At 43.0% G+C, this 72,089-nt stretch overlaps 1 protein-coding gene and 1 long non-coding RNA gene across 6 annotated transcripts in view; one reads left to right on the top strand and one right to left on the bottom strand.

The window, feature by feature from the left end:
* LOC102178939 (zinc finger protein 501) overlaps positions 1-13,458 on the bottom strand; it is a 19,630-nt gene extending 6,172 nt beyond the window's left edge. For 2 of the 3 annotated variants that reach the window (XR_001919547.1, XR_001919546.1), the window contains exons 1-4: positions 13,281-13,458; positions 6,043-6,126; positions 3,980-4,106; positions 122-1,557 (exon numbers count right to left, since the gene is read on the bottom strand). Coding sequence is in view for 1 of the 3 variants with exons in the window: in XM_018062946.1 (XP_017918435.1) it covers positions 158-1,557; positions 3,980-4,106; positions 6,043-6,105 (1,590 nt within the window). In the remaining 2 variants the exon portion in view is untranslated. Of the gene's footprint in view, positions 1,558-3,979; positions 4,107-6,042; positions 6,127-13,280 lie in introns of all 3 variants that reach the window. The other variant, XM_018062946.1, reaches the window with a different exon arrangement.
* Positions 21,981-55,529, top strand: LOC102178761. 3 transcript variants are annotated; one of them, XR_310755.2, is made up of 4 exons: positions 21,981-22,151; positions 24,394-24,485; positions 27,893-28,018; positions 55,050-55,529. It is a non-coding gene; the product is annotated as an uncharacterized LOC102178761 (long non-coding RNA). The 3 variants fall into 3 exon arrangements; XR_001296814.2 differs by having other exon boundaries at positions 27,893-28,057; positions 55,050-55,297; XR_001919551.1 differs by lacking the exon at positions 55,050-55,529 and having other exon boundaries at positions 27,893-28,189.

The raw sequence follows: 72,089 nt of genomic DNA, 5'->3' as shown, positions 1-72,089 counted from the left end.
GTGTATGATTCTGGATGTCTAGTGAGCTATGAATCTGTATAAGTCCTCTGTCCTATATGTTATATTGATATAATTTCTCTTTAGTATGGACTCTCTGGTGTCAATTTATGCTAGAACTTACAATAAGCACTTTGTGACGCTCATCACATTGGTCAGGCTACTCCCTAGCATGAATTCTCCGATGACTCACGAGGCTTGAGTTTTGAGTGAAGACCTTGCCACACTCGTCACATTTGTAAGGTTTCTCTCCAGTGTGGATTTTCTTATGTCTATTGAAGTTTGAACAGTGAATAAAGGATTTGCCACACTGATCACATTTGTAGGGTTTCTCTCCGGTATGAATTCTGCGATGACTGGGAAGGCTTGAACTCTGACTGAAGACCTTGCCACATTCATTACATTTGTAAGGTTTCTCTCTAGTGTGGGTTACCTGATGATAAGTCAGACTCGAATACACACCAAATGCCTTGCCACACTCATTACACTGGTAGGGTTTCTCCCCAGTGTGAATTCTCCGGTGACTTACGAGGCTGGAGTTCTGAGTGAAAACCTTGCCACACTCATCACACTTGTAAGGCTTCTCTCCAGTGTGCATGACCTGATGTCTGGTGAGATGCGAGCTCTGGTTAAAGGCTTTGCCACACTGATCACATTTGTAGGGTTTCTCTCCGGTATGGATTCTGCGATGATTGGTAAGGCTTGAACTCTGACTGAAGACTTTGTCGCATTCGTTACATTTGTAAGGTTTCTCTCTAGTGTGGACGACCTGGTGATAAATAAGACTTGAAAGCACACTGAAGGCTTTGTCACACTCGTTGCACTGGTAAGGTCTCTCTCCGGTGTGGATTCTGCGGTGGCGTACAAGGTGTGAACTGTAACTGAAGCCCTTACCACACTCTTCACACTTGTGATGCTTCCCTCTCGTGTGGATTCTTTGATGTCGAGTGAGATGCGAGTTCTGATGAAAGGCTTTGCCACACAGGTTACACATGTGAGGCCTCACCCCTCCATGGGTCATCTGATGGCTGGGGTTCTGCGAGCCGTCATGAACTGCTTTGTCATCCTGGTCGCGTCTATAAGGGTCTTCTCGAACGTGTGCTTTTTGGTCTTGTATGAGTAGTGGAGAATGCCAGAAACTGATCCCATATCCATTAGAAACGTTGATTTGGACAGGAGGAACAATTTTTGGAAGTACTGAAAAGGAGGCTCCTGTGTTGTCAGCCTTCTCAACCTGATGATACACATAAAACTGCCCTTCGGCTGGGAAGACAGGCAGTCCAGTCAGATATGATGGAAAGCTTAGTGCCAGCCTGCTTTCAATTGGCTCATTTCCTTCGTCTCTTCGACAAGTGAGATTTTTTGGATGGGTGGCAGGCACGCCCTTCTGATTACTTTTGTCACTTTCCTGCGGGTACACGTTTTTCTGGATTTTCCGGCAGCCATGGTCCTTGGTGTCATGGCTTTTGTGTCTTTCTGACAACATTGTTTGCAGGATCCCTCCTGTGTGACCACTTTGTTTTGGTGCTGATCCCTTCAACACACGTTTAGGAGAGGTATCTGCAAGACAAACAGAGTTGCATGTCTCCTGTTAATTATAGCTGGGAAAGAAATATTTCACATGGAAGAACATGGTATTATACTGAAAGGACTACATGCTTTGGACAGATAAGAAATGGTGCAACCATGATCTTTCCTTTTTGGGAACACACCAGGAATACTGACAGGAGGTGCACACAAATATTGTTTGATTCTACTTATATGAGTCAAATAGTCAAAGTTATAGAGTCAGAAACTCTTTCCAGTTACAGAGTCCCTGGTAAGATGCCAGGGACGGGGTGTGTTGGGGGCAGGGGGTGTGTTGGGGGCAGGATGTGTGGCGAGGGGGAATGCGGATTTAATGTCTAATGTGGACAGAGTTTCACTTTAGGAAAGTGAAAAATGTGGGAGATGGATGATGGTGAGAGTTACACAATGACGTGAATGTACTTCGTGCCACTGAACTGCATAGTTGTGTGCATGCATGCTAAGTCACTTCAGTCGTGTCTGACTCTTTGTGACCCTGTGGACTATAACCCACCAGGCTCCTTTGTCTATGGGATTTTCCAGGCAAGAATACTGTGTGTGTTGCCATGCCCTCCTCCAGGGGATCTTCCCAACCCAGGGATCAAAGCTGTCTTACTTCTTCTGCATTGGCAGCCTGGTTCTTGACCACTAGTGCCACCTGGGAAGCTTGAACTGCACAGTTAAACATGGTTAAGATAGTATGGTTTATGTTCTGTGACTTCTACCACAATTTAAAGAAGTGAAAGAAAAAAAAAGGGTGATTACATGTAATTCAAATTAATTTTAGGGAAGCCTACTTTAAATAATCAATGGCTGAAAACCTCAGCGTGCAAACCTACGTTAGTCCTGACAGGGGTATTTGGCATCATGACCTAAACCCACATATTACTTCATAGAAAACATGGCTGCTTCATATTTGAAGAAAGAACAATATTACACAGTAACAATCTTACTGCTCTCCGGGCAAGAATACTGGAGTGGGTAACCATTCCCTTCTCCAGGGGATCTTCCCCACTCAAGGATTGAACTCAGGTCTCCTGCATTGCAAGAAGATTCTTTACTATCTGAGCCACCAGGGAAGCCCATATTATATATGTTTACTATATATTTAATGTACAGTAATAATGCTAAAGCATAGTACTCTAATGGTAAATAAGCCACAACAAATTTAATTAGTGAGTAATATAAGTAAATGGCACTTTAGAATTGGAAAACCATATCTGCCCTGTGGAAATGAGGAAGAATTTAATAAAATGTTATAAAAATAAAGTAATTCTCTGAATGCCACTTATAAAACCATATTCACTTAGAATGGCCATTCTGCCACATGAACAAGTGGTGTGAGTCGGTTACACCGTGAAATACATCCTGAAAAATCATTATCTATAGGTTATAGTAAAGATTAGTAAACAGTGATAAACCGTAACGGAAAAGAACATGCATGAAAAAGAATGTATATAGCTGTATAACTGAATCACTCTGCTGAACAGCAGAAATTAACACAACATTGTAAATCAAGTACACGTAAATTAATAGAGAGAATTTAAAAAAGAGAAGAAGACTGGAGGGTAGGGAGCAAAGGGCATGTGGGCAGCGTTTGTACGTGCCAATCTGTGGGAAGATAAACGTACTTGGGCACATAAAACATTGACCCGGGAAGAAAAGAGAAACTGACTTAGCAAGTAGTATGATACTGTCCTTTCTTAACTGTATGACATGGGGCCAAAGGGAAGAGATTTAAAAGATAGGGAGTGTGACGAAGAGGGAAGAAACCAGGCCAAGAAACACAGATTAGAATAACTGCTGCCAGGGACCGGGGGTGACAGAAATGAGGAGGGGTTGATAAAAGAGCTCACAATTTCCATCATAAGATGAACAAGCTCTGAGGATTTCACATATAACACGATGACGACAGTGAATAATATTAATACTATAAAACTGAAATGTGCTGAGCAGAACTTAAGTGTTCTCACCAAAACAAAAAATAAAAGTAACATGTGAGGTAATTTATGTGTTAAGTAACTTCATGGAAACCCATTCACAATGTACATGTATATCAAGCCACTGTTTGTACAATTTAAATATATTATAACTTTATTTGACTATACCTCAATAAAGCTAAAAAACCATTACATGGGACTTCCCTGGTGGTCTAGTGGTTGATTTTCAACTCCCAATGCCGGGGGCCTGGGTTCGATTCCTGATTGGAGAACCAAGTTCCTACATGCCACAAAACACAGCTTTCCCCCGCCAAAATCCAAAAATTCATCCACTGGTTGCCTGATTTTGAATGCATAGGGCATAGTATATAATATACAGACACCTAGCTGTCTTCCAAGAATTTCTGAATCAAAAGCTCAGGGGTAGAAAAGAGGGAACTGGATATTTTTTATTTGTTATAAGGCTTGATCCTCACCCACAGACAGCAGGTTTCTGAGGGTCTCCACCATCACTTCTCTGTACAAGGCCCTCTGAGGAAGGTCCAGGCATTCCCACTCCTCAGGAGTGAATTCAATGGCCACATCTTTGAATGTCAACTGTCCCTGAAACGAAAACACATTTCACCAACGGGCCCACCAGGAGAGTTTTATTTTCATACAAAATAAGAAAAGGAGAGAGATGTAAGGATTGATTTTGACTAAAGTGAGTGTGGTTACAGATTCACTGAAGGTACTTTTGAGCAAGTTATGTGTCTCTGATTTTGGTTTATTATACTTTTCCACGAGATGTTATAACAGCCTCTAAATCAGTATATATTTCCCATTTTTGTGGACAATACAAGAAACACACACACACAATCAACACAGGATTATCTGTATAGAAATGTGAGACAGTATGTTCCACACACCAAGTAATATTCAATGTTAAGAGGAAGTAGAGCAGCAATGAAATCTTTAGAGATGACAGTGTCTATAATGACTTTAAAGAAACTGTGATGACAGCAACAGGGATCTCAAAGTGTTTGAACACTTCTCAGGTGCTATACATTCCTCTAAATGCTTTGCGTGTACTAACTCATATAACAACATAATAGCAAATTTAAAAAGATCTGAAAAGAATCTAAAAAAAATGGATATTTGTGTTATGTATAACTGACTCAATTTTCTGCACACCCAAAACTAACACAATATTGTATATCAACTATCCTCCAATAAAATTAAAATATCAAAATAAATAGATAAGCAAGTAAGTAAATAAATAAATGAAAAAACAAAACAGAAACAGACTCACAGACATAGAAAACAAGCTTAAGTTACCAAAGGGAAAATGTGGCATGGGTAGGGGGTGGAACTGGGTGTGTATACACACTGCTGCTGCTGCTGCTGCTGCTGCTGCTAAGTCGCTGCAATCGTGTCCGACTCTGTGTGACCCCATAGACGGCAGCCCACCAGGCTCCCCCGTCCCTGGGATTCTCCAGGCAAGAATAATGCAGTGGGTTGCCATTTCCTTCTCCAGTGTATGAAAGTGAGAAGTGAAAGTGAAGTTGCTCAGTCGTGTTTGATTCCTAGCGACCCCATGGACTGCAGCCTACCAGGCTCCTCCGTCCATGGGATTTTCCAGGCAAGAGTACTGGAGTGGGGTGCCATTGCCTTCTCTGACACACACTACTATGTATACAATAGATAAACAACAAGGACCTACTGCATAGCACAAGCAACTCTGCTGAATACTCTGAAATAAGCTAAATGGGAAAAGAATAGACACATGTGTATGTGTAACTGAATCACTTTGCTGTATACCTGAAGCTAACACAACACTGCTATTCAACTATACTCCAATATAAAATAATTAAAAACAATTTTTTAAAAAAGATTTAGTCCCATACATCTGAAGGCAGTGACAACTGTATCACAGACATTCTAAGAAATCTGCCTTGGGCCAAACAGCTAAAGACGGTAGAGCAAGCATATAAACCCAGGTGTTTAGGTTCTAGAATTAAATGTAAAAAACTTAAGTCATATAAAATCACCAAAGGTACATTGACAGAGGGTTTCTTGAGCAAACTTGAAACAAGTTTAAGGTTAAAAACCTAGAATCGCATAAAATGTCATCATGCATACATGCAGAAATATATTAATTACTCTTATTTAACTCATGAATGTCACTGTGTGGAAAAATCTTAAGACAATGAAAAATATATAAGATATAATTTCATAGCTCAATACCATATAACTTGTATAGACATAATGATATGTATTTTATAAAAACCACAGTCTTGCACACCTGTGAATTCATGCACACATGTATATGCACTTAAATTTACTGAAATAAAAGGAATTGTCTCTCTATGACCACAATGGAGCCTTTTCAAGTTTCTTCATCACTGAGTCATGAGGATCTAAGTGGAGACAACAGGCCCTGAGGGAAGGCCCCGCGTGAGTGTGCGTGTACAGGAGTCAGACAGGATACTCCAGAGTCAGACAAGATTCGCGAGTCCAGAGTAGGGCGTTTCAGGAAGGACACTGAGAATGACTTTACCTGAGAAAGAGCCATTACCTGTTCCTTCCTCTTCCTCCTCGTCTGGGTTTTTTCCTCAGGCATCGTGAGACTTTGGAAGTCAGCCTTGAAAATGTAAAATATGTTATTTAATACTTAGAGCCAACATACCCTCTTCCTGAGCCCCAACCACATACACAGGGAAGACCTCACCATGTGGAACAGTCAGTCCTCTGTGCCCACTGTCTCAGGAGGGACGCAGGACGGTCAACTCCCGCACAGAGGCCAACACGGGACTTTCCCACACTTTCCCTCGGATCACAGTGCCCTCCTGGTGAGGCCTCATGTACACAGCAGCAGGGGGCACCTCCGCTGACCCCACGATGCCCTTCAGGTCACACAGTCCCACTCAGAGCAGAGCGCCCTCCCATCCTCCAGGGCCTGATCTCAGTCTCAGAAGTGGAGGCTAAGAGCCCTGGTGCTCAATGCAGGATCCAGATCGGAATCATCTGCGGCTCTGTGCACATTCCTGGCTTCCCAGGTGGCACGAGTGGTAAAGAACCTGTCTGCCAATGCAGGAGACTTCAGAGATGCGGCTTTGACCTTGGATCAGGAAGCTCTCCTGGAGAAGGAAATGGCAACCCACTCCAGTATTCTTGCCTGGAAAATCCCATGGACAGAGAAGCCTGGTAGGTTACACTCCTTGGGGTCTCAAAGAGTCAGACACGACTGAGGTGACTTGGCATGCACACACGCAAACATTCCTGTGGCTAGGCCCCACACAACTGTTTAAGGAGAGTCTCTGATGGGAAAAGGGGCACAAACCTGTCTATGCAAAATGCTTCATGGACCTAACATGAAGGTGAGTTGCACACCACTCAGAGGCACACCCAGCACAGCCCCACGTTCTGTCTCTCTCTGACCCATGGTGAACTACTGTCACCAGGAACCAGCCACAGAAGCAGAAGGAGCAGAAGAAAACACACCCAGCAGGCCTTATAGAACAGAGGTGGGGGTGAGGGCAGGGCTGGCATGGGCACGGGGAGCTCAGAGATGGCTGCACTCAGAAGGTGACGTCAGAACAAAGATCTGGGGGAGGAAGCCATCTACATCTGCTGGGCCAGAGAGTTCTAGGCAGAGGGACATTCCCTTAGGGACCCTGAGCCGGTAGCAAACTTGGGGCTGGAAGGGGAAAGAGAGCTGTGCCTCTGGAGCAGGGGAAGGGGAGGGGGAGACAGGAGTGGCGGCCAGAGAGGCACGGGGTGGTGAAGCCAAAGAGGAAGGACCAAACATTCCTCTCCCATCACTTAAGAAAATTTTGAAAACTATGTGTTCCTTCTTTCACTTTAAGTAAGCATCTAATCTTTGCTTTACCTTATACAGTAGAACATTTACAAATTATGGAGTATGTATTTCAAAGCATGCTGAGATATTCACCTAAGCCCTGGAAAGTACAGGGTTGCCCTTAAGCAACCTTAAGGAGGGCGGCAGGGGGAACAGGACTGGAGGCGGTCAGGACCAGTTCTGGACAAGTTAAGGTGGAGACGCCTGTGGGTCATCCCAGCAGAGATACTTAGCAGACAGCCCGACGCAGGACTGACAGTTTAGGGCAGAAGTCTGGATGGAAAGGATAAACTGGGAGACAAGTAGATGGGGTTGAAAGCCATTTGATGAGATGATGAGGAAAGGCAGCGGGTGTAGACAGAGAAGAGGTCCATGGACTAAGCCTTGGGATGCTCCCATATTCAGAGACCAGGGAGTTCAGGAATTCATCAGACGAAATTAAGAAGTGAACAGGGAGTGGAGAAGAAAATAAAACAAATAGGCAGATAGGCTTGTAGAGGTTAGTCAGACATCCTCAAAACCAAGGTCTCAAGGAAGAGGGAGTGATGACCGGTGGCACCTGCGGCTGACGGGAAAAGCAAATGTGCCCAGGAAGTTAAATGCTGGCCTTAGAAACGAGGTGCTGCTGGGAAGGTAAACTGGCGAAGCCACTGTGGAAAACAGTAGGGAGGTTCCTCAAAACACCAAAAATAGAGCTACCATATGACCCAGCAACCCCACCCTTGAGCATATATTCAGATAAATCTACAAGACATGGAAGCAGCCTAAATGTCCATTGACAGAGAAATGAGTAAAGAAGATGGAATACTTAGGAATATTACTCAGGCATAAAAAAGAATGAAGCAATACCACTTGCAATAACATGGATGGACCTAGAGATGATCATACTAAGTGAAATAAGCCACAGAGAGAAAGCACAGGCAACTATATTCAACATCCTATGTTAAATCATGATGGAAAAGAATATGAAAAGAATGTATATATGTGAAAGTGAAAGTGTTAGCTGCTCAGTTGCATCCAACTCTTTGCAACCCCATGGACTGTAGCCCGCCAGGCTCCTCTGTCCATGGAATTCTCGAGGCAAGAATACGGAGTGGATAGCCATTCCCTTCTCCAGGGGATCTTCCTAACCCAGGGATCAAACTTCCGGGAAGCCTCTGCCTCAGATGGTTAAGAATCTGCCTGCGATGCAGAAGATGCCACAGGTTCGATCCCTGGGTGGGGAAGATACCCTGGAGGATGGCATGCAAGCCACTCCAGTATCCTGAGTGGGTTGGATCACTTTGCTGTACAGCAGAAATCAACAAAACATTGTAACTATACTTCAATAAAAATAATTTTTTAAGCAGAGAGGTCTGTGACTCAAAAAGAAAGTGTCAGTGTGGGTAGGGAGCATGTGACCAGTAGACAGTAATCCCCACTCCCCTGGCAGCGAGGAAGTTAGGCTGTGTCTTTTCAACGAGAGTCCCACCTAGTGATGATCACACTAAGGGAAGTAAGCCAGACACAGAAAGACAAACATTGCATGATACGACTTATATGCGGTATCTTAAAGAAAGAAAGACACAGATGAGCTTATTTACAAAACAGAAATAGACCCACACAGAAAACAAACTTACGGCTACCAAAGGGGAAAGGAGGGGGTAGAAATAAATTAGGAGTTTGGGATTAAAATATTCATTACTATAAATAAAATATAACCAACAAGGACCCACCGTATAACACAGGAAAACTCCACTCAATGTTTTGTAATAACTTTTAAGGGAAAAGAATCTAAAAAAGAATATATATATATATCTGAGTCACTGTGCTGTACACTTGAAATTGGGGCGTCCCTGGTGGCTCAGAGGTCAAGAACCTGCCTGCCAATGAAGGAGACCTGCAGAAGACATGTGTTTGGCCCCTGGGTGGGGAAGATCGCTTGCAGGAGGAAACGACAACCCATTCCAGTATTCTTGCCTGAAAAATCCCAAGGACAGAAGAGCCTGGCAGGCAGTTCATGAGCTTGCAAAGAGTCGGACACAACTGAGAGACCAGATGACAACAACAACACTTGAAGTTAACACAACAACGTAAATCAATTATAGTTAAAAAAAAAAAAAAAGTCCCCAGGAGGAGCCTTTCTGCTGCAGGTGTTTTGCTGTGGCGTCACTGCCCTCTGATTCTTCAGAGATCTTTCCCTCCGTCATGGCTCTCTTCTGGTGTTTAGCCTCCAGGCCCACTCCCAGCAAGTTCTCCCTAGTGAAAACCAACTGCTGGTTGAGCTGTTTGAAGGGCCCCACTGATCCACTTCTAGAATCAGATGCTCTTACAAGCTCTCATGGGGTCCCCACACACTCCCCAGATACTCCGTGATGAACCTCCCGCCTGTGACAAAATGCCACAAACCCCAGCAATTCAAACCCCAGCAATTCATGAATTCACAATGAGCCCAGCACAGGCCTTGGTTCCAACATCGTAGGATGTCTTTTCACTCGGTCTAATTCCACTTCATTCCTCAAGTGTGACCATGAATTTCCCAATTAAACCCACACTTGCAAATCTCAGTCTCTGCATCTGTGTCCCAAGGAACTTGAGCTAAGATAATAGCACCCCAAGACGCAGCCCCATAACCACCCGTTAACCCATCTGCAGGTGTTCTAGGCAGACCTTAGACTGCCTTTCCAATGGTTCTACACTTGCTCCAGAACCCTTGATGTAATTCCTTGGCAGTTCAGTGTGAGGACTCAGCGCTTTCACTGCAGGGTGTATGGGTTCAATCCCTGGTGGGGAACTAAGATCCTGCAAAATGGACAGTGCGGCCACAATCAAACAGCACCATGTAGGGACAGTCATTGTGTGCTCCCCTTCTGATCTCCCTGACCTTCTACCCCACACTAGGAAAAGGGAAAAGGGTGACCAATAACCAGCTGAGTCAAATCATTGCTTCCTGGCTTAACAGGGACTGCAAATGTAAGTTATCCTATGATACAAATAATTACAAAAATGTACAAGCCCTTTAGAAAGGAGTTTTGCAAATGTCATCTTCACGTGCCTAATTTAACCAGATCTTGAATGCATTCTATGGGAAGTGAAGTGAGTCACTCAGTCATGTCCGACTCTTTGTGACCCCAAGGACTATAGTCCATGGAATTCTCCAGGCCAGAATACTGGAGTGGGTAGCCTTTCCCTTCTCCAGGGGAGCTTCCCAAGCCAGAGATTGAACCCAAGTTTCCCACATTGCAGGTGGATTCTTTACAGCTGAGCCACGAGAAAGTTACACCCAAATATCTCACCCCCTCTTCATCCATCTCCAGTCAACTCAGCACTCATCTGGCTCCTCTTTCCACGGCTCTCAGTTCCCCTCTCATCATTTCTACTGGCTTTTCCATGTTTTCCTCCCAGGTTTCTGCTGATTTTGGTCTCCTCCCCTGTCTGCTTGTTCCTCCTCTCAGCCTTGTTCTGCTCCACTCTGGGGACTTGTTTCCAGTCCTGTTGTTCTTTCTCCCTAATCTCCCTGATTGCCTCACATCTTCATGGATTTCTGCCTGTTTCTTCCCCCACCTTTGTTCTCTGCTGTGTTCACCCTTTTCCTGTTATACCTGCCTCATCCCCACCCTCTACCCTGCCAGGCTCACCCTGCTTTCTCCCTGCTTTTTTCTCCTGCCCCTCTCGTCTCCCACTGTCCCTTCTTTCTGTACCAGCTCAAAGTTGCTCTGTCTGCCCACTCTCTTACCCTTTTCCCCCACTCTAGGTAAAGTGCTCTTCTTGCGGATCAGGGGCCTCTTCTCCCTGTTTTGCTTCCCTTCATCTCCCTGGAGAATCCCCCCACCGCAACCTTATTCTAAATAATCTGGATCTTCCTTTCTCCCCCTGCTACTTTCTTAGTTTATTCTTTCACTCGGTGAAACAGAACAAAGAAAGTTTCTAAAATGTGGAGTCTGGAGGTTTTCAGGGAAAGGCCTCAGGCAGTACCACTGGGATTCAATTATAGGGACTTCCCCTGGTGGTCCAGTGGTTAAGAATCCCCCTTGCAAGGCAAAAGATGACAAGGGTTGGATACCTGGTGTGGGAACTAACACTCCACACACCCCAGAGCAAGGAAGCTCACAAGTCACAGCAAAGGTTCCCAGTGCTTCAACTAACACCCAATGCAGCCAAATAAACAAATATTTCAAAACAGAAAAAGATATTGAGCACTTGGGGCGGGGGCAGTAAAAAAATAGAATTACAAATGCCAAGAAGACAATTACAAACCCCAAAAGGAATTATCCTCCCCGCCCAGGAGCCCAGCCAATGGGAAACACCTTGGCTATGTTTCCAAATTCTCCACTTCCCTCCGAAGTACTTTTGTTCAAAACAACTACTCTCAACTTTCCCTTTTCTCTATAAAGCAATTCCTCATCATGGCTTGTCAGTCTTGTCTATGGTTTCCTGCTACTGTTTGCCTGTCCTGTATTGCAATTCCTTAATAAACCCATTCTGCTGGTAAAATAACTGGCTGTTTTATTTTTTAGGACAATAACCGTTTCTTAGGACCTCCCTGGTGGCTCAGATGGTAAAGAATCTGCCTACAATGTGGGAGATCTGGCTTCAATCCCTGGGTCAGGAAAATTCTCTGGAGAAGGAAATGGCAACCCACTCCAGTACTCTTGCCTAGAAAATCCCATGGCCAGAAGAGCCTGGTAGGCTACAGTCCATGGGGTCGCAAAGAGTCGGACACGACTAAGTGACTAAACTTCATCTATCCTTCACTGTGGCATCTGTGAATGGTTCCCCTTCAGTTTCCTTTCCTCATTTTCCTAATTCTCTCAGTGGGTCAGTCCCTCAGTGGGTCAGTCCCAGGTATGAGATGTTTGGATGAAGAATGTCGCCAGCCTTATCTAAACAAAGGATGTTGCAAGAGCCACTGCAGCCACCCCAACTGTGCACTCTGAGGGAATTCAGGATGGAGAAAAGCCATAGATACTATGATAAGGTGCATACCAAAGGAATGACTTCAATGTACCCAAACGCTAACATTTTCCTATGCATAAAAAAGTACTAAACTTGAGATGTCCGGTTTCCTTAAATTAACTCCTCTTTTAATGTTCCAACTACCTGGTTTTTGTTTTGGTTGCTGCAAAACTCCTATATACCCTGGTTCCTCCCTTACTTCTTGAGAGATCTGGGAGGCTGTCTTACAGGCTTAAGTCCTCAGTTTTTTCTGCCAAATAAAACACCATTCTCAACTTCTACGTGGTGCATTCCCGTCCCCCGCCCCTCAAGTGGATACATGGGATTAGATTGTTTTTAGCCCTGTCTGACTCTTTTGTGACCCCCCATGGACTGTAGCCCGCCAGGCTCCTCTGTCCATAGGATTTCGCAGGCAAGAATACTGGAGTGGGTTGCCATTTCCTTCTCCAGGGGTCTTGTCGACCCAGGGATCCACCCACGTCTCCTGTTTGGAAAGCGGCTTTTTTTTTTTTTTTTTGGTCACTGAGCCGTTAGGGAAGCCCTGGAATTAGATACCTATTAATTTCACATTAATAAGACACATTATTCAGCGTGGTAGAATTTCGGACAGAAAAATCATGGGTGTCTCAAGACAGGTTCTTTTTAACCTCCTTCCCCAACGCAAGATAAGGAGAGGCGGTGACTAACACGGGGAGGCCTGGGGATGGGTACGACTCTGCTGAGGAGTGTGCGAAGTGAAGGGACGTGTGTCTCGGGAACGCAGCAGACTCTCCAGAGTCCCAGCGTCACAAAGATGACGCGCCCTTTCCTGCACCCGGGCAGCTGGCGCTGTCCTCCAGTGGCCGAGAGGGCGAGGTTGAGGGGCGAGCAGCGCACGGGTGGCAGCTCGCGGATTTCAAAAAGACGGAGAAGCGGCACCCCACCCCTACCCCCTCTCAAGGCGAAGTCCGTATTTACTTCGGGTGGAGGATGACTGCTGGAACGTTAAGATTCGTACTGACCCTCAGACCCAGGTATGCAGGACAGCGTACCGCAAAGCGCAGGTTTAAACAAGAAAGATGAAACTCACGCTCCGGTAGGGCGACCTTCGCTCCGCGATAACCGCTTCCGGGTCTGCAGGAAACTGCGAGGGGAACGAAGGGAAGAGGCGGGGCAACCCGGAGGCGGGGCAAATCGGGGGCGGGGCCTGGGCTGGGCGGGAACGTGGAGGCGTGGAAAGAGGCATAATTGGACAGGGCCAGGCAGGGGCGGGGCCAGGGCTTCTGCTCTCAATTCCTCTGCGTTGTCAGAGCTTGGAAGGGCTTGGCTGTTTCTTCTGTGCGTGTCTCTTGGTTTCGTTTTTTTGTTTGTTTGTTTGTGTTTTTTAAAACGATACATGACTGACTTTACGCAACTGAAATTTTCCTGAAGGAGATCAGCCCTGGGATTTCTTTGGAAGGAATGATGCTAAAGCTGAAACTTCAGTACTTTGGCCACCTCATGCGAAGAGTTGACTCATTGGAAAAGACTGTGATGCTGGGAGGGATTGGGGGCAGGAGAAGGGGACGACAGGATGAGATGGCTGGATGGCATCACTGACTCGATGGACGTGAGTCTGAGTGAACTCTGGGAGTTGGTGATGGATAGGGAGGCCTCGCGTGCTGCGATTCATGGGGTCCCAAAGAGTCGGACACGACTGAGCGACTGAAGTGAACTGAACTGAAATTATTAGTCACCTTGATTACAAAAGCAAATAACATGGTATGCTTTAATAACCTTTAAAAATAGATTTAACAAATTTTAAACGTACAGATTGCTCCTTAATATTCAGTAATACTTAACAGTAACTGCTGTATATATCCATATGAAATTTTTGTCTGATAGGACCAGCAAGTATGAGTACCTTTATAATTTAGGAATAGACAATTAGATTATGAATCAAGGGTTAAGTCCTTAGCACTCAGTTAGCCACTCCACTTCCCAGGTAGCACAGTGGTAAAGAATCCGCCTGCAATGCAGGAAAGGCTGGTTCAATGCCTGGGTTGGGCAGATTCACTAGAGGAGGAAATGGCAACCCACTCCAGTATTCTTGCCTGGGAAATCCCATGGACAGAGGAGCCTGGCATGCGTCCCTGGTGTTGTAAGAGTTGGACACTACTAAGTGTGCATGCAAGTCGGCCAGTTAGACCTGTAGTTCTCACTCTGCCGAGGACAAACCTGCTGCAGCCACTCGAATTGAGTAGGCCTTCTTAATAACTTGAGCAAGTTTATCCCCACTTGTTCAGACACACCTTACAAACATCTAGTTGTGGTAAACTTTTGGGTTTCAGATGTGCTTAGTGATAGTCCTGCTTATGTTAAGTTCCGGTGAAAATGGAGCAGCACACTGTCCGGCCCTCTCAGGTATAGATCTTTACTGTGTCCCCCTTCTTTCCAGCCCTGCCCCCCATCTTACTTGTAGGAAATAGGTTTCAGCCTCCAAGACCTTCCCTAAGCACCAAAGGAGGTTTCATTCAGCATCCATGACCCTCCCTGAGTTCCAAAGGGCAGATTCAATTGCTAATCAGGGAAGGAAGGGGGTGCTGAGACAAGGGAGAAGCAATAGAGCAGCTTTGGGGCAGGGGTCCTTGTTCCTCCTCAAGGAATATATTCAATGCAGAACTATATCTTTGAGCTCTTCTTCAGGAACTAAGGAGAAGGCAATGGCAACCCATTCCAGTACTCTTGCCTGGAAAATCCCATGGACGGAGGAGCCTGGTAGGCTGTAGTCCATGGGGTTGCTAAGAGTCGGACACGACTGAGCAACTTCACTTTCACTTTTCACTTTCATGCATTGGAGAAGGAAATGGCAACCTACTCCAGTGTTCTTGCCTGGAGAATCCAGGGATGGCGAAGCCTGGTGGGCTGCCGTCTATGGGGTTGCACAGAGTTGGACACGAGTGAAGCGACTTAGCAGCAGCAGCAGGAACTAAGTCTCCCAACTCAGGTGGAAGATGGTAACTTCAGGCTGAGCACAAGATTCCTGGAGCATCGCCTCCAACCAATGAGAGTCCCACACCCTGCAGCCTTTGCCCCAAATTCTGCCTATAAAACTCCTCTCTGAAAACCCTGAGGGAGTTAGAGATTGTTGGGCATAAGCCACCCATCCTCCTTGTATTGGTGCTTTTACAATACAAATACAAATTCCATATTTTCCTTTTCCATAACCTGGTGTCAGTAGATTGGCTTTATTGCACTTAGGTGAGCAGACCCAAGTTTGCTTTGGTAATAAAAGAAGAAAAGGAAATTTTAATTTGAGCACATGGAGGTGTCATAGGAACCTAATTTTTGTTGTTTAGTTGCTAAGTCGCATCCAACTCTTTTGCGACCCCATGGACTGCAGCATGCCAGGTTTATCTGTCCAGGAGATTTTCCAGGCAAGAATACTGGAGTGGGTTGCTATCTCCTTCTCCAGGGCATCTTCCAGACCCAGCAATCGAAGCCGTGGCTGCAGTAGCGTCTCTTGCATTGCAGGCAGATTTCTGTACCGCTGAGCCACCAGGGAAACCCCATAAGGATGTCATAAGAAGTGGCCAGAACAGGCAGCTTTTATAATTTTTGAGAAAGAAAAAACAAATTTGCAAGGAATTGATAGGACATAGAAACTTAGGCTTTGCATGCTCGATTAGTGAAGAATCTAAACAGAATCGGGTATTTGAATAGTAAATTAAAGAGTAATAAGGTGGTGGGTTCTTGTGTGTGTGTGTGTGTGTTTTCTTTTTGGCTGCTCCACGAATTTTGCAGAATCTTAATTCCCAGATCAGGGATTGAGTCTGTGCCCTAGGTAGCGAAAATGCAGAGTCCTAACCACTAGCAAGACTCTTGCTCCTTGGAAGAAAAGTTATGACCAACCTGACTCATTGGAAAAGACCCTGATGCTGGGAAAGATTGAAGGTGGGAGGAGAAGGGGATGATAGAGGATGAGTTGGTTGGATGGCATCACCGACTCAATGGACATGAGTTTGAGTAACCTCCAGGAGTTGGTGATGGACAGGGAGGCCTGGTGTGCTGCAGTCCTTGGGGTCACAAAGAATTGGCCAGGACTGAGTGAACCAAACTGAACTGAACCACTAGACCACCAGGGAATTTCCAAGGTTTGTTTAGTTTACACAGGCATCTTGCTTGGATTTCTTATCTCTGGTGATAAGGGCATCCTTCTACCTCCAGAGGCAGGGAATGAACCTTCCACATGAAGATTTATTTCTTGCTTTCAGGAGATAGAAAGGAGGATCAGAGTGTCTCCCTTGCACTGGTCATTTCTTAAGTAGATTGAATTCAAAATTTGCACTGAGGCACGTTTTGGGGTGGCCCACCCTAGGCTTCTTGTCATATGGAAAAACAGATGCCACGGAGAATGAATATATGTATATATGGCTGAGTTCCTTCGCTGTTCACCTGAAACTGCCACAACATTGTTAACAAGCTATACCCCAATACAAAATAAAAAGTTTAAAGTTTGAAAAAAAAAATCCAAACAGATGCCTATTATTAAAGATTCAAAAATAAGAAGGGAGTTCCCTGGTGGCCTAATGGTTGGGGATCTGAGATTCTGCAAGCTCCATAGCATCATTTTTTGTTTGTTTGTTTTTCTTTTTGACCACACTGAACAGGTGTGAAGAATACCTTGAAGAATACCCTACCAGGGATCAAACTTCATGCCGCACCCCCCTGCAGTAGAAGTGCAGAGTCCAAACCACTGGGCAGTTAGGGAATTTCTACAAGGAATTCTTTTTTCTTTTTTTTGGTTGTACTCATGGTCTGCAGGATCTTAGTTCCCCAACCAGGGATGGAACCTGTGCCCCCTGCAGTAGAAGTTTGGAGTCTTAACTACTAGACTTCCCGGGAAGTCCCACATAGGCATAATTGATCATTAACTTCATTATCAGTCCTCCTGTCTCTGGAGACTGGGTAGGAAGTGAGGAATGGAAAGTTCCCACCTTCTAATCATAGACTGGTCTTTCTGGTGACTAGCTCCCATCCAGGAGCCCACCAAGATTTGTCTCATTAAAACAAAAGACACTCTTATCACCCTGGGAAATTCTAAAGGATTTGGTGCCCTATGTCAGGAATCAAAGACCAAAATTAGAAAAAAAGATGTGCCTAGTGCTCTCATCACTTAGGAAATCATAAGAGTTTTAGGTGCTCTGTGCCAGGAACCAGGGGCAGAGAGTAATAAATATATTTTCCATGATTTCACACTATCACACATAAAACATAATTTCTGTTATAACATAATATTGTAAATCAACTGTATTGCAATAATTTTTTTTTTAAAAAGACATCACTATCTGTCAGAAGACATGGCTCTAAATAACGAAAGTCAGAGAAGTCTCTGTGACTTCTGAACAAGAACCTAGGAAGAGGGTAGGAGAGGGAAGTACTGAAAGTTTGGGGAGCATATGCAAACCATTATACACGCTGCTACTGCTAAGTCGCTTCAGTCGTGTCCGACTCTGTGCGACCCCATAGACGGCAGCCCACCAGGCTCCCCCGTCCCTGGGATTCTCCAGGCAAGAACACGAGTGGGTTTACGTTTCCTTCTCCAACCATTATACATAGGGTGTATAAACAGCAAGGTCCTACTGTATAGCTCAGGGAACTATATTTAATACCCTGCAGCAAACCATAATGGGAAAGAATATGAAAAAGAAAACATATACATGTATAACTGAGTCAGTTTACTGTACAGCAGAAATTAACACAACATTGTAAATCAATTATATTTCAATAAAATAAAAGTACCATGGGGATATAAAGAAAAAATATTTGTACCTTTGTCATTTTTCTGCTGATCATGGGGAAAAAGATTTGAAGACAGTATCATGAATTTTATGGTCACGATTAGATACCACAAGCAATGTATTAAAAAAAGCCATGGTCAGAAGGAGACGGCAGGACCTCACTGGGCACAGGTCTTCAAGATGTAGCTCCTCCAAGGAATTTAGGAAGTGACGGCCTCCGCTAGCAAGCCCACACATCACATTTCACGCCTATGCACGTTATACCTAAACTTGCGCGTGTGCCCAAGAACTTGAGACAGCCCCGCCCCTCGTGGGACGAGACTCCGCCCTCAAGGTGGAGACACCTCATTTCTCAAGGTGTCTGCTCTGCTTTCCTGCCCAGATGGTACACGTCTGCCCAGAAGTCTTCTATCTCAGTGCCCCTTTAGAGCCCCTTTATCCAGGATCCAAACTTGCAGCAACAACTTGGTGCTTATATCGGTCTGGGGCTCTGATCAATCACCCAGAATCCAATCTGACCCAAGCCCACAAGAAGAAGCTGCGGGGTTCAGCCCCCTGGGACATATTAAATCTGCAGCACAAACCCATCCTACCACCATCCCATTTGGTACTTTATCTCCCCACCCTTCCCCTTGCCTGCCTAAAGCCTCAAGCCTACACACACAAGGGAAAGCCCGTAGCCCTCAGATCCTGAATCTAGCACTAGGACCGCAGGGGGCTGGCCAACCAGATTCACCTCATGCTGTATGAATAGAGAAGGGGCCCACAGGCCCTAACTAGAGCTGCTCCTCCAAATTTGCTAGGTTTCTACCTCACAATTCTGGCCCAACAACAGTTGTGCACACAAAGTTCAACTGTCTCCAAAGCTGCACCCTAGAGCCGATCTCTGCCTAGCTGGGGTCTCTGGGGTTCCATAGAACTCTCAGTTCAGTTCAGTTCAGTCGCTCAGTCATGTCCGACTCTTTGCGACTCCAAGAATTGCAGCACTCCAGGCCTCCCTGTCCATCACCAACTCCCAGAGTTCACTCAGATTCACGTCCATCGAGTCTGTGATGCCATCCAGCCATCTCATCCTCTGTCGTCCCCTTCTCCTCCTGCCCCCAATCCCTCCCAGCATCACAGTCTTTTCCAATGAGTCAACTCTGCACATGAGGTGGCCAAAGTACTGGAATTTCAGCTTTAGCATCATTCCTTCTAAGAAATCCCAGGGCTGATCTCCTTCAGAATAGACTGGTTGGATCTCCTTGCAGTCCAAGGGACTCTCAAGAGTCTTCTCCAACACCACAGTTCAAAAGCATCAATTCTTCGGTGCTCAGCTTTCTTCACAGAAATAGAGGTACCCTCTAAAATAACTTAGATACGAATTTACCTCTTTAATCTCTCCAATCCTCTACGTGTCCTCAGATCCTCCCTTCTCACAACTACTTAGAAGGGAACTCAGTTTAGGGTGACTTCTGCTGCTAACCCAGAACTGGACTCAGAATTCCCAGTTTCTGGAAACCTGGACACACACAGAAGGGAGCAAAGAACTTAAAGTTTGGTAAGTTTATTTGCTTTTTTGTTTATAACTTGTACTTAGAGAATTACTCGAAGCATCATGTCTCCAACTCTTAGGGGCCCATTGGTTATTTCACAAGTTAAAAACAAAATATGTGAACACAAATGGACCAAGCATCTGAAGATCACTCAGAATGACTAATCCCACCATTCTTTTTTTTTTTTTAATGTATTTATTTATTTATCATGTGGTAGTGCTGGGTATTTGTTGGTTTTGCTCAGGCTTTCTCTAGTTATGGTGAGTAGGGGCTACTTTTTGTTGTGGTGTGAAGACTTCTCATTGTGGTGGCTTCTATTGTCGTGGAGCACAGGCTCAGTAGCTGTGGTACACAGGCTTAATTGCTCCAAGGCATGTGGGATCTTCCAGACCACAGTTGGAACGCACATTTCCTGCACTGGCCACCAGGGAAGCCCCTCCTGCATTGGTAGGCAGATTCTTATCCACTTCGCCATCAGAAAAGTCCTAATCCCACCATTCTTTTCTGCCTTCCTCTCTTCCATGTATACTGAGTGAGCTGCCATCACATGTAAGACCATTTTAATGATCAGTGAAGAGGCATAGGAATCTCTATCCCCAAGAAAGGCGCAGCCCAGCACCCAAATCCTCCTAGGGAAGATAGACATATAACACTCAACTCCCACAGTGTTATAAGGATTGAATCACATAATTCATGTGAGGTTCCCAGCACAGTCATGAGACAGAGGGCATGCTACCATTCTTGTGAACCTATAGTAGATGTTCAAAAAATAATGCCTTAATGTATGAATGCATGCTGTTTCTCTAAGGACAAATACAAACTAAAAATAATAACAACAACAAAAAAAACAAACCTGGCTTAATTTTCTTTGTTGAGAATAAGAGAAGAGACTATTTCCCCCCCTTTTCTTAGAGCATTTCCTTTAGAAACTTGTAAGTTCTTTTCCTGCTTCCTTGAAATGTATGTACAACCTTAAAAAAAAAGCTAAACAAGGCTCTTGTCAATTTTGCAACCCAGGAATATTTCAAGGATCTGGAAGCCATCTCTCTGAAAGGTAAACATCAAAGGAGATAGCAAACTTACCTCCCAGTTTCTGCATAAGGGTAAGAACTTAACTTGGGCTTCTCAGGTAGCTCAGCAGTAAAGAATCTGCCTGCCAATGCAGGAGACTCCAGATCGATCCCTGGGAGGGGAAGGTCCCTTGGAGAAGGAAATGGCAACCCACTCCAATATTCTTGCCTGGGAAATTCCATGGACAGCAGAGCCTTGTGGGCTACAGTCCATGGGGTCACAAAGAATTGGATACAAGCTAGCAACTGAACAACAAGAACCTAACTTAGCAGGTGCCTTGTTCCATGCTGCAGAACTCTCTCCTGTCATAAAGATAGGAGAAGTTTGTTTTTCCTCTGGATAAAGATAATTAGCTAACACTAATTAGTCCAATTACCTGGTGAAGTTAGGATGAACTTTTTGTGACAAATGATGCTATCACATCTTCTTATCTGAGAACGAGTTATTGTTTATCTTGAGATCAAGTATGTAAACACTTGTATCTGCTTATCTAATATTATAGGTTAGGACTTTCAGTCTGCAGTCTCTTAGCAGATTGCCTGTGATGGACATCACTTTCTGGTTTAATACTTATTTAATAGTAAAACTGTTTCCTTCCTCTACTACCTTTGTGGAGAGGACTTCTGAGTTGTAAGATGATGTCATTTTAAATTATTTTACTCAACACTACCCGCTTGCAAAAGAGCGTCGACTTCAGCCATTTTCAACTTAAGAGTAAAACATCTGAGCTTGAAATTTAAGTGGCCGAAAGTGAAGTCACTCAGTGGTGTCCGACTCTTTGCGACCCCATGGACTGTAGCCTACCAGGTTCCTCCATCCATGGGATTCTCCAGGCAAAAATACTGGAGTGGGGTGCCATTTCCTTCTCCATCATTGATGAAACATTAACTTAAAATAGCAAAGAAGCGGTAGGGTTCATGGGACACCGAAGGGACTTTCCTGATGCAGCAAGATCTCACTTGCTGCGGAGCAACTAAACCCATGTGCAACAAAACTACTGAGCCCGAGTGCTGCAACTACTGAAGCCAAGCGCCTAGAACCCGTGTTCCGCAACAAGAGAAGCCACTGTAAGGAGATGCCCTGGCCCAGCAAGGAACACCCGGAGCAGCCGAAAATAAATAAATAAATTTAAAAAAATTAAGAAAGAAAGAAAGAAAATTCTGAAGAAGAGGATCATGCCCTGCTGGGCAGAAAAACTGGGACAGAAGCCAGATCCTGATTCTTCTAGGCCCCGCCCAGTCGGCCCCGCCCCCATCCAGCCCCGCCCCTCTTGCTTTCAGTTCAGTCCCTGCCACCGCCCACGCCCCGCCCCTCACCGGCCCCGCCCCCGCCCGCCTGCGCAGGCGCAATTTCCCGCAAACCCGGAAGCGGAGGGAGGGGCGCAGCCCTCGGTTTTTCTGTCACGACTGGGTATTTTCGACGCCCCTCACGACCCCGATCTGCCACATCCAAGGTTGAGGCGTCGTCATGTACGTTAAGATCCCCTTTATCCACTCGTCCGCCCTCGGTAAGTCCCGGCAGCATCACGAGACATTCAACGCCTGACAGCTCCGCGGAGGATTGGAAGTCCTAGTCTACTTCGAGTTAAAATCGCTCTATAAAGCGGGTCTCCGCACTGGCCTTTCAGCCTTGGGTCCAGGTGACGCCTCTTGCCTGCTTGAAGTGCCTGCAGTGACTTCCACAGGCTCTGATCCTCTCTCTGTCTCTCAGCCGCGCTGTGCAAAGCTCTCACTCCCGAGGTGGATTCTCGTCTACCACTAGGCCGTATATACCCGGAGGCCACATCTTCTCTGCCTCCGGGTCGTGCAGACCTCACCCCTCTCCTGACAGCTTCCCTGTCTACATAGCCTCAGGAATCGGCCCCTCCCCTCCGTAGTCATCCTTTGTACTTGCACTCACCGCCATGGAGTTCTCTGCCCCACGCGCTGGAAGAGGTGACACGCACCCATTTGGTTACATTTTTTGTGTTTCTTCTGCACATAACGCATTCCACTGTCTGTGCTTGTCGTGGTGTGTTTACATTCCCAAAGCCCCACTGGAAAATGCATTTCGTGGGTAGAGGACATCTCCCTATCTCTTCCGTACCTGTGAATGTACAGGGTAGGGGATGAGAAAGACCGACAGAGAAAGGAAGAGTGAAAAAGAGAGGCTGAAATAGACGATGGACGAGGTGTGGATGTGGAGATACAGTCAGAACAAAAGAGTGAGTCAGAAGAAACCTAGATAGAAAGGCTCCTCCAAAAAGACAAAGGGAAGCCAACTGGGTGAGAGAGACGTTGATCAGGGTAGATGTGGGAACCGCAAGGGGCAGGTACCTGGAACTGAGAGAATGAGGGGGAAATAAAAGCATCGGTGCCCTGGACAACAGAGAGAGTGGTCCTGGGACAGAAAGAGGGGGAAAGAGGCGACAGGGAAAGCAGAGGGGGAAACAGAGCAGGGACGAATTCTCTGGTGTTAATCCCTTCCATCCTTCCATGCCTTCCCTTTGCCCTCAGGACGAGAATCCAGACTCCACTGTAGGACTTTACAGAAGGGGGCTCCGGAGATGGAGTGACCCTCCAGAACTGGTCTAATTTGAGGGAAGATACAATCCTTCCCATCCCGGGTTGACCAGACATTGTCTGTCCAGCGAGGTGCTGTGATGTTGTGGAGGCCAGTCCATGTGGCTGAGTCCCGTTTTTAAGGCAGGACTGAGTTGTGAGCCATCGGCAGCCAAACTCCTGGCTGTGGAGGAGTTCGTGTCTGAATCGTGAGGCAGACTGAGGAAGTTTATTCTATGTAGTAACCTCTGTGGGGTCTCTAATGAGTGTGAGGACCATTGACCCATAAGAGGTTAAAGGGAAGAATTTCGCAGACCATTTTGGGGGTAATCTGCTATGTTTTAAGTGGGTGAATCTCATTATACTGCCCAAGCTTTACTGTCATGTGGGTTCTGCAGGAAACAGATGACATCTTAGAAAGATGGAAGATATTAGAGTCTCCGTGGAAAACGTGGATTGTTGGAGACGTTACTCTTACATTAGGATGTTGTGGCTGTGCCTGACTTTAGGGTGGGGTCTCCAAGAAGGAGGGCTTTCCTGATGGCTGGACAGTAAAGAGTCTGCCTGCAATGTTGGAGACCCAGGTTTGATCCCTGGGTCGGGAAGATCCCCTGGAGGAGGGCATAGCAACCCACTCCAGGATTCTTGCCTGGAGAGTCTCCATGGGCAGAGAAGCCTGGCAAACTCCAGTCTATGGGGTCAGAAAGAGTCCAACATGACTGAGTGACTAACACACACAGTCCAAGAAGGAATATATGGGATCCTGGGTTGGTGGGTGTCCTCCTGCCAGAACAAAAGCTATTGACATTTGGGACGTGCTGTGAGATCCTATGGCAGAGTATGCACTCAGTAGGGGTATCTATCCTGTAATATTGTGGGGGGCCCACTGGGAGCTTGTAGGAGTGTCTAGGGGACTGGGGTCAGGTGCTAGGGGTTTTCATTGGCGGGGAGGTGCTGGGGGCAGGTCTCTGGGCACGAATCTGAAGGGGCTGTAAGTCAGGACAGGAGGGTAGCATTATCTGAGGGAAAGTGTGAGAAAGCTCCCGTGTTGGGACTCTGCGGGAGTTGACTATCCTGAGTCCCTCCTGAGACAGTGGGCACAGAGGACTGTCGGTTCCACGTGGTGAGGTCCTCCCTGTGTGTGTGTTTGAGGCACAGGAAGGGGGCGTGTTGATCCCAAGCACTAAACGGCATATTCTTGACACTCAGGACTGTCTTCTCAAGACCAGTCTTTGCCTGAGGAAGAAACCTAGAAGAGGAGGAAGAAGAAAGAACAGGAGTCAGGCATGGCTCTTTCTCAGGTAAGGTCATATTCTCAGTGGATTCTCAGTCTGTCCTTCCTGAAATGCCCTTCTCTGGACTCAAATCGTGTCTGACTCTGAAGTGTCCTGTCTGAGTCCTGTACATGCACACTCACCTGGGGCCTTCCCTCAGGGCCTGTCGTCTCCACTTAGATCCCGTCTCCCCATGACCTGGTGACCTGGCCTTGTGAGGAGGCTCCCCTGGGCACCGTCCTGGGCAGGGCTTCTCACCCACGGGTTGGAGACGGGGTCTCAGTGCTGTTGGGCAGCAGGGATTGCTTAGGGCCCATCTGGATGCGCTGTCTGCTCTCTATCAGCCAGGATGGAAGTCACGTTCTAATGTGTAGGAATGGTTGGAAAATTCTGGAAAAGAAAAATGATAAGAGGAAACCAGCTCTGCCTGATTTAATAATGCATTCAAAGCTAAGCAAGTGAATCGTGGTGTTTTTGGTTTCAAAATATTAATGATTCCGAATGCAGAAGAAAGTTCAGAAACAGACATCAGGGATTCAGGATGCTTCATTCGATAATTGGTTTTAAAATATGGAGTCAGTCTAAGTATCTAACAAGTAGTTTTAAAAACTTATTCTCAGTACATTCATCCCACAGGGATAATGGTATTCCTGCAAGGACTGCCTCCTAGCAGGTGTTTAAGGTAAAAAACAAAGACAGCGGAGCACAGAACTTTATCTTTGTCATCAGAGAGGCTATAGCTAAATTCTGGCTCCACCATTATTAATAAATTATTAAATTTTCTTTTAAGATCATGTGAGGTATTTATTTATTTATATTGTTGTGGTCAAAATTCCAATAAAGCAGAGGCTTAGGTGCTAAGATGTGAGGCATCTTCTTCTCTGTCACCATGCCTCATGTCTCATTGAGGAACCACTGTTGTCAGTTTTATGGCAAGACTCAGCTCAAATCTTGTAACACTACATTTCACATCATTATGAGATTTTTAGGAAAAATTCTTCAAGGCATGTTTGTGGTAATCCTTTATTAAGCACATTTAAAAAATGATCACAGAATGTGGCTGGAAGTGGTTTTCACATTAGTAAACACAAGATACACCTTGATCTTTACCGGGACATTCTCTAATGAAGACACAAGAGACCTTTGCGGTTTTTTGCTGACATAGAGAATGTGTCAGTGGCTACCTCTGAGCCTACTGACTTTTCAGCAGAGGTCTGAGGATTTCTTGGGCATCTTAACATGTGACTGCTGGGACAAGAATGGCACATTTTGGGCTGCCCTGGTGGCCCAGTGGTAAAGAATCTGCCTGCCAATTCAGGAGACACAGGACCAATCCCTGATCCAGGAAGATCCCACATGCCTTGGAGCAACTAAGCCCGTGCAATGCAACTATTGAGCCTGTGCTCTGGAGCCTGGGAGCTGCTACTACTGAACCCATGAACCCTAGAGCCTGTGCTTCTAAACAAAAGAAGCCATCACAATAAGACGCCTGTGCACTGCAACTGGAGAGTAGCCCCTACTCACCACAACTAGAGAAAAGCCTGTGTAGCAGTGAAAGCCCAGCACAGCAAAAAAAAAAAAAAAAAAGAATGGCGCGTTTCATATTTTGATAGATTTTGTCAGATGTCCTCCCCTAAAGCTGCAAAGGTTCCATCCCCACTGCCAACCTGTGAGATTGCCTTCAATGTAAGCAAAGCTTGATGCTGTATTCTTTTCATCTTTTGAAAATTTGGGGGAAAATCACAATCCTTTGTATCTCTGTTTTCCAACTACTTGTGAGTCAGTTTCATGCTTTTATGGAAATAAAACATTATTTTCATACTTTGCTCAGTTCTCTTTTGATAGCCTTTTTTTCTTTTGATATCTTTTAAAAAGCTATGTTTTGTAGTTGAATTCTTTATACATGCCCTGGTGTCTTTCCTAATTTAGCATGTCTTTGCTGCTGCTGCTGCTAAGTTGCTTCAGTCGTGTCCAACTGTGTGTGACCCCATAGATGGCAGCCCACCAGGCTCCCCTGTCCCTGGGATTCTCCAGGCAAGAATACTGGAGTGGGTTGCCATTTCCTTCTCCAATGCATGAAAATGAAAAGTGAAGGTGAAGTCGCTCAGTCGTGACCAAATGGACTGTAGCCTACCAGGCTCCTCCATCCATGGGATTTTCCAGGCAACAGTACTGGAGTGGGTTGCCATTGCCTTCTCCAACCATGTCTTTGCAGTGAAACACAAATCTTTCTTTCCTGCCCTGTGCTTTCTGATCTTGCTTGAGAAAGCCTCACCTGGCATAAAACACTGTCTTCCATACAGTTCTAATCTTTCCTGTTTAAAATTATCTCTATTTCTTTTCATATTTTTCCATTATGGTTTATCACAGGATACTGAGTAGAGTTCCCTGTGCTCTGTAGTAGGACTTTGTTGCTTATCCCTAAATCATCCAGTATTTCTTCAAAGGTCTACTGCTGTGATAAGTTCTTTTTTCTTTTCATTGAATCTGCTAGATTAATGTACAACATTAGTACACTTCCTTAATATTGAATCATTTTTTAAAATTAGTGGAGTAAACTCCAGCTGACTTTTGTTAATGACTTCCCTGGTGGCTCAGGTGATTCAGAATCTGCCTGCAATTCAGGAGAACCGGGTTCGATCCCTGGATCAGGAAGATCCCCTGCAGGAGGGAATGGCTACCTACTCCAGTATTCTTGCCTGGAAAATCCCATGGAGAGAGGCGCCTGGGGGGCTACAGTCCATGAGGTCACAAAGAGTAGGACATGACTGAATAACACTTTTCAAATACCGGAGTTAAATGGACAGATTTATGTTTCTGCATATATGTGGCCCCTGATTCTGCATATATATGGATCCTGTCATGCTTGAAGACACTGTTCATGCTCTGGCTCCTCCAGGTACTGAATATCATGTAGTGTGTAAAACATAACCTGTATCTCCTCCATATGAACAATACTGTGTTGGATAATTTTCATCTGTGTACTTCTTTTATTGTCCTCACAAATGGGAAATCTATAGTGATTCAGTGGATTTGATATCTTTTGCTGGAAAAATATAATAAAAGTGAAAGTGTTAGTCACTCAGTCATGTCCGACTCTACAACCCCATGGACTGTAGTCTGCCAGGCTCTTCTGTCCATGGAATTCCCCAGGCAAGAATACTGGAGTAGGTAGCCTTTCCCTTCTCCAGGGTATCTTCCTGACCCAGGGATCAAACCCAGGTCTCCCACATTGGAGACAGATTCTTTACTGTCTGAGCCACCAGGGAAGTGCCATAAAATTAGGGACAAATAGTTACTCACAATAACCTTACTCAAAATGATCCATCACCTCAACTGAATCAATCCTTACTGCCTCTTTCCTATTCACATCTTGTGTGAAGATAAGAACTCTTCACCTGGTCCCTCCGTGAAAATGTGTTTTTTCATTTCAGGCACAGTTGACCTTCAAGGATGTGGCCATCGAATTCTCTCAGGAGGAGTGGAATGCGTGGACCCTGCTCAGAGGGCCTTGTACAGAGACGTGATGGTGGAGACCCTCAGGAACCTGCTCTCTGTGGGTGAGGATCACTTCCCTCCAGGAGTCAGGATCTGCCCCAGTGAGTCTCTGGGGAACCCCTGCCTTGCTTGGCTAAGCCTGAAGCTGGGCTGACTCTGAAGTGAAGCAGAGTTGAACCTTCCCCTTTCTTTAGATGATCACACACTCCACACTAGATTTAAAAAACATGTATTTGTATAATTTTTGGCCGTGCTGAGTCTTTGTTGCTGCATGTGCTTTTCTCTATTTGTGGTGCAAGGGCTTCTCACTGTGGTGGCTTCTCTCTTGTGGAGCACAGGCCCTAGGTGCACAGGCTTCAGTAGTTGTGGCACGTGGGCTTAGTTGTTGTGGTTCCCTGGGTTCTGGAGCGCAGGCTCAGTAATTGTGGTGCACGGGCTTAGTTACTCCATAGCATGTGGGATCTTCCCAGACCAGGGATTGAACCCATGTCTCCTGCGTTGGCACGTGGATTCTTTACCACTGAGCCACTAGGGAAGCCCTCCATACTAGATTAGTAATGGCTCCAGAAGATGAGTAAAAACAAAATCTTATGGCAAACTTCTAAAAATAACTGATTCTGTACCCAATCTTACCCTGTACTTTTGATTTGGTAGTTCTTGGAAGACAGCTAGGTATCTTTTTAAAAAATACTCCTTAAACATTCAGAAAGAGACAGTCGGAACAGATTTGTGCAATATATATATATATATATATATATTTTTTTTTTTTTATATACCAAGACCAAGGGGTCTTGGTTGTGGCATGCGGGATTTTATTTGTAGCATGTGGGATCTAGTTGCCTGACCAGGGATCACACCTGGGTCCCCTGCATTGGGAGTGCAGAATTTTAGCCACTGGACCACCAGGGAAGTCCCAAAATATTTTTCTAGGCATGCTGATGTCCTCTCTCCTTAGAAGAAAAAAGGGCTAGTGGTGTACTCTAGAAAATCTACAGCCCATTAATGTTCCACTCTTCTAAGCAGAAAACTCTCTTTTTGACCTGAATATTATTTCCATTTTGGAGTAAGCTAGAGAGCCCCAGAACATGGAGAACAAGGTGAAAAAAGTGAAAAAAGCAAATGCGTGGGGACGTATCAAAGGCATGAACACCAGGAAGACCTCAGAAGGGCAGAAAGGAAGTCACACCGTTAATAATGTTGGGGAAACTTGCCAGAAGTGGAAAAGTTCTATGGGAAAACAAATATTTATTTCCTGTGAGCTCTCAAAGGAAAAATTTTTTTCCTTCCACTCAGTTCACCCTTCCAGTATCCAGCGGTAGTCCTCTTGGGCAAAGACCAAGGCAAAATCTTAATCATGGCCTATGACAGACTTGTGTACTTTGATCTTGTGGGGTTCTGGGAGGGCTGGTTATAAGGGGTCCTCTTTCTTCTTTGGTTTCTTTCTTTCTTTATGACTGCACTTGGTCTTCATTTCCACACAAGGGCTTTTCTCTAGTTGTGGTGGGCGGGGGCTACTCTTCCTTGTGGTGTGCAGCCTTGTCATTGCAGTGGCTTCTCTAGTTATGGAGCACAGGCTCTAGGGCACACAGGCTCAGTATTTGCAGCTCCTGGCCTCTAGAGCGTGGGCTCAGTAGTTGTTGGGCTTATTTGCTTCATGGCATGTGGAATCTTAGTTCCTGGACCAGGGATTGAACCTATGTCCCCTACATTGCAAGGTGGATTCTTAACTGCTGGACCACCAGGGAAATCCCAGAGCTAGTGTCTTTATCCTTGTTGTTTAGTTGCTCAGTCGTGTCCAACTCTTCACGACCCCAAGGACTGCAGCACGCCAGGCTACCCTTTCTTCATTAACTCTTAGAGTTTGCTCAGACTCATGTCCATTGAGTTGATGATGCCATCAACCATCTCCTCCAATATCTTTCTCAGCATCAGGATCTTTTCCAATGAGTTGGCTGTTCCCATCAGGTGGCTTACCATTGGAGCTTCAGCTTCAGCATCAGTCCTTCCAATGAATATTCAGGGTTGATTTCCTTTAGGATTGACTGATTTGATCTTCTTGCTGTAAAAGGGACTCTCAAGAGTCTTTTCCAGCACCACAGTTTGAAAGTATGAAAAGACAAAAAGTGTCTTTATAGTCTACCTCAAACTCTTTGTATCCTTATTTAACTGCTGCCTGGATGTATTCTCTATTATTAAAAGGAGGGAAATGGAAGTCTCCAGATATTATTCTAGAATTGTTTTCTATTTCTTCCTTAAATTCTGTCAATGTTTGCTTCATAGATTTTGGGGTTCTCTTGATTAGGTGCATATTTTCATAACTGTTGTAATTCCTTGATGAGTTATTACCCTTTTTTAAACATATAATGGCCTTCTTTGTCCAAAAAATTTGACTTAGTGTCTATTTTGTCTGATATTAGCCTAGCACTCCAGGTCTCTCAGGTTACTGTTTTTGCGTGGAACTTGTATTAGCTTGCTTGAACTGCCCTAACAAAGTACCATAGCTTGGGTAGCTTAAACACCAGGAAAGAGTTTATTTACGGCTATTTTATCTCCATAGGAAATTTGTTCAGTGTAGCTTACCTTCATGAATTATCTCAGCTAGATCTTCTGGGTAACTTGCTGCAGCTCCTACATCAGCACTTGTGGCTTCATCTTGCACTTCTGTGTCCTGGAGATGGCTTCTTTCTTTAAACCTCAAGAGGCAACCTCAGCTAGCTTCAGACTTTTCTTCTGCGGCATCCACTCTTCTTTTAGCCTTCTGAGAAGAGAGTCAGAGCCTTTGCTCTGGACTCAACTTTGGCCTAAGGGAATGTTGTGGCTGGTTTGTTCTTCTCTCCAGACCATTAAAACTTTCTCCACATCGGCAACGTGACTTTTTCGTTTCCTTATCATTTGTGTGTTCACTGCAGTAGCACTGTTAATTTCCTTCAAGAACTATTCCTCTGAGTTCACAACTTGGCTGTCTGGTGTGAGAGGCCTAGCTTTTAGCCTGTCTCAGCTTTCAACATGCCTTTGTCACTGACTGTAATCATTTCTAGCTTTTGTTTTAAACTTAGAGATGTCTGTCTCTTCCTTTGGCTTGAAAGCTTATGGCCATTGTAGGGTTATTTAGTTCAGTTTAGTCAGTCAGTCGTGTCCGACTCTTTGCGACTCCATGAATCCAGCACGCCAGGCCTCCCTGTCCATCACCAACTCCCAGAGTTCACTCAGACTCATGTCCATCGAGTCAGTGATGCCATCTAGCCATCTCATCCTTTGTCATCCCCTTCTCCTCCTGCCTCCAATGCCTCCCAGCATTACAGTCTTTTCCAATGAGTCAACTCTTCTCATGAGGTGGCCAAAGTACTGGAGGTTCAGCTTTAGCATCATTCCTTCCAAAGAAATCCCAGGGCTGATCTCCTTCAGAATGGACTGGTTGGATCTCCTTGCAGTCCAAGGGACTCTCAAGAGTCTTCTCCAACACCACAGTTCAAAAGCATCAATTCTTCGGCACTCAGCCTTCTTCACAGTCCAACTCTCACATCCATACATGACTACTGGAAAAACCATAGTCTTGACTAGACGGACCTTAGTCGGCAAAGTAATGTCTCTGCTTTTGAATATACTATCTAGGTTGGTCATAACTTTTCTTCCAAGGAGTAAGTGTCTTTTAATTTCATGGCTGCAGTCAGCATCTGCAGTGATTTTGGAGCCCCCCAAAATAAAGTCTGACACTGTTTCCACTGTTTCCCCATCTATTTCCCATGAAGTGATGGGACCGGATGCCATGATCTTCGTTTTCTGAATGTTGAACTTTAAGCCAACTTTTTCACTCTCCTCTTTTACTTTCATCAAGAGGCTTTTCAGTTCCTCTTCATTTTCTGCCATAAGGCTGGTGTCATCTGCATATCTGAGGTTATTGATATTCTCCCAGCAATCTTGATTCCAGCTTGTGTTTCTTCCAGCCCAGCGTTTCTCATGATGTATTCTGCATATAAGTTAAATAAGCAGGGTGACAATATACAGCCTTGACATACTCCTTTTCCTATTTGGAACCAGTCTGTTGTTCCATGTCCAGTTCTAACTGTTGCTTCCTGACCTGATAACAGATATCTCAAGAGGTAGGTCAGGTGGTCTGGTATTCCCATCTCTTGAAGAATTTTCCACAGTTTCTTGTGATCCACACAGTCAAAGGCTTTGGCATAGTCAATAAAGCAGAAATAGATGCTTTTCTGGAACTCTCTTGCTTTTTCCATGGTTCAGCGGATGTTGGCAATTTGATCTCTGGTTCCTCTGCCTTTTCAAAAACCAGCTTGAACATCAGGAAGTTCACGGTTCATGTATTGCTGAAGCCTGGCTTGAAGAATATTCAGCATTACTTTACTAGCATGTGAGATGAGTGCAATGGTGTGGTAGTTTGAGCATTCTTTGGCATTGCCTTTCTTTGGGATTGGAATGAAACCTGACCTTTTCCAGTCCTGTGGCCACTGCTGAGTTTTCCAAATTTGCTGGCATATTGAGTGCAGCATTTTCACAGCATCCTCTTTCAGGATTTGAAATAGCTCAACTGGAATTCCATCACCTCCACTAGCTTTGTTCATAGTGATGCTTTCTAAGGCCCACTTAACTTCACATTCCAGGATGTCTGGCTCTAGATGAGTGATCACACCATCGTGATTATCCAGGTCATGAAGATCTTTTTTGTACAGTTCCCCTGTGTATTCTTGCCACCTCTTCTTAATATCTTCTGCTTCTGTTAGGTCCACACCATTTCTGTCCTTTATCGAGCCCATCTTTGCATGAAATGTTCCCTTGGTATCTCTAATTTTCTTGAAGAGATCTCTAGTCTTTCCCATTCTGTTGTTTTCCTCTATTTCTTTGCATTGATCACTGAAGAAGGCTTTCTTATCTCTTCTTGCTATTCTCTGGAACTCTGCATTCATATGCTTATATCTTTCCTTTTCTCCTTTGCTTTTTGCTTCTTTTCTTTTCACAGCTATTTGTAAGGTCTCCCAGATAGCCATTTTGCTTTTTTGCATTTCTTTTCCATGGGGATGATCTTGATCCCTGTCTCCTGTACAAGGTCACGAACCTCATTCCATAGTTCATCAGGCACTCTGTCAGATCTAGTCCCTTAAATCTATTTCTCACTTGCACTGTATAATCATAAGGGATTTGTTTTAGGTCATACCTGAATGTTCTAGCAGTTTTCCCACTTTCTTCAATTTCAGTCTGAATTTGGTAATAAGGAGTTCATGATCTGAGCCACAGTCAGTGCCTGGTCTTGGTTTTGTTGACTGTATAGAGCTTCTCCATCTTTGGCTGCAAAGAATATAATCAAACTGATTTTGATGTTGACCATCTGGTGGTGTCCATGTGTAGAGTCTTCTCTTGTGTTGTTGGAAGAGGGTGTTCGCTATAACCAGTGCATTTTCTTGGAAAACCTCTATTAGTCTTTGCCCTGCTTCATTCCGAATTCCAAGGCCAAATTTGCCTGTTACTCCAGGTGTTTCTTGACTTCCTACTTTCGCATTCCAGTCCCCTATAATGAAAAGGACATCTTTTGGGGGTGTTAGTTCTAAAAGGTCTTGTAGGTCTTCCTAGAACCATTCAACTTCAGCTTCTTCAGCATTACTGGTTGGGGCATAGACTTGGATTACCGTGATATGGAATGGTTTGCCTTGGAAAAGAACAGAGATCATTCTGTCGTTTTTGAGACTGCATCCAAGTACTGCATTTTGGACTCTTTTGTTGACCATGATGGCTACTCCATTTCTTCTGAGGGATTCCTGCCCACAGTAGTAGATATAATGGTCATCTGAGTTAAATTCACCCATTCCAGTCCATTTTAGTTCGCTGATTCCTAGAATGTTGACGTTCACTCTTGCCATCTCTTGTTTGACCACTTCCAATTTGCCTGGATTCATGGACCTGACATTCCAGGTTCCTATGCAATATTGCTCTTTACAGCATCGGATCTTGCTTCTATCGCCAGTCACATCCACAGCTGAGTATTGTTTTTGCTTTGGCTCCATCCCTTCATTCTTTCTGGAGTTACTTCTCCACTGATCTCCAGTAGCATATTGGGCACCTAATGACCTGGGGAGTCCCTCTTTCGGTAGCCTATCATTTTGCCTTTTCATACTGTTCATGGGCAAGAATGCTGAAGTGGCTTGCCATTCCCTTCTCCAGTGGAGCAAATTCTGTCAGTCCTCTCCACCATGACCCACCAGTCTTGGGTTGCCCCGCAGGCATGGCTTGGTTTTATTGAGTTAGACAAGGCTGTGATCTTAGTGTGATTAGATTGACTAGTTTCCTGTGAGTATGGTTTGAGTGTGTCTGCCCTCTGATGCCCTCTTGCAACACCTACCATCTTACTTGGGTTTCTCTTACCTTGGGCGTGGGGTATCTCATCACAGCTGCTCCAGCAAAGCACAGCAGCTGCTCCATACCTGGATGAGGGGTATCTCCTTACCACCACTGTTCCTGACCTTCAGAGTGGGATAGCTCCTCTAGGCCCTCTTGTCCCTGCTCAGCCACCGCTTCTCGGGTTGCTCCTCCGGGCAGCCGGCCCTGGCCTCAGGTGTGGGTGGCTCCTCCCAGCTGCCGCCCCTGGCCTCGGGCTCAGGGTGGCTCCTCAGGGTCACCTCTCCTGGCCTCGGGCGCGAGGTGGCTTCTCCCGGCTGCCCCTGACCTTAGACGTGGGGTGTCTCCTCCCAGCTGCCATTACCTCGGACGCTGGGTAGCTCCTCCCGGCCCCCACCCTGACCTCCGATGCGAGGTGTCTCCTCCCGGCCGCCATTGACCTCGGACGTGGGGTAGCTCCTCCCCACCGTTCCTGCACCTTTGCAGCCTGGCACTCTGGGCCACCTTACTTCGGACGTGGGGTAGCTCTCGGCCACGTTTAGTGCGCTGGCCCGCTGCCGCCTGTTTTTAGTGTGCCGGCCTGCTGCCCCCGCCGCCGCCTGCAGATATATGTTAGAATACTGTTAAACTTTATGTATTTTTTTTAGGTGAACATTTAAATTTTTTTATTTATTTTAATTGGACACTAATTACTTTACAATATTGTAGTGGTTTTGCCATATACTGACAGGAATCAGCCACGGGTATACATGTGTTCCCCATCCTGAACCCCCCTTCCATGTCCCTCCCCATCCCATCCCTCAGGGTCATCCCAGTATACCAGCCCTGAGGACCCTGTCTCATGCATTGAACCTGGACTGGTGATCTGTTTCACATATGATAATATACATGTTTCAGTGCTATTCTCCCAAATCATCGCACCCCCGCCTTCTCCCACAGAGTCCAAAAGTCTGTTCTTTACATTTGTGTCTCTTTTGCTGTCTCGCATATAGGGTCATCGTTACCATCTTTCTAAATTCCATATATATGTGTTAGTATACGGCATTGGTGTTTTTCTTTCTGACTTACTTCACTCTGTGTAATAGGCTCCAGTTTCATCCACCTCATTAGAACCGATTCGAATGAGAATACTGTTAAACTTTAGATAAAATAAGACAAGATATGTTAGGTCATGACAACTGTTTTCTGAAACCCATAATTATAAAGGGCTTTCCTAGTGGTTCAGTGGTAAGGAACCCACCTCCCATTGCAGGAGACAGGGGTTCCATCCCTTGTCCGGGAAGATCCCACATGCCATGGAGTACCTAAGCCGCGCACCACAACTACTGAATCTGTGCTCTAGTTCAGTTCAGTTCAGATGCACAGTCGTGTCTGACTCTTTGCAACCCCATAAACTGCAGCACACCAGACCTCCCTGTCCATCACCAACTTCTGGAGTTTACTCAAACTCATGTCCATTTCCAAACTCATGTCCAAACTCATGAGATGTTGATGCCATCCAACCATCCCATCCTCTGTCGTCCCCTTCTCCTCTCACCTTTGATCTTTCTTAGCATCAGGGTCTCTTTCAATGAGTCAGTTCTTTGCATCAGGTGGCCAAAGTATTGGAGTTTCCGCTTCAGGATCAGTCCTTCCAGTGAATATTCAGGACTGATTTCCTTTAGGATGGACTGGTTGGATCTCCTTGCAGTCCAAGGGACTCTCAAGAGTCTTCTCCAACACCATGGTCCAAAAGCATCAATTCTTTGGTGCTCAGCTTTCTTTTTAGTCTAATTCTCACATCCATACATGACTACTGGAAAATCCTTAGCCTTGACTAGGCAGACCTTTGTTGGCAAAGTAATGTGTTCTAGAGCCTGGGAGCCACAATTACTGAGCCTGCCCTCTGCAACAAGAGAAGACACAGCAATGAGAAACCCGTGCACTGCAACTAGAGAAAAGCCTGCATATCAATGAAGACCCAGCACAGCCAAATAAGTACATATAAAATAAATAAAAATTTAAAAGCCCTATAGTCCTTAAATACCTAACAAATGATCCTTCTTTATCATTGGGATTGTTTATCACTGATCATCCACAGTGAGGATTTAATTAGGTTATATTAGGAGCCATCAGATTTGATGCAGGGGCTAATACCCTAGTTTCCTTTTAAAAGCTCAGCTCACAACTAAGAAATTATTCTGCCTCCCTGTCCTGCTTTGCCACTGGATCTGATCCTTCTCTAGCCACCAGAATTTCTTTTCCAGACATGAACACTTGCTCAGATTACCTCCCTTCCTGACTCTGCCTCTCAGACTGAAGCAGAAACTACCATACCTGACTCCTTCCTATTGCCATGGGGGTGGGCTCAGTGTAAAGGTCATGGAGCCAGGAGGTGTGTGAGAATGAGGCGGCCAGACCCTGAGATAATGGGTTTGTGATCTGTGACCTCATCCCCTTGAGAACTGCAATTACCATTTCTCTTGTAGTGGCAATGACAGGACAGTCTTGGGGAGCTGAGAATGTTTATGATAAAAAATTTTCCCAGTTGCTAATTATGAAAACAATTCCAATTTTCTTGTAAGTGTCCCCAAAGAGACTGATGACGTGCGTGGAGAGACCCTTAACATTTTCATGATTCACAATGGAGACAGGATCTTGGATGGAAGGAGCAGTAGAAATCATGACTTGGGAGGGACAGGCAGCACAATGTATGTGTCTCCCAGGATTCCCTGAGAAGTTGTTCCACTAAGTATCCATTGTATTCTTTTAAGCTTCAGAGTATTTAGCTGCATGGTTAACTTAAGTACTCAGCAGATACATGGAATCAGAGAGAGTCCAAGATGAATTTTTAATGAGATAAGTGTAAAAGGAAGAATATGTAGATAGTTTACATTAAAAATCACTGTCCTGGGAGAATGGAGACAGGTATATGTATGGCTGAGTCCCTCTCCAGTTCATCTGAAACTATCACAATACTGTTAATTGATTATGTGTGTGCTAAGTTGCTTCGGTTGTGTCTAACTCTTTGCAACCCTACAGACTATAGCCTGTCAGGCTCCTCTGTGCATGGGATTCTCCAGGCAAGAATACTGAAGTGGGTAGCCATGCCTCCTCCAAGGGATCTTCCTGATTCAGGGATAGAACCCTAGGCTCCTGCAGGTTCTTTACCGCTAGTGCCACCTAGGAAGCCCCATTAATTGGCTACACTCCAATATAAAATAGAAAGCTTAAAAAAAGAGAAATCATTGACCTAATTTGTACAAATTTGTATAAATGAAAATTAATTTGGAAATGGTGATAATAGACATTTCTAGAATATTGTGTTTTAGCAATACAGATCCCAACACTGATATGAAGTACAAACAGAGAAATATCTACAGAAGACAGAGAGGTATTTATAAAAGTGCCTGTCACAAATGAAAACACAGGATCAGATGATTTAGCAGACAGTATCAACTGTTCTTTTTTTTTTAAATGTATTTTTGGTTGTCCTGGGTCTTCACTGATGCACATGTCCTTTCTCTAGTTGCAGTGAGCAGGGGCTTCTCCCTAATTGTGGTGTGTGGGCTTCTCATTGTGGTGGCTTCTACTCTCCCAGAGCACAGGCTCTACACTCATGGTCTTGAGTAGTTGTGGTGCACAGGCTTAGTTGTCCCATGGCCTGTGGTATCTTCCTGGACCAGCAATCGAGCCCTTGTCCCCTGCGTTGACAGGTGGATTCTAAACCACTGGACACCAGGGAAGTCCTCTGCTATTCTTTTAACTATAGCCAGGGCTGCTTTCTCCATTCAGCAGTATTGAATGGTTACCAGAGGTCTTTGTACATACTTTTGCTGAATTTCATTAATGAGCACTCATTGGTTATACAATGAATGATGAGACATGAACTTTAAGGGGAAAAATCACAGCTTTTCGTTTTCCAACAGGCAAACACACAATCTGAACAAAGCCCACTATCCATTTCCCCTGTGAGAGTTTTCAGTCCAACTGAGAAGTTTAAGAGTGAAACATCATCAGTCAGGCCATGCCTGTTTTTGACACTAACTGCAAGTGTGGGGTTTCCCCAAACCACAGTCAGTTTCAGTAATCCTCTAGAAGGACTCAGCACTCACTGAGAGCTGGTCCACTCACTGTAATGCTTGATTACAGGGTTAAGATACATTCCCTGGTGGATCAGATGTTAAGGAATTCACCTGCAATGCAGGAGACCCGGGTTTGATCCCTGTTTTTGGAAGATCTCCTGGAGAAGGGAATGGCATTGCCATTCCAGTATTCTTGCCTGGAGAATTCCATGCACAGAGGAGCCTGGTGGGGTATAGTCCTTGGGGTCACAAAGAGTTGGACATGACCAAGTGACTAAAAAAATAACATCTGTCAATGGAAGAGATGCATGGGTCAGAGTTCAGAAAAATAGTCAAATTGGAGCTCCAGTTTTCCTCTCCCCATGAAGTGATGATATGTTATTTTCCTGGCATGGATACCTTAGGATACAGGGAGTACTGCCACCAGGGAGGATCACCCAAGCCCGAGTGCCCAGAGTGTTTTACTTGTGCTTCTTTAGGATCTGTCTGTGTAGCTGAGCTTTAGTCTCCAGTTCTTCTGAGTGTCAGGCTAATCCTATCATCTCCAATTCCTCCAGAAGCCAACCTAATACTACATAGCCTAAAGCCCCAACAAACTTACCCTGCAAGAGAGGCTGGTGGCCACATCATCAAACCAAAAAATACTCCTGCTATCAGAAAGACAACCTACAGAATGGAAGAAAATATTTGCAAGTGATGCAACTGACAAAGGATTATTCTTCAAAATATACAAACAGCTCATACAGCTCAATATCAGAAATTCAAGCAAATGAGTCAAAAATTGGGCAGAAGATCCAAATAGATATCTCTTCAAAGAAAGTATACAGGTGGCCAACAGGCTCAGGAAAAAATTCCCAACATTGGTAATTATCACAAAAATGGAAATCAAGACTAGTAAGATATCACCTTACAATGGTCAGAATGGCCATCATCCAAAAGCCTACAAATCATCAATGGTGGAGAGGCTGTGGAGAAAAGGGAATCCTCCTTCATTGTTGGTGGGAAGGTAAATTGGTTTAGCCACAATCAAGAACAGGATGTAGTTTCCTTAACAAAACTAAAAACAGAGCAATTAATACCATATGACCCCACCACCCCACTTCTGGGAATATACCCAGAGAAAACTATAATTAGGAAAGATACACACATCCCAATCTTAACAGCAGCACTATTTACAATAGCTAAGATATGGAAACCCCCTAAATGTGCATCACTTGGGGAGTGGATAAAGAAGAGATGGTATATAAACACAATGGAGTATCACTCAGCCATTAAAAAGAATGAGATAATGCCATTTGCCAGTACCATGGATGGACCTAGGGATTATCATACTAAATGAAGTAAGCCAGACAGAGCAAAAAAAAAATAGCATATAATATCATTTATATGTGGAATCTTTTATTAAGAAAAGATACAAATAAACTTTTTTACAAAACAGAAAGAAACTTACAGACATAGAAAACAAAATTCTGATTGTCAAAAGGGAAAAGGGGGAGAGGGATAAGTTAGAAAGTTGGAATTAACATACACACTACCATAAATAAAACATAATCAACAAGGACCTAGTGTACAGCACAGAGAACTGCACTCAATATTTTGAAAAAACATATAAGGGAAAAGAATCTGAAAAATAAAAAAATACATATAACTGAATCACTTTGGTGTCTACACTTGAAACTAACATAACATATACTTTGATTTTTTTTTTAATATCTTAATTAAAAATCAAAACAAAAAACAGCAACGAAAAAGCCCTCATTTAAACTGGACTAAGAACTTGCTCATGGATTGTTTCTATATTTGAGCCCATGGTGCAAATATCTTAAGTTCAGTTCATTTCAGTTCAGTTGCTCAGTCATATCCAACTCTTTGCGACCCCATGAATCACAGCACGCCAGGCCTCCTGTCCATCACCCACTCCCGGAGTTCACTCAGATTCACGTAAATCGAGTCAGTGATGCCATTCAGCCATCTCATCCTTGTCGTCCCCTTCTCCTGCCCCCAATCCCTCCCAGCATCAGACTCTTTTCCAATGACTCAACTCTTCGCATGAGGTGGCCAAAGTACTGGAGTTTCAGCTTTAGCATTATTCCTTCCAAAGAAATCCCAGAGCTGATCTTCAGAATGGACTGGTTGTATCTCCTTGCAGTCCAAGGGACTCTCAAGAGTCTTCTCCAACACCACAGTTCAAAAGCATCAATTCTTCGGTGCTCAGCTTTCTTCACAGTCCAACTCTCACATCCATACACGACCACTGGAAAAACCATAGCCTTAACTAGATGGACCTTTGTTGGCAAAGTAATGTCTCTGCTTTTGAATATACTATCTAGGTTGGTCATAACTTTCCTTCCGAGGAGTAAGTGTCTTTTAATTTCATGGCTGCAGTCACCATCTGCAGTGATTTTGGAACCCGCCCCCCCCCCCAAATAAAGTCTGACACCGTTTCCACTGTTTCCCCATCTATTTCCCATGAAGTGATGGGACCGGATGCCATGATCTTTGTTTTCTGAATGTTGAGCTTTAAGCCAACTTTTTCACTCTCCACTTTCACTTTCATCAAGAGGCTTTTTAGTTCCTCTTCACTTGCTGCCATAATCTTAGGAATAGAAAATATGCCTGGAAAACCTTTACCCTTTATACACTAAAGAATCAGAAGTAGAATTTTATTTATTTATTTATTTAGGCTGTGCCGGGTCTTCTTTGTTGTGTGCAGGCTTTCTCTAGTTGTGGTGAGCATGGGCTCCTCACTGCAGTGGCTTCCCTTGCAGAGCACAGGCTCTAGGCACACAGGCTCAGTACTTACTTGTGGTGCATGGTCTCAGTTGCCCTGTGGCATGTGGGATCTTCCTGACCCAGGAATCAAACTGGAGTCTCCTGCATTGGCAGCCAGATTCTTTATCACTGAGTCACCAAGGAAGCCCCAAACCTACACTACTACTAAATATAAAATAGGTAACTAATAAGGGCTTCCCAGTTGGCTCAGATGGTAAAGTGTCTGCCTGCAGTGTGAGAGACCCAGGTTTGATCCCTGGGTTGGGAAGATCCCCTGGAGAGGGAAATGGCAACCCACTCCAGTACTCTTGCCTGGAAAATTCCATGGACCGAGTAGCCTGGTCAGCTTCAGTCCATGGGGAGGCAAAAAGTCAGACATGACTGAGCGACTTCACTTTAATAAGGACCTAGTGGGAACTTCTTAGATGGTCCAGTGGTTAAGATGAAATCCTTTCTAGGCAGGGAGAAGGGGTTCAATCCCTGGTCAGGGAACCAAGTCCCACAGGCCCCAAGGCCTGGTTTACAACAAAAAAGAAGGGACCTACTGTATAGCACAGGGAACTCTACTCAATCCTCTAAATGGCCTATATGGGAAAAGAATCTAAAAAGAGGAGATATACATACCTATGTATAACTGATTCACCTCGCTATACACCCAGAACTAACACAACATGAGAAATCAAGTATAACTTCATAAAATTTTAAAAACATACAATTTATGTTTTTCTGTTAAGATTAGGCGATTTTGTGTTCTTCATGTACAGAAAGCAGAGACTGGATACAATGGAGTCACGGCTCATGAGCAGAAAGGGGCTGATAAAGGGGAAACACACATTAATCAGGCCAGTTGTATACACCAACCACCAACTGGGATTATGAAAAAGAGCAAGAGTAATGTTAAAGATGGAGGACAGGGTGTGGAAACACATGAAGGTGCTCGCCAAGAGTAGGATGCTTTGGGTAGCTCTGGACTCAGCAGAGGATCTGGGAGACACACAAGCCTTGTGAATATACTGGACTTGCCGACTGTGTCTGTACAGGGTGAGAATCATGGAGCCACTGGCCCAGAAGATGAGCACAGATAATGAAACTTCAGGGAACACGACCAAAGCTATATATATTGAGCCTGAGATGTTCTCAAGATCTGTGGCAACACAGTACCCTGAATCTCTTGTATTTGTCATGTTTGTGCTGTGCCATTTGCCAGAAACATATAATGCATACAGAGGAAAAAAGAGATTTACAAACATACACTGGATCCAGCAGAAGGAAATGGAGAAGGCAATGTACTTTGGGGCTTTGACTTTAAGATTCTTCCAACAGGAGTTCTTTGGGCTGATCGTGATGGTCTGAAACACACTCAAGAGGCAGGTGGTACCAATGGACATACTCCTGCCTACTCTCTCAACATACAAAATAAGTTTGCAGGCAAAATCACTGGCAAAATATTTCAACCTCAAAGTTGTAATTGTCTGAGGGACTCCTTTCGAGAGAATGACCAAAAAGTTGGCTATAGTCAGGTGCTTGCAAATCAAATCTGTGACCCTCAACCTACACAGAGTGTGGTAAAGAAAGAGGTAATGGTACAGAAGGGAGAAATTGCCCCAGATTCCAAGCACAGTCTGTAACAAGAAGATTATTCCTATGGCCAGTTGGCTGGAGGCTATTGTGTCATTCAAGATAATACCCTTTAAATGATGACAACAGTGATTCTTCAGAGCAGAATGGCTCATATAAATTTGTGACATCAACAGCCAACTTTCCTTGTTTACTTTTATGAAATTGCCAAGGCTTCAGGAGACAAGAAAAGATGATGAGAGAATCAGTATATTTTATGGAAAGGTCAGCAGGAAGGATGAAGTGGTGGTAACCTGGAGGAAGCAATGACAAATGAGAGTAAATTGAAAGAAAGCATAAAACAACTTTTCAATAAGAAGCTTACTGGAGGAGAAAACAAAATCTCCATCAGTGCCCTTATCTTAAAACAGGTCAATTCTAAATGCATTCCCTTCTAAATTTTAAAGAAGATAATGTATTATTGTAGGGACTTCCTTGATGGCTCAGTTGGTAAAAAATCTGCCTGCAATGCAGGAGACCCTAATTCAATACCTGGGTCAGGAAGATCCTCTGGAGAAGGGATAAGCTACCCACTCCAGAATTCTTGGGCTCCCATGTGGCTCAGCTGGTATTTTAAAAAAGATAATGTATTATTTTAGAAAAAAAGACAGAAGTTATTCTAGGGTCTTACAATTTTAAATATATGCTAAAGGTACTTCCCAGGTTTTCTGGTAGTTAAAAATCTGTCTTGCAATGCAGGGGACACAGGTTTGATCCATGGTTGGGGAACTAAGATCCTATATGCCACAGGGTAACTAAGCCAGGGATCTCAAACTAGAGAGTCTTTGCACCACAACAAAAGATCCTCCATGATACAACAAAGCTTCCACATGATGTAACTAAGACCCAGTGCAGCTAAATAAATAAATATTTAAAATATATATATACGCTAAACAGCACAGACTATATAAAACATATGGTGAAATAACTTTTGCACACATGAATATTAAGACGGGTTCTCATCATACACACACACACACACACACACAAAGATACAACTTAGAATCACACAAGCATGTCCTAAAAACCACAAAGTAGAATGAACAGTGTACAGAGTCTTCAAACAGAAACTTCGAGAAAGAAGTTATTCAGTGCATAAGACATATGGAAAAATATTCCACATGCCTGGTAATCAGGACAATTGAAATATCACCACTACTTATATGTCATCAAATACCATCAAGAAATCTGAAACAGAAATGACAAAAATGCCAAGTTTTGGCATGGCTGTGGATCAACCAAGAATCTCATACACTGATGGTGGGTGTTCAAATTGGTACAAACATTTTGGAAAACTGTGGTATCTACTTAGCAGATCAGATGTAATCCTGGTCTAAGAAATCCACCCCTATGAATATACTCACCAGGATTTTGTACATGTATCACCCAAAGATTAGTTATATTAATAGAATTTATATGCGGGCCCTAATCTTTGCTCATCAGTCAGTTCAGTTCAGTTCAGTCTCTCAGTCATGTCCGACTCTTTGCGACCCCATGAATTGCAGCACGCCAGGCCTCCCTGTCCATCACCAACTCCCAGAGTTCACTGAGACTCGCTCATAGTAGCCCCTAACTCTTAACACCCAGCTACCCATTAACAGTTGAATGATCAATTAATCCTTTGATAGTCATACGGTGAAGTCCTATTTAGCAATGATAATGAAAAAACAAAAATAATATTAAACAATACAGATAAACTCACAAAGATGTAATGGAATGGAGGAAAAAAGTCCAAAAGAAAGATGATGTATGATTCCTTTCATGTGAAGGCCAAGAGATGCAATGTGATCTAATATTAAATGTCATAATAGTTACAAATGTCTACCCAATAATCCAGGGCTACAAATATACCCAACAAAGCTATAGTCTTGGAAACAGTGAGTTAGAAGGAGCAGAGAAGAGTTTCATGGGTACTGGAAACATTCTGTTTCTTGATCTAGTTGTGGTCTCCAGAGGTGCAATCATTCCTGAAATTTCACTGAGCTACCCAGTGAAAACATGTCTTTCTGCAAACATGTCTTTCATTTTTAAAAACACATGTATGATCAAAAAATGTGGAAGGAACTTGGGAAAGACTGTTTCTGTAAATGTGTCTCAACTGCTGCCTATGTCTGTGAAGGAAGGGAGCTGTAAGCCCTATCATAACTCCAACAATGAAACATCAGAAAATAGTAACACTGCTGCATATGGTGAGTCACTGATTTTGTCATAAAATTCAGCAGAGCAGTATCCTAAGTCTTCATGCTTTATTTTGATTTGTTGCTCCATTTGGCCTCATATCATGGGGAAAATAATGTTTACAGAGAGATATGACTTGTGACCACGCAATCTTCTCCTAAAGACCAGGAAATATAATGAACAGTAGACATAGTCTTCATATAGAAACTTCAAGAAAGTAGTTACATACTGTCCAGTAGTGTAAAGTGGAGACCTCGATATACTCAGGAGCTATTTTTTAAAGAAGATTTTATTTATTTCATCTCATTTATTTATTTGGCTGCACCATGTCTTAGTTAATGACATGTAAACTCTTAGTTATGGTACGTAAACACTCAGCAATCGCATGCGGCTTCTAGTTTCCTGACCAGGGACCTAGACCCCCTGCATTGGGAGCACAGTCTTAACCTCTGGACCACAGGGAAGCTTTTGCTTTAAGTTCCACCCACCTGGATTTCCTGGGGCTGATCTTGTTGGCTGGAGACACTTAAGGGGCCAGAAGGGCCAGTGGACACACCCTACCAGCTTTGGGGGCATAGAGAACACATTTGCATGGCTAAATCACTGAAGACAAGCTTCAGTTAAAGGCTGCTGTTGTCACGGAGATTCCTTTAAAGGGAATGACCAAGAAGCGACTACAGTCCTGTGCCTGAAGGTCAAATCTGTGAACCTCAACCCACATTCATGGTAGTAAAGGGAGAGATTAAAGTGAAGAGAGAAAACGCCCAGGATTCCAACTACAGTCTGAGAGGAGCACACCATCCTTATTGCCAACTCCCTGGAGGCCATTCTGCCAGTTGTTTGATGTTCATAACTGCATAGGGTAGGTACTGACACTGATTTATTGCAAAGATAAGGAGATCCTAGGTACAGAGAGGTCAGGTAATCTGTGTAAATTCACATGCTGATTACAGGCTGAGTGCTGGTATGAACCTGGTAGGCTGATGGCAAGACAGTGCCCTAACCACTGTGATGCACCAGCCAAACACATCATCTGTGTTTTTGAATAATCCATTGTGAAATTTAGTTTTGTTTTTATATCATATAGTTTATTTTATCAGTTTGGTCCAGTCACTCAGTTGTGTCTGACTCTTTGCAACCCCATGGATGGCAGCATACCAGGCTTCCCTGTCCATCACCAACTCCTGGAACTTGCTCAAACTCATGTCCATTGAGCTGGTAATGCCATCCAAACATCTCATCCTCTGTCATCCCCTTCTCCTCCTGCCTTCAATATTTCCCAGCATCAGGGTCTTTTCCAGTGAGTCAGTTCTTCACATCGGGTGGCCAGAGTATTGGAGTTTATTCCATTGTATTTATATGTTATAATTTTGGTTGTAAAAAGTTTCCATATCTGCATTAGTAGTTTTCTGTAGGTCAATAACATATCAAAAAGACTCCCTGGATTCAGAAATGGCAACCCACTTCAGTATTCTTGCCTGGGAAACCCTATGAACAAAGGAGCCTGGCAAGCTACAGTCCATGGAATCACAAACTGAGCCATTAACATGTATACACACACACACACAAACACACACAATCCTACAGGAAAGTACCTTCTGTCCATATGGATTTAACGAATGCAAGATTTCCTCAATATAAGTTTTGCAACAGAAAGATGCATTTCTATTATGCCAGGTACAAATTCAGTATGATATCTATCAAAAAAAAAAAAGACTTGGACAATAATATTTTATTTAAAAAATTATGAACCATGAATTACTACTATATGATAAATGAGTATAGGATAGAAATGATTATTTTGATAAATCCTTAGGTATTTATAAAACTGAGGTTAAGTGAGACTACAATATAACAAGATTTGTGAAGAATATTAACATACTACTGCTGCTGCTGCTGCTGCTGCTGCTGCTGCTAAGTCACTTCAGTCGTGTCTGACTCTGCGACCCCATAGATGGCAGCCCATCATGCTCCCCCGTCCCTGGGATTCTCCAAGCAAGAACAGTGGAATGGGTTGCCATTTCCTTCTCCAATGCATGAAACTGAAAAGTGAAAGTGAAGTCGCTCAGTCGTGTCTGACTCTTCGCGACCCCATGGACTGCAGCCTACCAGGCTCCTCCGTCCATGGGATTTTCCAGGCAAGAGTACTGGAGTGGGGTGCCATCGCCTTCTCCATTAACATATTGCTGCTGCTGCTGCTGCTGCTAAGTTGCTTCAGTCATGTCCGACTCTGTGTGACCCCATAGACGGCAGCCCACTAGGCTCCTCTGTCTCTGGGATTCTCCAGGCAAGAATACTGGAGTGGGTTGCCATTTCCTTCTCCAATGCATGAAAGTGAAAAGCGAAAGTGAAGTCTCTCAGTCGTGTCCGACTCTTTGAGACCCCATGGACTGCAGCCTACCAGGCTCCTCCGTCCATGGGATTTTCCAGGCAAGAGTACTGGAGATTAACATATTAGAGACATGTAAAAGTATAATCTGGGGAACATTGACTCTTGTGTGTTGCAAAAGTGAAACCATAAAGAAATGAATGTGTGCTTGGACTTGGTGTTAGAATATTACAAGATTAGACAACATATGAGAAGATACATTTGGTCCTGACAACTATATTCCAAACCTCACCATTATAAAGCTTCCTTTTCCTTAAATGCTGCCTCTCTATCTTGAGGAGGGATAGCAATCTCGCCGTCATCATCAGACCTCAAATGTTTCAGAAAAGACACCATTGCTATGTCTAGTAAGCATATTATATGCCTAGACTACAATCCTTTCTGTTTTCAAACAAATTCATATTCATGCTTTCAGTAGAGGATTAGAAAATCATTACTTTTCTATCCTAGTCTTTATGGAAAGCATAAAGGCATTTTGATAACACTTCTAATACAAATTTAAAATTAATCTAGAATTTCTGAAAGGTTATGTTGCAGCAGATTGATCTTAAAAATATAACCCTTAAGCTCCTTGAAGATGATGTTTTGGCATTTCCCTGGTGGTCCAGTGGCTAAGACTCGCTTGCAGTGAAGGGAGCCTGGGTTTGATTCCTGGTCAGGAAAATAGATCCCACATGCTGCAACTAAGATAAGTACTTTTAAAATGATTCTTCATTATTATCAGTAGGATTATTCCTGTGATTCCTCCCCAGTAAGAATTTCAAAAAATAGCTTTAGGAGCTGTCAAGTTCAGAGTTGCCTGATGCTGGGAAAGATTGAAGGCAGGAGGAAAAGGGGATGACAGAGGATGAGATGGGTGGGTGTCATCACCAACTCCAATGGACATGAGTCTGAGAAAATTCTGGGAGATAGTGAAGTACAGGGAACCCTGGCATGCTGCAGTCAAAGAGTTGGACACAACTGAGCAACTGAACAACAAAGATCTTGATCTTGCTTTACCTAAGCTCTCTCCTAAGGAACTGTTCTGCTTTCCTGACCTTCTTTGCCACTGGACCTGTTCCCACTCTACCCCCCACCCTGCAGAAAGATCCCTTTTCCAAACATAAATACTTACTCACACCTCCTTCCTTACAGACTCTGTCTCCTCTTAGACAGAAATACAAAGAACTTGACTCCTCATTCCTTCTCATGAGAAGGATGATGGGCTCAGGGTGAAGGTCATGGCAGCCAGGACGTGAGTGGGAGGGAGGCAGTCTGACCCTGAGATATAGGTTTAGGAGCTGTGATCTCATCCTCCTTCAGAACTGCAATTATCATTTCACTTGAAGTGGCAATGACAGGACTAGCTTGAGGAGCTAATGATCTTTCTGAAAAACTTTTTTTGAGTTGCTAATTACCAAAGCCAATGGTGAGTCTCCTGTGAGTATCTCCAAAGAGACCACTGATACGTTTGAGAGAAGCTCATAATTTTTCATGATGAAGGTTATTTTGAAATGATTAGGATTTCTACACAACTCTGAAATCTGTTGCCTTTGTAAACAGGTTGTTTGATCTTAGAGATTCCCCCACAGGGGAATTAAGTGTTAACCCACTTAACAAAGTCAATTGTGAGTCTACCAGGATTTGTTCTGGAAACAAACAAAAAAACACCGAATTAAACTTGAGCATGACATAAAAAATCTTTTGGTGTCTGTTCATTATTTATATACTTGGCTGTGCTGGGTCTTAGTTGTGGCATGGGAACTATTAGTTTCAGCATGTGGGTTCTAGTTCCCTGATCAGGGATCAAACTTGCACACCCCCTGCAATGGGAGCTTGGAGTCTTAGCCACCAGACCACCAGGGAAGTCCCTGTATGGGACCTTCTTTCTTGTACTCAAAACAGCTCTACCTCTTCTTCTCTTTCCTGCATTTCTGATCCTACACTGGACTGTACAGTTTTAGATCCTGGGTAAGGACTTAGGTTGACCTTAGAGCTAGAGTAACAGAAATGATAGTGAAGGAATATCTTTGGGTCTTGGAGGTGGCTTTTCAATGTTGGCTGTAGCACTTATCTGTCTTTGCAGCACTTTTATGGCCTTTGTTCATGGTACACGAAAGGCTTCTAGTCACTCACATATCCACCATGCCTCCCTTTGAGCCTGGAGCCAAATCCTTGAGTCCACCTTTCTCCAGCATTTACGGCTCACAGCCAACTCCATTTTCTTGCCTGGAAATAGGCTGATGGTTGCCTTCAGTTCAGTCACTCTGTCATGTCCTCCTCTTTGTGACCCTTGGACTGCAGCACACCAGGCCTCCCTGTCCATCACCATCTCTTGAAGCTTGCTCAAACTCATGTCCATCAAGTCAGTGATGCCATCCAACCATGTCATCCTCTGTTATCCCCTTCTCCTGCCTTCAATCTCTCCCAGCATCTGAGTCTTTTCCAGTGAGTCAATTCTTAGCATCAGGTGGCCAAAGTATTGGAGCTTCAGCTTCAGCATCAGTCCTTCCAAAGAATATTCCAGAATGATTTCCTTTGGAATTGACTAGTTTGATCTTCTTGCAGTCCAAGGGACTCTCAAGAGTCTTCTCCAACACCATGGTTCAAAAGCATCAGTTCTTTGGTGCTCAGCTTTCTTTATGGTCCAGTTTTCACTTGCACATATGACTACTGGAAAAACCATAACTTTGACTAGATGGACCTTTGTCAGGAAAGTAATGTCTCTGCTTTTTAATATGCTGTCCTGGTTGGTTATAGCTTTACTTTCAAGGAGCAAGTGTCTTTTAATTTCAGAGCTGCAGTCACCATCTGCAGTGATTTTGGAGCCCAAGAAAATAAAGTCTGTCAGTGTTTCCATTGTTTCCCCATCTGTTTTTCAAGAAGTGATGGGACTAGATGCCGTGATCATCTTTTTTTGAATGTGGAGTGTTAAGCCAGGTTTTTCACTCTCCTCTTTCACTTTCATCTAGAGGCTCTTTAGTTTCTTGTTGCTTTCTGCCATAAGGGTGGTATCATCTGCATATCTGAAGTTATTGATATTTCTCTCAACAATCTTAATTCCTGCTTGTGCTTCATCCAACCCAGGATTTTACATGACATACTCTGCATAGAAGTTAAATTAGCAGAGTGACAATATACAGCCTTGACATATTCCTTTCCCAACTTGCAACCAGTCCGTTGTTCCATGTCTGGTTCTAACTGTTGCTTCTTGACCTGCAAACAGATTTCTCAGGAGGCAGGTAAGGTGTTCTGGTATTCCCATGTCTTGAGGAGTTTTCCACAGTTTGTTGTGATCCGCACAGTCAAATGTTTATGCTCCTGACTTCTGAGTTTCAGTATCTCTGCTATGCATGAAGAAAGCTCTGGTTTAAAAGGATTTCAAATTAGTCAGAGACAAACTATGTCATATCTTTTTGCAAAGGAATTTCCACTCATTTCTTTATTGGGGTTAAAGCACTGAAATACATGCCTAACTCTGTTGAAGGAGCTTGCCGTTTTGCTGGCAGAAATGGATGACTGTGTTCACATTTTTTATTGTCTGAATAGGACAGGAAACCTATCTTCTGGAATGGGAGATCCCAGTTCTGCATTCTGTCCTTAATGTTTTCCTGATGTCAGTCTTGTAGGGTCATAGCTTCTTTCAAGGATGAAGCTTTGGGCTTTGGGCTCTAGGGATCCAAGGACACCTGGCTCTCCCTTCTGCCCTCCGCATGGCTTTAAGAACCCCTGGGCAGCTACCATATTCTCCCAAGGACAGTCTGTGGATGGGACATGAGTTAGTCATTAAAAGCCAAGTTTTCTGATACAAGGATGCTGTGACGGCAACTGTGATGGCAAAGCTGGCTCTGGAGCTACCTCCAGTTTCATACTCTACTCACCAGCAAGATGGGTTTTTTTTGTAATGGGGAATTCTATTTTTTAAAATTAATTTATTTACTTTAATTGGAAGCTAATTAGTTTGCAATATTGTAGTGGTTTTTGGAATACATTGACATGAATCAGCCATGGGTGTACATGTGTCACCCATCATGAATCCCCTCCCACCTCACTCCCCATCCCATCCTTCAGAGTTGTCCCAGTGCACCAGCCCTGAGCACCCTGCCTCATGCATCGAACCTGAACTGGTGATCTGTTTTACATATGGTAATAAACATGTTTCAATGCTGTTCTCTCAAATCATCCCACTCTCACCTTCTCCCACACTGTCCAAACATCTGTTCTTTACCTCTGTGTCTCCTATGCTATCTTACATATAGGGTCATCATTACCTTCTTTCTACATTACACATATATGCGTTAATATATTGTATTGGTGTTTTCCTTTCTGACTTACTTCTTTCTGTATAATAGGCTCCACTTTCATCCACCTCATTAGAACTGATTCAAATGCACTAATATTCCATTGTGTATGTGTACCACAGCTTTCTTATCAATTCATCTTCTGATGGACATCTAGGTTGCTTCCATGTTCTAGATATTGTAAACAGTGGTGGGATGGACATTGGGGTACACGTGTCTCTTTCAATTCTGGTTTCCTCGGTGTATATGTCCAGCAGCGGGATTGCTGGGTCATATGGCAGTTCTATTTCCAGTTTTTTAAGGAATCTCCACACTGTTCTCCATAGTGGCTATACTAGTTTGCATTCTCATGAACAGTGTAAGAGGGTTCCCTTTTCTCCGCACCCTCACTAGCACTTACTGTGTGTAGGCTTTTTGATAGCAGCCATTCTGACTAGCGTGAGATGGTACCTCATTGTGGTATTGGTTTGCATTTCTCTGATAATAGAGATGTTGAGCATCTTTTCATGTGTTTGTTAGCCATCTGTATGTCTTCTTTGGAGAAGTGTCTGTTTAGTTCTTTGGCCCATTTTTTGATGGGTTGTTCATTTTTCTGGAATTGAGCTGCATGAGCTGCTTGTATATTTTTGAGACGAATTCTTTGTCTGTTGCTTTGTTTGCTATTTTCTCCCATTCTGAAGGCTTTCTTTTCACTTTGCTTATAGTTTCCTTCGTTGTGCAAAAGCTTTTACATTTAATTAGATTCCATTTGTTTATTTTTGCTTTTATTTCCAATACCCTGGGAAGTGGGTCATAGTGGATCCTACTATGATTTTATGAGAGTGTTTTGCCTATGTTTTCCTCTAGGAGTTTTATAGTTTCTGGTCTTATGTTTAGATCCTTTATCCATTTTCTGTTTATTTTTGTGTGTGGTGTTAGAATGTGTTCTAGTTTCATTCTTTTACAAGTGGTTGACCAGTTTTCCCAACATCACTTGTTAAAGAGATTGTCTTTTTTTCATTGTATATTCTTGCCTCCTTTGTCAAAGATAAGGTGTCCATAGGTGTATGGATTTATCTCTGGGCTTTCTATTTTGTTCCACTGATCTATATTTCTGTCTTTGTGCCAGTGCCATTCTGTCTTAATGACTGTAGCCTTGTAGTATAGTCTGAAGTCTGATAGGTTGATTCCTCCAGTTCCATTCTTCTTTCTCAAGATTTAGCTATTTGAGGTTTTTGTATTTCCATACAAACTGTGAAATTATTTGTTCTTGTTCTCTGAAAAATACCATTGGTAGCTTGGTAGGGATTGCATTGAATCTATAGATCGCTTTGTGTAGTATACTCATTTTTACTGTATTGATTTTCCTGATCCGTGAACATGGTATATTTCTCCATCTATTTGTGTCATCTTTGATTTCTTTCATCAGTGTTTTATAGTTTTTTATATGAGAAGACTCTTGAGAGTCTCTTGGATTGCAAGGAAATCCAACCAGTCCATCCTAAAGGAGATCAGTCCTGGGTGTTCATTGGAAGGACTGATGTTGAGGCTGAAACTCCAATACTTTGGCCATCTGATGCGAAGAACTGACTCATTGGAAGAGACCCTGATGCTGGGAAAGATTGAGGGCAGGAGGAGAAGGGGATGACAGAAGATGACATGGTTGGATGGCATCATTGACTCAATGGACGTCAGTTTGGGTGGACTTCAAGAGTTGGTGGTCGACTTCAGGAGTTGGTGTTGGACAGGGAGGCCTGGTCTGCTGTGCTTCATGGGGTCGCAAAGAGTTGGACATGACTGAGTGACTGGACTGAATTGATATATATATAGGTCTTTTGTTTCTTTAGGTCGATATATTCCTAAGTATTTTATTCTTTTCATTGCAATGGTGAATGGAATTGTTTCCTTAATTTCTCCTTCTATATTTTCATTGTTAGTGTATAGGAATGCAAGGGATTTCTCTGTGTTAATTTTATATCCTTAAACTACACTATATTCATTGATTAGGTCTAGGAATTTTCTGGTGGTGTCTTTCAGGTTTTCTCTGTAGAGGATCATGTCATCTGCAAACAGTGAGAGTTTTACTTCTTCTTTTCCAATCTGGATTCCTTTTCTTTTTCTTTTCTGATTGCTGTGGCTAAAACTTTCAAAACTCTGTTGAATAGTAGTGGTGAGAGTGGACACCCTTGTCTTGTTCCTGACTTTAGGGGAAATGCTTTCAATTTTTCCCCATTGAGGATAATGTTTGCTGTGGGTTTATCATATATGGGTTTTATTATGTTGATGTATGTTCCTCCTGTGCCTGCTTTCTGGAGGGTTTTAAAATCATAAATGGATGTTGAATTTTGTTAAAGGCTTTCTCTGCATCTATTGAGATAATCCTATGGTTTTTATCTTTCAATTTGTTTATGTGGTAGACCACATTGATTGATTTGTGAATATTGAAGAATCCTTGCATCCCTGGGATAAAGCCCACTTGGTCATGATGTATGATCTTTTTAACATGTTGTTGGATTCTGTTTGCTAGACTTTTGTTAAGGATTTTTGCATCTATGTTCATCAGTGATAATGGCCTGTAGATTTCTTTTTTTGTGGCATCTTTGTCTGGTTTTGGTGTTAGGGTGATGGTGGCCTCATAGAATGAGTTTGGCAGTTTACTTTCCTCTGCAGTTTTCTGGAAAAGTTTGAGTAGGATAGGTGTTAGCTCTTTAAATTTTTGGTAGAATTCACCTTTGAAGCCATCTGGCCCTGGCCTATTGTTTGTTGGAAGATTTTTTTTATTCCAGTTTCAATTTCCATGCTTGTGATGTGTCTGTTAAGATTTTCTGTTTTTTCCTGGTTCAGTTTTGGAAGGTTAAACTTTTCTAAGAACTCACCCATTTCTTCCAAGTTGTCCATTTTATTGGCACACAGTTGCTCATAGTGGTCTCTTATGATCCTTTGTATTTCTGTGTTGTATGTTGTGATTTCTCCACTTTCATGTGTAATTTTGTTGATTTGATTCTTCTCCCTTTTTTCCTTGATGAGTCTGGCTAATGGTTTGTCTATTTTATTTATCTTCTCAAAAAAAACAGCTTTTAGTTTTGTTGATTTTTGCTATAGTATCCTTTGTTGCTTTTTCATGTACTTTTGCCCAAATTTTTATTATTTCTTTCCTTCTACGAATGCTGGGGTTCTTTATTTCTTCTTTTTCTTGTTGCTTTAGGTGTAAAATTAGGTCATTTATTTGATTTTTCTCTGGTTTCTTGAGGTAAGCTTGTATTGCAAGATAGGTTTTAAGGAATGGCATCAACATACAGGGTAAAGGAGAGCTTGGCATGCTTACTGGAGCCCTCAGTTGATTTTTCCTCATGTAAATTTTGGACTGTTTTCCACTATATCCCAGGACACTTCTCCTAATATTGGTTGAGGACCAGAGAACTTCTCAGGCTTAACTTTTCTTCTGAATCTATGAAATTTCTCTCCCCAGATACTCTTCGCTGGAGCTGCTAATTTTCCTGTATACCAAAGAAACAGCCATCTGTGGACTTCTCTGATGGTCCAGTGGTTAAGACTCTGCACTCCCAATGCAGGGGGTCTAGGTTCGATCCCCTGGTTGGGGAACTAGACCCCAGGTCACTACTAAGAACTGGGCTGCAGAGTTGGACTATAAAGAAAGTTGAGTGCCAAAGAATTGACTCTTTTGAATTATGATGTTGGAGAAGAGTCTTGAAAGTCCCTTGGACTGCAAGAAGATTCAACCAGTCCATCCTAAAGGAAATCAGTCCTGAATATTCATTGGAAGGCCTGATGCTAAAGTTGAAACTCCAATATGTTGGCCACCTGATGTGAAGAACTGACTCATTTGAAAAGACGCTGATGCTAGGAAAGATAGAAGGTGGGAGGAGAAGGGGATGACAGAGGATGAGATGGTTGGATGGCATCACCAACTCAATGGACATGAGCTGGGTAAACTCCGGGAGTTGGTGATGGACAGGGAGGCCTGACGTGCTGCAGTCAATGGAGTTGCAAAGGGTCAGACATTACTGAGCACTGAACTGAACTGAACTGAAATGTAAAAGGAAGAACATGTCAATAGTTTACATTAGAAGTCACTCTTCCGTTAGATTGGACACATGCATATGTATGGCTGAGTCCCTTCACTGTTCATCTGAATCGAACACTGTTAATTGGTTATGTGTGTGCTAAGTCACTTCAGTTGTGAATGATTCTTTACAACCCTATGGACTTTACCCTGTTAGGCTCCTTGGTCCATGGGATTCTCTAGGCAAGAATACTGAAGTGGGTTGCCATGCCCTCCTCCTCCATGGAATCTTCCTGACTCAGGGATTGAACCCAAGTCTCCTGCATTGGCAAGCAGGTTCTTTACCACTAGTGCCACCTGGGAAGCCCCATTAATTGGCTATACTCCAATATAAAATAAAAAGTTTTAAAAAAGAAATCATTGAACTAATTTGTATAAATTTGTATAAATGAATATTAATTTGGAAATGGTGATAATAGACATTTTCTAGGATGTTGTATTTATCAATACAGATTCCCAACACCGATATGAAGTGCAAACAGAGAATTATCCACAGAAGACAGAGTGATATTTATAAAAGTGCCCATCACAAATGAAATCACCAGGATCATATAGTTTAGCAGACAGTATCAACCTTTTTTTTTTTTAATGTATATTTGGTTGCACTGGATCTTCACTGATGCACCTGGCCTTTCTCTAGTTGTGGTGAATGGGGGATACTCTCTAATTCTGGTGTGTGCACTTCTCCTTGTGGTTGTTTCTATTCTCCCAGAGCATAGGCTTTAGACCCATGGTCTTGAGTAGGGTGGCACACAGGCTTACTTGTCCCATGGCCTGTGTTATCTTCCTGGACCAGCAATTGAGCCCTGCATTGACAGATGGAGTCTAAACCACTGGACAGCAGGGAAGTCCTCTGCTATTCTTTTAACTATAGCCAGGGCTGCTTTCTCCATTCAGCAGTAATGAATGGTTACCAGAGGTCTTTGTACATACTTTCACTGAATTTCATTAATGAGCACTCATTGGTTATACAATGAATGATGAGACATGAACTTTAAGGGGGAAAATCACTGCTTTTCATTTTCCAACAGGCAAACACACAATCTGAACAAAGCCCACTATCCATTTCCCCTGTGAGAGTTTTCAGTCCAACTGAGAAGTTTAAGAGTGAAACGTCATCAGTCAGGCCATGCCTGTTTTTGACACTAACTGCAAGTGTGGGGGTTCCCCAAACCACAGTCAGTTTCAATAATCCTCTAGAAGGACTCAGCACTCACTGAGAGCTGGTCCACTCATTGTAATGCTTGATTACAAGGTAAAGATACATTCCCTGGTGGATCAGGTGGTATGGGATTTGCCTGCAATGCAGGAGACCTGGGTTTGATCCCTGTGTTTGGAAGATGTCCTGGAGAAGGGAATGGCAACCCACTCCAGTATTCCTGCCTAGAGAACAAGGACAGAGGAGCCTGGTGGGGTATAGTCCTTGGGATCACAAAGAGTTGCACATGACAGAGCGACTAAAAAAATAACATCAGTCAATGGAAGATGCATGGATCAGAGTTCAGAAAAAATAATCAAATTGGAGCTCCAGTTTTCCTCTCCCCATAAAATGATGGTATGTCATTTTCTTGACATTGATACCTGACGACTCTAGGAGTACTGCCATCAAGGAGGTTCACCCAAGCCCAAGTGCCCAGAGTGTTTTACTTGAGCTCCTTTAGGATCTTTCTGTGTGGCTGAGCTTTAGTGTCCAATTCTTCTGAGAGTCAGAGTAATCCTATCATCTCCATTTCCTCCAGAAGCCAGCCTGATACTACATAGCCTAAAGCCCCAAAAAACTTACACTGTGAGAGGGGCTTGTGGCCATGCCATTAACCAAACAAAAAAAAATATTTCTTCTATAAGAAGGACAACCTACAGAATGGGAGAAAATATTTGCAAGTAATGCAACTGACTAAGGATTAATCTCCAAAATATACAAACAGCTCATATAATTCAATACCAGAAATTCAAGCAACCCAATCAAAAATTGTGCACAAGATCCAAATAGACATTTCTTCAAAGAAAGTATACAGGTGGCCTACAGGCTCAGGAAAAACTGCTCAACATCACTAATTGTCAGAGAAATGCAAATCAAGACTAGTGAGATATCACCTTATCCTGGTCAGAGTGGCCATTATCAAAAAGTCTACAAATAATCAATGGTGGAGAGGGTGTGAAGAAAAGAGAATCCTCCTTCATTGTTGATGGGAATGTAAACTGGTTCAGCCACTATTCAGAACAGGATGCAGTTTCCTTAAGAAAACTAAAAACAGAGCAATTAATACCATATGATCCTACAATGCCACTCCTGGGCACATATCCAGAGAAAACTATAATTTGGAAAGATACATGCATCCCAGTGTTCACAGCAGCACTATTTACAGTAGTTAAGGAAATAGTTCCAGTTCTTCTGAGAGTCAGGGTAATCCTATCATCTCCATTTCCTCCAGAAGCTAGCCTGATACTACATAGCCTAAAGCCCCATGGAAACAACCTAAATGTGCATTACCTGATGAATGGATGAAGAAAATAGGGTATATAAACTCAAGGGAATATCACTCAACCATTAAAAAGAATGAAATAATGCCATTTGCAGTACCATGGATGGACATAGGGATTATCATACTAAATGAAGTAAGCCAGACAGAGCAAACAGATAGCATATAATATCGCTTATATGTGGAATTAAAAAAAAATGCAAATAACTTGTTTACAAAGAGAAAAAGACTCACAGACATAGAAAATAAAACTTATGATCATCAAAAAGGAAAAGAGGGAGGAGGGATAAATTAGGAAGTTGAAATCAACTTATACATATTACCAAATATAAAATAGATAAATAGCAAGGACCTAGTGTATAGCACAGGGAATTGCACCCAGTATTTTGTAATAATCTATAAGGGAAAATAATCTGAAAAAGAAAAATATATATATATATAACTGAATCACTTTGCTCTCTACACCTGAAACTAACATAACAATTGAAAATTTTTTTCAATTTTTAAAAATATCTTAATTAAAAAACAAAACAAAAAACAAACAAACAAAAGCCCTCATTTACCCAGCAATCCCACTGCTGGTCATACATACCGAGGAAACCAGAAGTGAAAGAGACACATGTATCCCAATGTTCATCACAGCAGTGTTTACAATAGCCAGAACATGGAAGCAACCTAGATGTCCATTGGCAGACGAATGGATAAGAAAGCTGTGGTACATATACACAATGGAATATTACTCAGCTATTAAAAAGAATGCATTTGAATCAGTTCTAATGAGGTGGATGAAACTGGAGCCTGTTATACAGAGTGAAGTAAGGCAGAAAGAAAAACACCAATACAGTATATTAACGCACATATATAGAATTTAGAAAGATGGTAACAATGATCCTGTATGCAAGACAGCAAAAGGGACACAGATGTAAAGAACAGACTTTTGGACTCTGTGGGAGAAGGCGAGGGTGGGATGATTTGAGAGAATAGCATTGAAAGATGTATATTAAAATATGTAAAACAGATTGCCAGTCCAGGTTTGATGCGTGAGACAGGGTGCTCAGGGCTGGTGTACTGGGATGATCCTGAGAGATGAGATGGGGAGGGAGGTGGAAGGAAGGGTCAGGATGGGGAACACATGTACACCCATGGCTGATTCATGTGAATGTATAGCAAAAACCACCACAGTATTGTAAAGTAATTAGCCTCCAATTGAAAAAAAAAAAAAAGCCCTCATTTAACTGGACTAAGAACTTGCTCATGGGTTGTTTCTACATTTGAGCCCATGGTGCAAATATCTTAGGCATATAAAATATGCCTAGCAAAACTTTACCCTTTATACACTAGAGGATCAGAAGTGGAATTTTATCTATTTATTTAGGCTGTGCTGGGTCTTCTTTGTTGTGTGCAGGCTTTCTCTAGTTGTGGTGAGTGTGGGCTCCTCACTGCAGTGGCTTCCCTTGCAGAGCACAGGCTGTAGGCACACAGGCTCAGTACTTGTGGTACATGGGCTCAATTGCCCTGTGGCATGTGGGATCTTCCCTACCCAGGAATCGAACCGAAGTCTCCTGCATTGCCAGCCATATTTATCACCGAGTCACCAAGGAAGCCCCAACATACACTACTAAATATAAAATAGGTAAGTAATAAGGGTGTTCTTTGGAAGGAATGATGTTAAAGCTGAAACTCCAATACTTTGGCCACCTTATGAGAAGAGTTGACTCATTGAAAAAGACTCTGATGCTGGGAGGGATTCGGGGCAGTAGGAGAAGGCGATGATGACAGAGGATGAGATGGCTGGATGGCATCACCGACTTGATGGATGTGAGTCTGAGTGAACACCGGGAGTTGGTGATGGACAGGGAGGCCTGGCGTGCTGCAATTCATGGGGTTGCAAAGAGTCAGACACAACTGAGCGACTGAACTGAACTGAACTGAAGAGCTTCCTAGGTGGCTCAGATGGTTAAGTGTCTTCCTGCTATGTGGGAGACAGGGTTCAATCTCTGGGTGAGGATGATCCCCTGGAAAAGGAAATGGCAACCCACTCCAGTCTTGCCTGGAAAATTCCATGCACGGAGTAGCCTGGTCAGCTTCAGTCCATGGGGTTGCAAAGACTCGGACATGACTGAGCAACTTCACTTTAGTAAGGACCTAGTGGGGACTTCTTAGATGGTCCAGTGGCTAAGACTAAGTCCTTTCTAGGCAGGGAGTAGGGGTTCAATCCCTGGTCAGGGAAACAAGTCCCACATGCCTCCAAGCCTGGTTTACAACAAAAAAGAAGGGACCTACTGTATAGCACAGGGAACTCTACTCAATTCTCTAAATGGCCTATATGGGAAAATAATCTAAAAAGAGGAGATATACATATATATATCTACAACTGATTCACTTTGATATACACCTAGAACTAATACAGCATGATAAATCAACTATACCTTGATAAAAATTTAAAAACATACAATTTACATTTTTCTGGTAAGATTAGGTGATACTGAGTTCTTCATGTACAGAAAACAGAGACTGGATACAATGGAGTCACGGCTCATGAGCAGAAAGGGGCTGATAAAGGGAAAACACACAGAAATCAAGGCAGCTGTATTCACCAACCACCAACTGGGATTATGAAAAAGAGCAAGAGTAATGTTAAAGATGGAGGACAGGGTGTGGAAACACATGAAGGTGCTCGCCAAGAGTAGGATGCTTTGGGTGGCTCTGGACTCAGCAGAGGATCTGGGAGACACACAAGCCTTGTGAATATACTGGACTTGCCGACTGTGTCTGTACAGGGTGAGAATCATGGAGCCACTGGCCCAGAAGATGAGCACAGAAAATGAAACTTCAGGGAACACTATCAAAGCTGTATATATTGAGCCTGAGATTTTCTCAAGATCTGTGGCAACACAGTACCCTGAATCTCTTGTATTTGTCATGTTTGTGCTGTGCCATTTGCCAGAAACATATAATGCATACAGAGGAAAAAAGAGATTTACAAACATACACTGGATCCAGCAGAAGGAAATGGAGAAGGCAATGTACTTTGGGGCTTTGACTTTAAGATTCTTCCAACAGGAGTTCATGGGGCTCATCGTGATGGTCTGAAACACACTCAAGAGGCAGGTGGTACCAATGGACATACTCCTGCCTACTCTCTCAACATACAAAATAAGTTTGCAGGCAAAATCACTGGCAAAATGTTTAAACCTCAAAACTGTAATTGTCTGAGGGACTCCTTTTGAGAGAATGAGCAATATGTTGGCTATAGTCAGGTGCTTACCAATCAAGTCTGTGACCCTCAACCTACACTGAGTGTGGTAAAGAAAGAGGTAATGGTACAGAAGGGAGAAATTGCCCCAGATTCCAAGCACAGTCTGTAAGAAGAAAATTATTCCTATGGCCAGTTGGCTGGAGGCTATTGTGTCATTCAAGATAATACCCTTTAAATGATGGCAACAGTGATTTCTCAGAGCAGAATGGCTCATATAAATTTGTGACATCAAGAGCCAACTTTCCTTGTATGCTTTTGTGAAGTTGCCAAGGCTTCTCAAGACAGGAAACGATGAGAGAATCAGTATATTTTATGAAAAAGTCAGCAGGAAGGATGAAGTGGTGGTAACCTGGAGGAAGCAATGACAAGTGAAAGTAAATTGAAAGAAAGCATAAAACAACATTTTAATAAGAAGCTTACTGGAGGAAAAAAAAATCTTCATCAGTGCCCTCATCTTAAAACAGGTCAATTCTAAATGGATTCCCTTCTAAATTTTAAAGAATGTATTGTTTTATTGTAGGAACTTCCCTAATGGCTCAGTTGGGAAACCATCTGCCTGCAGTGCAGGAGACCCCAGTTCAATTCCTGGGTCGGGCAGATCCTCTGGAGAAGGGACAGGCTCTTCAGTATTGGGCTTCGCGAGTGGCTCAGTTGGTATTCTAAAGATGAAAATGTATTATTTTAGAAGAAAATACAGGAATTATTCTAGTGTCCTACAATTTAAAATGTATGCTAAATGTACTTCCCTGGTTGTCTGGTAGTTAAGAATCTGTCTCACAATGCAGGGGATGCAGGTTTGATCCTGGGTTGGGGAACTAAGACCCTATATGTCACGGGGTAACTAAGCCTGGGACCTGCAACTAAGGAGTCTGTGCACTACAACCATAGATCCTGGTTGATGCAACAAAGCCCCCGCATGATGCAACTAAAACCCAGTACAGATAAGTAGATGAATATTTAAAATACATATATATGATAAAGAGCACAGAATATATATATCATATGTTTAAATAACTTTGCACAGATTAAAATTAAGACTGGTTCTCAGTACACAGACATACACACACACAAAGATACAACTTAGAACCATGCAAGCATCTCCTGATAACCACAAAATAAAATAAACAGTGTACAGAGTCTTCAGACAGAAGCTTCGATACAGAAGTTATTCAGTGGATAAGACATGTGGAAAAATATTCCACATTCTTGGTAATCAGGAAAATTAAAATATAACCACTACTTATATGTCATTAAATACCATAAAGAAATCTGAAACAAAAATGACAAAAATGCCAAATTTTGGCATAGCTGTGGATTAACCAGAATCTCATATACTGATGGTGGGTGTTCAAATTGGTACAAACATTTTGGAAAACTGTGGTATCAACTTAGCAGATCCAATGTAATACTGTTCTAGGAAATCCAGTCCTATAAATACACTCAACAGGATTTTGTACATGTAACACCCAAAGATTAGTTATATTAATAAAATTTATATGAGAACCCTAATAATTATTAGCAAAGGAGAAAGGAAGGATATACCCATTTGAATGCAGAGTTCCAAAGAATAGCAAGGAGAGATAAGAACGCCTTCTTCACCAATCAGTGCAAAGAAATAGAGGAAAACAGCAGAATGGGAAAGACTAGAGATCTCTTCAAGAAACTTAGAGATACCAAGGGAACATTTCATGCAAAGATGGGCTCAATAAAGGACAGAAATGGTATGGACCTAACAGAAGCACAAGATATTAAGAAGAGGTGGCAAGAATACACAGAAGAACTGTACAAAAGAGATCTTCATGACCCAGATAATCACGATGGTGTGATCACTCATCTAGAGCCAGACATCCTGGAATATGAAGTCAAGTGGGCCTTAGAAAGCATCACTACAAACAAAGCTAGTGGAGCTGATGGAATTCCAGTTGAGCTATTTCAAATCCTGAAAGATGATGCTGTGAAAGTGCTGCACTCAATATGCCAGCAAATTTGGAAAACTCAGCAGTGGCCACAGGACTGCAAAAGGTCAGTTTTATTCCAATCCCAAAGAAAGGCAATGCTCAAAGAATGCTCAAACTAACGCACAATTGCATTCATCTCACACGCTAGTAAAGTAATTCTCAAAATTCTCCAAGCCAGGCTTCAGCAATACATGAACCATGAACTTCCTGATGTTCAAGCTGGTTTTAGAAAAGGCAGAGGAACAAGAGATCAAATTGCCAACATCCACTGGATCATCTAAAAAGCAAGAGAGTTCCAGAAAAACATATATTTCTGCTTTATTGACTATGCCAAAGCCTTTGACTGTGTGGATTGCAATAAACTGTGGAAAATTCTGAAAGAGATGGGAATACCAGACCACCTGACCTGCCTCCTGAGAAACCTGTATGCAGGTCAGGAAGCAATAGTTAGAACTGGACATGGAACAACAGACTGGTTCCAAATAGGAAAAGGAGAACGTCAATGCTGTATACTGTCATCCTACTCATTTAACTTATATGCAGAGTACATCATGAGAAACACTGGGCTAGAGGAAGCACAAGCTGGAATCAAGATTGCTGGGAGAAATATCAATAACCTCAGATATGTAGATGACACCACCCATATGGCAGAAAGTGAAGAAGAACTGAAGAGCCTCTTGATGAAAGTGAAAGAGGGGAGTGAAAATGTTGGCTTAAAGCTCAACATTCAGAAAACTAAGATCATGCCATCCAGTCCTATCACTTCATGGCAAATAGATGGGGAAACAGCGGAAACAATGGCTGACTATTTTCTTCCAAGATCACTGCAGATGGTGATTGCAGCCATGAAATTAAAAGATACTCCTTGGAAGGAACTTATGACCAACCTAGACAGCATATTAAAAAGCAGAGACATTACTTTGCCAACAAAGGTCTGTCTAGTCAAGGCTATGGTTTTCCAGTGGTCATGTGTGGATGTGAGAGTTGGACTATAAAGAAAGCTGAGCACCGAAAAATTGATGCTTTTGAACTGTGGTGTTGGAGAAGACTCTTGAGAGTCCCTTGTACTGCAAGGAGATCCAACCAGTCCATCCTAAAGGAGATCAGTCCTCGGTGTTCATTGGAAGGACTGATGTTGAAGCTGAAACTCCAGTACTTGGCCTCCTAATGTAAAGAGCTGACTCTGTTGAAAAGACCCTGATGCTGGGAAAGATTGAGGGCAGGAGGAGAAGGGGATGACAGAGGATAAGATGGCTGAATGGCATCACCGACTCGATGGACGTGGATTTGGGGGGTCTCCAGGAGTTGGTGATGGACACAGAGGCCTGGTGTGTGCAGTTCATGGGTTCTCAAAATGTCGGACACGACTGAGTACTGAACTGTACTGAATAGCCCCTAACTCTTAATACCCACCTACCCATTAACAGTTGAATGATCAGTTAATCTTTTGATAGTCATACAGTGAAGTCCTATATAGCAATGATAATGAAAAACAGCAATAATATAAAACAATACAGATAAATTAACAAAGATGTAATGGAATGGTGGACAAAAGTCCAAATGAAAGATGCTGTATGATTTCTTTCATGTGAAGGCCAAGACAGGCAAAGTGATCTAATATTAAATGTCATAATACTTGTAAATGTGTGCCCAATAATCCAGGCCTACAAATATAACCAACAAAGCTATAGCCTTGGAAACAGTGAATTAGAAGGAGCACAGAAGAGTTTCATGGGAACTGAGAACATCCTGTTTCTTGATCTAGTTGTGGTCTCTAGAGGTGCAATCATTCCTGATAGTTCACTGAGCTGCGCACTTATTACCTGCAAACATGTCTTTCATTTTTAAAAACACATGTATTATCAAAAAATGTGGAAGGAGCTTGTGAAAGGCTGTTTCTGTGAATGTGTCTCATCTGCTGTCAGTGTCTGTGAAGGAGGCGAGCTACACTGAGATCATAACTTCAACAATGAAACATCAGAGAACAGTAACACTGCTGCATACAGTGAATTTTTTGTCATAAAATTCAGCAGATCAGTATCCTAAGTCTTCATGCTTTGTGTTGATTTGTTGCTCCATTTGGCATCATATCCATGGGGAAAATAATGTGTATAGAGAGATACAACTTGTGACCACACAATCTTCTCCTAAAGACCAGGCAATATCATGAACAGTAGACATAGTCTTCATACAGGAACTTTGAGAAAGAATTTACATACTCTCCAGTAGTACAAAGTGGAGACCCTGATATGCTCGGGAGATTTTTGTTTCAAAAAAGATTTTATTTATTTTGTCTTATTTATTTCAGTGTCCCAGGTCTTAGTTAATGACATGTAAACACTTAGTTATAGCAAGTAAACTGTCAGTTATAGCATGTGCCTTCTAGTTCCCTGACCAGGGGTTGAAACGTGGATCCCCGGCATTGGAAGCACAGTCTTAACCTCAGGACCACAGGGAAGTCCTCTCCTTGGGAGCTTTTGCTTTAAGTTCCACCCAGCTGGATTTCCAGGGGCTGATCATGATGGCTGGAGACACTTAAGGGGCAAGGAGTGCCAATGGACTCACACTGTTCGTTCTGGGGGTATAGAAAACACATTTGCATGGCTAAATCCCTCAAGACAAGCTTCAGTTAAAGGATGCCATTGTCATGGAGATGTCTGTAAAGGGAATGACCAAGAAGCAACTACAGTCCTGGGCCTGAAGGTCAAATCTGTGAACCTCAACCCTCATTCATTGTAGTATCAGTTCAGTTCAGTTCAGTCACTCAGTCGTGTCCGACTCTTTGCGACCTTATGCATCACAGCATTGCAAGGCCTCCCTGTCCATAACCAACTCCTGGAGTTCACTCAGACTCACGTCCTTCGAGTCAGTGATGCCATCCAGCCATCTCATCCTCTATCGTCCCCTTCTCCTCCTGCCCCCAATCCCTCCCAGCATCAGAGTCTTTTCCAATGAGTCAACTCTTCGCATGAGGTGGCCAAAGTACTGGAGTTTCATTAAAGAGAGAAAATGCCCAGGATTCCAACTACAGTCTGAGAGGATCACACCGTTCTTATTGCCAACTCCCTGGAGACCATTCTGCCAGGTGTTTGATGGTCATAACTGCTTGGAGTAGGCACTGGCACTGATTTTATTGCAAAGATAAGGAGATCCTAGATACAGAGAGGTCAAGGGATCTGTCTAAATTCACATGCTGATTACAGGCTTAGTGGTGTTATGAACCTGGTAGGCTGAGTCCAAGACAGTGTCCTAACCACTGTGATGCACCAACCAAACACATCAGCTGTGTTTTTGAATAATCCGTTGTGAAATTTAGTTTTGTTTTTATATCATATAGCTTATTCTATCAGTTCAGTTCAGTCACTCAGTCCTGTCTGACTCTTTGCAACCCCATGAACGTCAGCACACCAGGCTTCCCTGACCAACACCAACTCCCATAGCTTGCTCAAACTCATGTCCATCGAGTCAGTGATGCCATCCTACCATCTCATCCTCTGTCATCCCCTTCTCCTCCTGCCCTCAATCTTTCCCAACATCAGGGTCTTTTCCAATGAGTCAGTTCTTCACATCAGGTGGCCAACATATTGGAGTTTATTCCAAAATGTTTATATATTATAATTTTGGTTGTAAAAAGTTTCCATATCTGCATTACTATTTATTCTGTAAGTCAATAACATATCAAGAAGATTCCCCAGATTAGGAAATGGCACTGACCCCAGTATTCTTGCCCCGGAAATCTTAGGAACAGAGAAGCCTGGTGAACTACAGTCAATCGGGTCACAAATTGAGCCACTAACATGTACACACACACACACACACACACACAGAAATACACACACACAAACACACACACAGAATCCTATAGGAAAATATCTTTTGTCCATATTGGATTTAATGAATGCAAGATTTCCTCAATATAAGTTTTGCAACAGAAAGTTGCATTCCCATCATGCCAGGCACAAATTCACTATGGTATCTATCAGAAAAAGACTTGGACAACATTACTTTGTTTAATAAACTATGAACCATGAAATACTACTATACAATAAATGAGCATAGGATAGAAATGAAATAATTATTTTGATAGATCCTTAGGTATTTTTAAAATCGAGGTTAAGTGAGACTACAATATAACAAGATTTGTGAAGAATATTAACATACTAGACACATGTAAAAGTATAATCTGGAGAATATTGACTCGTGTGTTGCAAAAGTGAAACCATAAAGAAATGAATGTGTGCTTGGAATTGGTGTTAGAATATTACAAGATTAGACAACATATGAGAAGATACATTTGGTCCTGACAACTATATTCCAAACCTCATCATTATAAAGCTGCCTTTTCCTTAAAAGCTGCTTCTCTATCTTGAAGAGGGATAGCAATCTCACCATCAGCATCAGACCTCAAATGTTTCAGAAAAGACACCATTGCTATGTCCAGTAAGCACATTATATGCTTAGGGCTATATATATATATAATCATTTCTATTCTTCAAAATCATATTCACAGTTTCTGTAGAGGATAAGAAAATTGTTGCTTTTCTATTCTAGTCTTCATGGAAAGCATAAAGGCATTATGATAACACTTCTAATACAAACTTAAAATTAATCTAGAATTTCTGAATGGTTATGTTACAGCAGATTGATGTTAAAAATACAACCCTTAAGTTCCTTGAAGATGATCTTTTGGCACTTCTCTGCCATCCCAATGCAGGGATCCTGGGTGTGATCCCTGGAGTATTTAGATCCCACAAGCTGCAACTAGAATTCACATACTGCAACTAAGGTAAATACTTTTAAAAATGATTCTTCATTATTATCACTAGGATTGTTCCTTGAGTCATCCACAGTAAGAGTTTCACAAAATAGCTTTAGGAGCTATCAAGTTTGGTGTTACCTGATGGTGGGAAAGATTGAAGGCTGGAAGAGAAGGGGATGACAGTGGATGAAATGGGTGGATGGCATCACTGAGTTGATGGACATGAGTCTGAGCAAACTCTAGGAGATAGTGAAGGAAAGGGAAGCCTGGCGGGCTGCAGTCCATGGGGTTGCAAAGAGTTGGACACAACTGAGTGACTGAACAACAACAAAGATGTCAATCTCACTTTAACTAAGCTCTCTCTTTAGGAATTATTCTGCCTTCCTTATTTGCTTTGCCACTGGATCTGTTCCCACTCTACCCCCCGCCCCACAGAATGGTCCCTTTTCCAAACATGAACACTTACCCAGATCTCCTTCCTTACAGACTCTGTCCCTTCTCAGACTGAAATACAAAGAACTTGACTCCTTCTCATTCCTTCTCATGAGAAGGATGCTGGGTTCGGGGTGAAGGTCATGGCAGCCAGTACGTGAGTGGGAGGGAGGCAGTCTGACCCTGAGATATAGGTTTAGGAGCTGTGATCTCATCCTCCTTCAGAACTGCAATTATCATTTCACTTGAAGTGGCAATGACAGGGCCAGCTTGAGAAGCTAATGATCTTTCTGAAAAACTTTTTTTGAGTTGCTAATTACCAAAGCCAATGGTGTGTCTCCTGTGAGTATCTCCAAAGAGACCACTGATGTGTTTGAGAGAAGCTCTTAATTTTTCATGATGAAGGTTATTTTGAAATGATTAGGATTTTTATACAACTCTGAAATCTGTTGCCTTTGTAAACAGGTTGTTTGATCTTAGGTTTTCCCCTCAGCCACCACCAACCCACTTAACAAAGTCAATTGTGAGTCTACCAGGCTTTGTTCTGGAAACAAACAAAAAACACCCGATTAAATTTGAGTATGATGTAATAATTTTTCTTGTGTGTGTTCATTTATTTATTTACTTGGCTGTACTGGGTCTTAGTTGTGGCATGCAAACTATTATTTGCAGCATGTGGGATCTAGTTCCCTGATCAGGGATCAAACTTGTGCACCCCCTGCAATGGAGGCTTGGAGTCTTAGCCACCAGGCCACTGAAAGCTTGTTGTTGAATTACGACGCCGGGATTCTTGACCCCCGGAGGAGAAGAATTCAATCTGGGGCCAGAGACGAGGCTTGATTGCTCAGAGCTTTTGTGTAACAAAGTTTTATTAAAGTATAAAGGAGATAGAGAAAGCTTCTGACATAGGCATCAGAAGGGGGCAGAAAGAGTACCCCCCTGCTAGTCTTTAGCTGGATGTTATATAGTCACAAGCAGTCTGTTAATGAAATAAAGGAATGTCTCAAAACTTAGAATGGCACCAGGCCCCTCACCCATAAGATGTATTTTGGGATAACCTTGGCTCCAAATGGTTTATCTTGGGCCATAAAATGATTAACTTGAATCTTGAAGAAGGGCAGATCACCATACAAATAGTGTCGTTTACATAGATTAGAGGAACAATATCTGAGTATAACATACTGGTTTATCAAGTAGGTTCTGAGCCCAAAAGGCGGAACCGACTTGAAGACAGAGTTTGGGGTAATTGCATAGTATATTAGCATAGCTTAAGATAAATATTTCCATAAGAAAAAGGCATTGGTTAACTTCAGGTGAAAGCAGGTGTCATTATGGCAACACAGAATTTTAAGAGAAACCTCCTTTTAAATTTGTACTAGTGTTAGTCGCTCAGTCGTGCCTGACTCTTTGCTACCCCATGGATTGCAGCCCTCTGTCCATGAGATTTTCCAGGCAAGGATACTGGAGTGGGTTGCAAAAAATATTGCTAGTTTGTTTCCTCCTGCCGCTTAAGAGAGATAAAATGTCTGACACCTGCAGGTTATTTCCTCCGTTTGGAGACCCCTGGCCTTCCTGTCTGTTACCCTCTCACCACCAGGGAAGTCCCTGTATGGGACCTTCTTTCTTGTACTCAAAACAGCTCTACTTCTTCTTCTCTTTCTTGCATCTCTGATCCTACACTGGAGTACACAGTTTTAGATCCCGGGTGAAGACTTCAGTTCAGTTCAGTTCAGTCATGTCCGACTCTTTGTGACCACATGGACCGCAGCATGCCAGGCCTCCCTCTCCATCACCACCTCCCGGAATTTACCCAAACTCATGTCTATTGAGGCGATGATGCCATCCAAACATCTCATCCTCTGTCGTCCCCTTCTCCTGGCTCAATCTTTCCCAGCATCAGGGTCTTTTCAAATAAGTCCGCTCTTCACGTTAGCTGGCCAAAGCATTGACGTTTCAGCTTCTACATCAGTGCTTCAAATAAACACTCAGGACTGATCTCTTAAGGATGGACTGCTTGGATCTCCTTGCAGTCCAAGAGACTCTCAAGAGACTTCTCCAATACCTTCAAAAGCATCAATTCTTCGGCGCTCAGCTTTCTTTATAGTCCAACTCTCATATCCATACAAGACTACTGGAAAAACCATAGCCTTCACTAGGACCTTTGTTGGCAAAGTAATGTCTCTGAGTTTTAATATGATGTCTAGTTTGGTCATAAGTTTCCTTCCAAGGAGTAAGCGTCTTTTAATTTCATAGCTGGAGTCACCATTTGCATTGATTTTGGAGCCCCCCAAAATAAATTCAGCCACTGTTTCCACTGTTTTCCCATCATTTGCCATGAATTAATGGGACTGGATGCCATGATCTTAGTTTTCGAATGTTGAGTTTTAAGCCAACTCTTTCACTCTCCTCTTTCACCTTCAACAAGAAGCTCTTTAGTTCTTCTTTCCTTTCTGCCATAAGGGTGGTGTCATATGCATATCTGAAGTTATTTATATTTCTCCCAGAAATCTTTTTTTTTTAGTCCATTTGAAGTTTATTTATTTTAAATAAAAATATATTTATTTTCATTGGAGGTTAATTACTTTACAATATTGTATTGGTTTTGCCATACATCAACATGAATCCGCCACAGGTATACACGTGTTCCCCATCTTGGACCCCCCTCCCTGTACCTTGATTCTAGCTTGTGCTTCATCCAACCCAGTGTTTCTCATGATGTACTCTGCATATAAATTAAATAAGCAGGGTGACAGTATAAAGCCTTGATGTTCTCCTTTTCCTATTTGGACCCAGTCTGTTGTTCCATGTCCAGTTCTAACTCTTGTATCTTGGTTGGCATATAGATTGCTCAGGAACAGGTCAGGTGGTCTGGTATTCCCATCTCTTTCAGAATTTTCCACAGTTTATTGTGATCCACACAGTCAAAGTCTTTGACATAGTTAATAAACTAGAAATAGATGTTTTTCTGGAACTGTCTTGCTTTTTTTGATGATCCAGCAGATGTTGGCAATTTGATCTGGCTCCTCTGCCTTTTCTAAAACCAGCTTGAAAATTTGGAATTTCATGGTTCATGTATTGCTGAAGCCTGGCTTGGAGAATTTTGAACATTATGAGATGTATGAGCTGAGTGCATTTGTGCAGTAGTTTGAGCATTCTTTGGCATTTCCTTTCTTTGGGATTGGAACAAAAACTGACCTTTTCCAGTCCTGTGGCCACTGCTGAATTTTCCAAATTTGCTGGCATACTAAGTGCAGCACTTTCACAACATCATCTTCCAGGATTTGAAATAGCTCAACTAGAATTCCATCACCTCCACTAGCTTTGTTTGTAGTGATGCTTCCTAAGGCCCACTTGACATCACATTCCAGGATCGCTCTAGGAAAATGATCACACCATTGTAATTATCTTGGTCATGAGGATCTTTTTTGTACAGTTCTGTGTATTCTTGCCATCTCTTCTTAATATCTTTTGCTTCCATTAGGACTATACAATTTCTGTCCTTTATTGAGCCCAGGTTTGCATGAAATGTTCCGTTGG

The sequence above is a fragment of the Capra hircus genome, chromosome 18 (genome assembly GCF_001704415.2).
Source record: "Capra hircus breed San Clemente chromosome 18, ASM170441v1, whole genome shotgun sequence".
NCBI classification, from domain to species: domain Eukaryota; kingdom Metazoa; phylum Chordata; class Mammalia; order Artiodactyla; family Bovidae; genus Capra; species Capra hircus.
This window is presented reverse-complemented; position numbering and strand designations above follow the sequence as displayed.